The sequence below is a fragment of the Saccostrea echinata genome, unplaced genomic scaffold (assembly GCF_033153115.1).
Source record: "Saccostrea echinata isolate AGI-Se365-2 ecotype Australia unplaced genomic scaffold, CSIRO_AGI_Sech_v1 ptg000034l, whole genome shotgun sequence".
Lineage (NCBI taxonomy): Eukaryota > Metazoa > Mollusca > Bivalvia > Ostreida > Ostreidae > Saccostrea > Saccostrea echinata.
Window position 1 is genome coordinate 3,444,918 of NW_026889783.1, and position 72,089 is coordinate 3,517,006.

Below are 72,089 nucleotides of genomic sequence, written 5' to 3' on the forward strand. Positions count from 1 at the left end.
ACAGATAGGAATTCTCAAATTTGCAAAACTTTTTATTTCAAATTCTAAGAGAAGCTTTCCAGTGGTTTTACAAGAAATAGATGAAACAGTTGTATTAAGATGGTGAAATGAATAATATCGACTTGATTTTTGCTAAAATCAAGCAAAATGCTGAATCAGCAAAAAATGGGAAACATGTATCTTTACCTGTGTCTATAGCAAATATATTGGAGAATGTAATTTCTTTTTATTATGTTGACAGAACACTTTCAAAATGTATCTTTCTTACTGCACTAAATAAGAGAAAAAATCACTTTATATACGTTTCGTATAAAGCCTTCAAAATGAGTGAAATTTCGTCAATCTACAAAGAAAAATTGGGCGGTTGCTAGGGAAATTTCTTTGTCCAGGTTTCCATAGTAACAATGACCCAAAATATTTTTCCTTCCACATACACGGCTTATAGACCAAGAAAAAACTGTGAGTGAAAAATCATTAATTTCTGAGAACCCCCATGTATCACCTTTTATATATAGGCTGCCTGATTGTTACGTGGAACTGTACTTAATTAAATAATGAATTTACTACCCAGTCATTAATTTGACAACGGGGGGATATATAAAAATATATTTTTTAAAAAATGACACTAGTACGGCGGGGGGGGGGGGGATGGAATATGATTCAATCTTCATCAAAGACATGTACTACATCTCGATCCTTGAGACCGTGTTGATCTTTCTAATATTTAAAAAAGTCTAACTGGGAGATTGGGAGATTGAAGTCCTAACTCAGACAAATGTTATTTTACAAATCACTACAGGACCTCGACTGAATTTGTTTTGTTGTCTTCAAGAAACTTGAAATGTTTAACTTATGAGTATCTTTTTAAACTAACTTGGAATGCCAATAGTCTCATTTAAAGTACAGTGCCCACTGTGCAATCCGACAACTGTGCAATCCGGCACACTGGACTTTCCGACCTAATATTTTTTTCCCAAAATTTTCTTTATAATTTATATAGAATAAAACACTGTATATTCCGACCACTGTACATTCCGAATTCCGGCGCTTTTTTGTCAACAGAACTAGATAATTACTTTATGATTTCACCTGAGTAATCTGACATAATTACACTGGTGTACCGTATAATTAGCCGCTGGCCAGGTAACGTGAATGTCCCGTTTGGTCACAAGATTGGTCTACTTATAGAGTAGTTAATTACATGTACGAGTTTGAAAGTGTTTATGTAAGCAATTATAAACGAACAGTTTTTGAATTAAAAATTAGGCAATCATTTCTCTGTTGTTATATATATGTCCCTGTTGTTATCAATTTTATTCTCGCACTGAACTTGAAAATAGCATCCACGCGACAGAAAATAAAAAGAGTACATGATGTTTAGATCGCCTTTACCTTACAGAATAAATAAGATTTTCAGCTTGAAATTAAAATCAAATATGCATTCACGGTCCTTCGTAAAACCATGTTATGAAAAAAAAATGAGTACGGCGAACTACTGTGTAACACAATTTGAAAGGTAGCATCTTGCCGTATAGAAAACGCTTCATTTCCGGATTAATATACACTGAATCAAGCGAGGCTGTGTACATAAAAGATTAGCCGAAAGCAAAAAATACCGTCTTCAGTTGCCCATTAAATTTAAAATATTACGTCTGTTTGATTAAAATTCAATCGCAATCACAGTTTTAGAGTTACGTCCCGTTTGTATGAAAAATCGCGTGACGGTATTAATAGCACAGTCTATGTTGAGAAATAAACAATGGTAAAAATCTGTAGAAAAAAATACCACTGTGTAGAGAAGGTAGACGGAATATTTACTTTAATATCGACTGTCAGTAAGTAAAAATTAAATTGCAACATCTCGAAGCGATCGGCAGTTCCATGTTTTGGCCATTAAAAAAAAAAAGAAAAACATCGTATATTACTATAAAGTACAGAGTTTACTAATGCTATATCACAAACGCTGTTTCTCAAAGAAATGCTAATCAGATCTATTTTATACAGCAAAGAAACACACAATTATGCAAACACTTTGACAATTAAATATAAGTGTATTCTTAACCTAACGAAATTTTTTTTTTGTATGAAGTCGTCTGACACATATGATAATGCTCAGAAATATTCAACACTGGGTAATCCGACACACTGCCTAATCCGACATTGATTTTATTTCCCGCAGCATGTCGGATAAGACAGGTTTCACTGTACTAGTATTCAAAATAAATGTTATATATTAAATAAACTGATTTACAAATAGCAACATTTGCCTCAAAAATTAAATTAACAAACGAAATAATATTAGATTAGACATATTCAAATTTTAACCTGTTTAATTTTTATCAAATTGTAATGATATATTATTGCATGAAGAAACAGGACGGAAAATAACTTATGGTGTCTTACCAATGCAAAAAACGTTAAGTTTGAAGTTAATCCATTTATTCTTATAGTTTAGAATTAATCAAAAATAGCCTTTAAATATAGCCCTCTTTGAATATTTATCGCATGTACGTTATACCGTATATAAACTTTACCTTGAATATGTTAAATAACCAAATACGATAACAACATAGCATATCTAGCCCTGCATGTCAAACAAAAACCTTCCTGGTTTACTTAACATGGTTTATTTTTTGCAAATCAAGAAATAGGCGATGGCAGCAGAAGATAAAATTAAATGGTCTGAGGAAACATTTTCCATACAAGATGTAGCATATAACAATCTACCTACAGTTGTCAAAGTTGCCGATGGATATTACAGCGAAAATGAAGCCGAAAGCTTTTCAAATGGCGATCTTATCAAACTGGATTTTAAGAAAAGTTATTCCAAAGTACGAGGGCGGTGCGTTGGTGGTAAACCGAAAGTAGACGATCTGGGATACTTATCCCCTGACAGAGACATACTGATACCACTGGGATATAAAGGAAAAGTAAAAGTCGAGTGTGTGCAGAATACCTTTAACAGTGTTGAGGAATTAATAAAGCACTTCCCCCACTTCGTTAAAACTGGACGACCTATTACTGGGAAACGTGGGCTTTATTCCACCGAAGAGATCCGAATCGAGAAAGGAGTCACACTTCAGTTAGATAGAGTGATTCCTGAAGCTGGACTTGTGTGCAAGATTGACGAAAAAGAAGTACTTCTACCATCAAGTCAGCTTGCACGATTTTATTTAGAACCAGATGAGAAAGAGTATACTATACGCGAAGTTGTAGACAAGTTTGAATTGCCACAATACATTCGTTTCTTAGATGCAGATTTCGAAAAAATAGTGACCTCCGACTTGACAGAGGCTATTGACAATATAAACCATTTTCAAGGATACTTACAGATCATTGGTCTGATTCAACAAGAAGTGGTTGTTGGTCACCACAAGCCAACTCTAGTTGGAACTTTGAAAGAAAACGCAAATCAGAGGGCCATAGCCATTCTTCCACTTGATAGTGAGGCTGTGAGGAATATTGAGGTCTATCTTCCAGTGTATGAAGAGGACAATGATTATGAATTTTTCTTGGCCCGAAATTTTTCTAAAAATATTAATATGGATTTGGTGGATGGTGGACTTTATCTAGAATTTAGCAAGTCCCCCAAAATCCATCTGTTGAATACAGAAGACGAGGAATCCCCACCACCTAGACCACCGCCTCCTCATGGCAGTAAGTGATTAAATAAATTACAATTAATCAGGTTAATATATTTGAAATTTATAAAGAATATTACATATCAAGATATACAACACATCCTACGATATATCAACACGAGTTTCCAAAATCAGCCCACGAGCCAAATATCTAGAGTGTGCTACAAGGTAGCCTGGTCCAAAATTGAATGACATAGATTATATCCTTTTTATATGAGGGATGCATTCTGAATTATAGGACTGCATTCTGAATTATAGGGCTGCATTCTAAATTTTGTTACAAATTCATTATTTAAACAGCACAATTTACTTGTCCTATGCATATTGGCCAATTAGATAAATCATAGTTTGTCTACCGCTAAATCTCGAGATTTCTTTGATAGGAAACCTATTCCCAGCTGCTAAATAAAAGGAAATATTGGGGAAAAAATTATAACGCATATTATATTACGAATCAAACAATGAGGTAAAACAACCCCAAAACAATAGCTATGGATAATGAAGCAGGTACACAGTCAATATGACTGAGCCATTCACACACACACACACACACACACACACACACACATATATATATACATATATATATATATATATATATATATATATATATATATATATATATATATATATATATATATATATATATATATAAAATGCATGTTTATTCCTTTTTGTAGTTGTAGGTACTTATGAACATTCTTCTTAGAATATTGAGAAAAGGAAAATAATTTTACATTTGTGCTATTATCTACTTTTTTCTTCCTTGATTCTCACGTTTTTGACATGTACAAATACTCAGTCGCACACAGATCACTGAGTGTAATGCGTATTTCAAATTTAGGAACACTTACAACTCGCAATCACGATTACCCATTCATTTCACAATTAGGCTCAGGGTTTTTCCAATTCGTAATCCGCAATTGTCAACAAAAAAGATCCAAAAGAGCACAATTAAACAAGACTTTCCCCCTGTTCAGTACTATGGAAACTCTTTTTCATTCTTTATTTTTCTCCTACTTCACTGGTATACATACAGGAGGGTCAAACATAAAATAAGTTGACAATGGCTCTCTTCCTCAACTCATTTTCAGAAATTCAAGATCGACGAAACCTTTATTTAATCGATATGTGCAGTTTCATTCCATTTGATCAAAAGAAACTCACTTTAATTTAAATTTAGAATCAACAGGTTTGTCACCACGAGGAAGTCTTGATAAAGTTGTAACTTCCGAAACATAACATCATGATAGTTTCAAAATAACTCCCCCTTTTCATTTCACACACAGTCTTTTGCGCATTGCCCACTCATTAAAATGTTTCCTCCCATTTGACACTTTATTTTATCATTTGTTTGAGTAACATAAGTTAGTTCGTCAGTGTTTTAAATTTTCACGAGTTCAGCAATAGCGTTCCTTACTTTCCATCTTTTGCGAAGATTTTTACTGATAATCCGCTTCCTCTCGAGCTCCGATGCAGAGTCTCTTCCACTCAGAAACTGCCTTTGTCATTCATACAAAAATGCACGGCTAACTTTTGAAATATTCCTTCTTTATCAAGCATTTTCACAGTTTATTTTACAGTTTACCCAAGTTTGCCCAAGTGAATCCATAATTGTATTTCTACTTTTTGCTCTTTGACACCTACAACTTCATTTTCTTTTTGAATGAGCACTACCTGTCTTGACTGATTTTTTTGCTAAACAAAGTAATATATTACGTTGCAATTTGACGAGTAAAATGTAACCATACTCAGTCACAAATTTTATTTTATTATACCCTCACTTACTAAAGAAGGTTGTGGTATGTCTCGTTATCCTGGTCCGTCCTTCCGTCTGTCACACAATCTTCTTCCTCAAACTTCTCTTACATTTCAAGCAGCAGCCAGCGCTCGCTCCGTGATCGGAAGGACGTGGGTTCGAACCCCGTTATAACGAAGAGCATTGACCCGGGTTGAAAATTGAACATTGAACCAGGGTCCTTTTTCTCCGTTGAAAATTGAGACCAAAGGTCGTGGAATTTATACCCGGGGTCATTTTTCATCATCTTGGAATGTATTTTTTCGGCACTTGTGATATAAACGCGTTGAAAATTGACCCTGATGAATATTGACCCCCAACTACAGCATCTTGCCTTAATATGGAAGTTGTTATAGGTGATTTATATGCACATGTAACTACTAATCAGTTTCATAATTTGAATTTCTTCTAGCATAATAATAAGTTTGGACCGAAATCAGGACCCCCCTCTCCCTTTTTAAGGTGTATATAATGATATACAACTCATTATTAACTGCCGCATAGGGTAAAAATGCATGTTTTATTTTTTTCCAAATTTGGGACAAGAAATGGTAGATTTTTTTCTCTATCGTTTATATAGCTTTATATACACATGTAAATACGACAATAGAACAACAAAAATGTACGACAAAATACTGGCAAACCAGGTTAACGGTATTTACCTGCATACATGTATTTGATATCTTCTAAATTTTAATAAATTTTTTGCGACTGTTAAACAACAGAATTCATATCCATGCATAACTTTGATTTACCTACACATTTTAAAGACATCTGTCGCCCGCGTGGCGCAGTGGTTAGAGCGTCTGCTCTAGAGTCGCGGAGTAAGGAGTTGATCCTTACGTCAAGGGTTCGAATCCCACTGCGGGACGTGGAGACCGGTCCTTTGGATGAGACCGTATAAACCGAGGTCCTGTGTCGCAGTAGGTGCTGGCACGAAAAAAGATCCCTCACTGCTCAATGGCCCTAAATATAGGTCAAAATTTGTAGCCCTCCACCGGCAAGTGGTGGCGTCTCCATATGAGTGAAAAATTCTCGAGAGGGACGTTAAACAACATACAACCAATCAATTAAAGACATCTAACTAGCGTTCTGCTAGAAGAACTTGGATTTAATTCTTTTTTCGGAAATCCAACTTATACTCAAAGGTTTACACTCGAAGATTGGAATTCGTCAAAATCACCCTTCAGTCTTTAAATGGTCTTTACAATCCAGTCAAGGAAAGTGAATTCGATTTATCCTATCTATGCTGGATTCTTAAACCTCAGGAAATTCCTTACAAAGGTACATGCAGGTTCGAACAAATACTCTACCAATCCCTTATTTTTACTTCTCACAAAAATATTAACTGCTGTGAAGGAGAAACTTAAGACGCACTATGCTTCAACATATTCATAAAATTGTGTAAATCATATAAATTATGGATTTTAAAATTTCTGACGAACTTTTACGTTTTTAAGACATTTCAATCTCTTTTTTAAAAGTAAATGACATTAAAACGTATTATGTTACAACACTTTATATAGTCATTCCTAACGATAAATGAAAGAATAGGTGTTTTGATATCATAAAACAATTTCTTCAAGAAAAATTGAACTTGGGAATTTTCCTGTCTCGTGACCAGTCATTATACAATTGATTTGCTAAAAAAACAAGTAGTCCGAGATTGATGTTAAAAATATGCCGGAGTTCCTCTTTCACAAGATCGATGTAGTCTTTGGAGCCCCCAAGTCTGTTGGAATTTCGATCGGGCATAATTGTGCTCCTTTATTAGCAGACCTGTATGTTTTAATAATCCTATGAAGCAGGTTTTATTCAAATACTTCTACAATGAAATATGTAGAGATAACGAATAGTATTCAAGCTCAAAAGTCCATTAAACATTACAAAATAGGAGCAGAGCAAACACGGACCTCCAAAACATCAGAGGTGGGATCAGGTGCCATGGAGGAGTGAGCATACCCTGCCGACCGGTCACACCCGCCGTGTGCTCCTTGTCATGATCGGGAAATAACGCAAAAATCCATCGACAATTCAGTGTGTAAAATAAATACCAGATGCGAACAAGAAAAACCCTGAAGTGGGCTTTCACTCCCTTCTTAGATTTCAACAACGTTTTATCAATTAACAATAATCACTTTCATTCGTATGTTGACTCGATATATCCCAGTGAACTCGAAATAAAAGACACCACAGTGTCCACAACATCTGTTTCATATTTGGGTGTTTTATTGAATAAAGATAATAATGGCCAACTAACAACTAAACTGTATTGCAAACGAGATGACTTTAACTTTTCCATGAAAAGTGAAGAGTGTCAAAACGAAAAGTAATCATGTCGAAGGGTTCAATTAAACAATACAAATTGTGAGCAGAGCAGTCTTTCAAAACATCAGAGGTGGGATCAGATGCTATGGAGTAGTAAGTTTCCACGTCGAGAGGTCACACCCGCCGCGTGCCTTTTGTCATGATTGTTTAAACGGAGAAATGCGCAGTCATTGCTAAATAAATAAGGGAAGTTGACTATAGAAAAGTTAGAGTTGTCATGTTTATCATAAAATAAAGTTGATAGATTGCCATCAATGTCCTTCTATTATAAAGAGTTCAATTTGGATATATCGATTCAACATATGAATGAAATTAGAATTGTTCGTTGATAAAACGTCATCGTTATATCTAATGTCGAACTGAATGCCTCAGCAAGAGACGTCTTCTTTTCATGTAAAAGTTTTTAAATTCTGCTTTATGAGTATACAAAAAAACAGGTCTACTAATAAAGGGGTATAATTAGACCCATTGGAATTTTAACAGGTTGCTGGTTGTCAATGAGGAACTCAAACATTTTTTATTTAATATGAGCTTCAGAGTACATGTACTTGTGTGTTGAATCACAATGGTTTTTGCATTTAGTAAGTTCGTAGATGACAATGAGTAAATAGGAAAATTTGCTTGCTCCATTCTCTATTAAAAAGCAGTGTCTATGATGTCAAATAGCCTAGGTTTTTTTATTTATTACAGGGACTGGTTGTATGTGGTGAAAAATCAACTTTTCTTATTTATTTACTATTATTCCACTATCACCTGCTTATGGTGTTTATGTATCTAAACGTATTTGAAAAGCAACAGCATGCTCTGATAGGAAGGGTACTGGCAAATAAGTAGATGTTACAGGGATTTCAACAACCTCGTTTGAAAATTTAAATGGGCGTTATAATGTCATAGTTTGAAAATATAATCTGTCATTTGGTTATATTATTGCTTACATTTTTTCATACCGATTGTTAGGCCATTGTTTACAACTTGTTTAATACATTGCTTACTCCGTGAACCTGATCAATACATAGAGCTCATGGCGGGTGTAAACGATTGACAGGGAATGCTTACTCCTCTTAGGCATTTGATTCAATCTCCGGAGTTTCCAGGGGTCCGTGTTTTGTGTTCTGTTCACAAATTTGTATTGTTTTTGAGAATTTTGAGGTTATTTACTGTTTGTTATTTCCAACTTTTTCATTTTGGTTGAAAAGTTCGTATACCGGTATAGTTTGTAAAGAAAATTCAGTCGGTTGATCGAACTCGTACTTTAACTTATAAACTATAGTGGAGAAGGCTACTTCTTCCTTTTCAGTTTTTTTTTCATATCATAGAGAAAGATTACCAAATTCTAGATATATAATATTTTAATTACACCACATGCCATTGTCATTTCTGATTTCATTTCATATGTTTTGGCAGTCGTAGGACATATTTTTTTTGTATAATGAATTAATGCTTTAATGAAAAATAAATGAGAAAAGGGTTGAACTTATCGAATAACGATACAAAAAAATTAGGTGTCATGTTTTTTTAACTGAAGGGTAAATTAGGCATGGAGAGTCTTAATATATCAAGGGCTAAAGCTGCTCTGTAAAATTGAGTAGCTTTCAATTTTCGAGCTGGATAAAGTATTCACTTTGTACGAATCTGATGATATTTCACGTATTTGTTAAGTTTTGTAGATTGTCCAATCACGGGTAAGTGAAAATACGAGTATATTGCCTATGGCGATAATATGCAAAATGTTTACTAGATATAAGTGAAAAAAGTACAAAATTGTTTGCATATTAAAGCCTTCTTTTTAAAGTTAAGAAATGAAATAAAATAATGTGATTTTTGCGATAGGGCTTTAGAACGATCGAGACCTTCCTTTCTAAAGTGCAACATATTTAGTATAAAATGACCATTTTGAATTAAACATGTATCAATATTCATTAATCTAGGAATTAAAATATATTCAGTGAACAGCTCAATAGAAAGAAATAAAAAAAAATATCCGTTTTAGTTGTTTGTTTGTTTGTTTTTGGACGGGGGGGGGGGAGCAATTGAACAAAAGTTCAATGACAAGCAAAAAAACTAAAAAGGTAAAAAGAGTGACGTTCTTTAGCTTTGTTTAATATTGTACAGTATATGACCGCATGTATTAAGAAAAACAGTCACCCCGTGCCCCCCCCCACCCCACCCCTCTTCCCCACACCTGGTTCCTAGACACGGTGAAATATAAATATATACATGTGTTAAATACATGTGTAATTTTTGGATCAATATATCATTATTATAAACGTCAATTTATTTTATATGTCCTTTTAAGCTGTTGAATATTGACCCGGTTTTATGATCAAAATTCAACGATCCGGCTCAATTTACAACAGGCTAGGGTCTAAATTCAACGCTTATGGTCTCAATATTCAACGTTAAAAATGACCAACCGGGTCCGTTTTCAATCCGGGTCAAAACTCCACGTTACACCGGCCGCCACTGACCTAAGTCGATAAAACTGTTCCTTCGCCAAGTGCTCGGCACTTTGAAGTGGAAGTTGCGGGTCTTTAGGATGAGACCTTAAAAATAGAGGACCCGTGTCACGGCAGGCGTTGGAACGACAAAGATCCCTCACTGCTCAATGGCCCTGAGTGCCGAGTAAAGGTCAAAATTGAAGCCCGGCCCTTCACCTGTATATGGTGACGTCTCTATATTAGTGAAAAATTCTATGGGACATAAAACAACATACAATCAATCAATCAAACACGCAGCAGCCAACTCCTCTTTTGAAATATGATTGGAGGATGCCTCGAACATTAAGATTTTGAAATTTTCATGTTAACCCTGGAGCTAAATTGAAGTAAAAATTGACATTTTCTACAAAAACTTGGTTTCCTGAACTCCTTTTACATTTTTTGCAGAAGTCCATTCAGATTTTGGAATATGATTAGGAGTGCCCTGCAGATGTGCAATAAAGCTTTGGAATTTCGATTTTCACCCTATGGGAATTTGGGGATTTTATAAAAAGGCGTTTATCTAGAAAAACCGGTTCCATGAACTCCTCATATATTTAACATAATAGACATTTCATCTTTTGCAAGATAATTGGGAGTATCCTGTAGATGTGCAATAAAGTTTTGGAATTTAGATTTTCACTATGGGGGCGAAATGGAGGTAGGAAAACTTTTTTTTTCATTTGATAAAAACATGTTTCTATGAACTCCCCTCACATTATTTGCAATCACCATTATATCTTTTGCAAAATGATTGGTAGTGTTCTATAGATGTGCAATAAGGTTTTGGAATTTTCATTTTTAAGTTGGAGGCCAAATGGGGTCGAAAAACGGTGTTTTTCATTTAATATAAACCTTGTTCCCTGAACTTCTCTTACATTTCATGCAGTAGCCATTTCATTTTTTGCAAGATGATTGGGTGTGTGTCCTGGAGATGTGCAATAAGGTTTTTGAATTTTCATATTCACCCTTAGGGCCAAATTGAGGTAAAAAATCAACGTTTCAAGTTCTAATTTGGGCCGATTTGTTTTCCTCTACGGAAAAACATTTTACTGAAACTCCCTCTTCTGAAATCAGACCTTACTTCATCAAAATCTTTAATTTCAGACCGGTAATGAATTTATTTGAAATACTAACATAAGAGGCCCATGGTCATATGCCCACTTGTCTTTTTTATGCTCAATTTGATAAATGTATACATATTTCATGTTAGTTATAGAATAAATTTTGTGGCTTCCTGACTACCAGGGTACAAGGAAGCTAGAGTTCTTTTAGAGCAAACACAAGAGCGGGTATCACTGTTTTATGACAGCATCTAGTTTCGTTTTAACGCCATTTTACAGAGAAAAGACAATATAAACATGTATTGTTAAGTAAATTATTTAATTTTGACATGAGAGTTCTCGGACCCAATTTTGGCAGTTTTAACTCTAAATAATTTTAACATTGAAAAAAAAATATTTGATTTTTTTTCTTCAAATTATTCAGATCTATTGTTACAAAATGTTTACAAACAGTTTATAATATGAAGTTATGACAAAAGTTCTATGCATTTTTTAATGACCCTTTTTTCTTAAATATACCTTTTTTAAGAAGGAGATATTGGGCACAAATTATTAAAAGAGGGCAAACTTAAAAGGAGATGCAGGGTATTCCCCCTACACCCCCACTAATTACATTCCAACTGACAAAGAGGGTTTTACAATTCTATTAGTATTGCTGTTTGGAAGATAATAATCATTTCATTTGATTAAAAAAAACAGTTGCAGCATTCGAGTGTCCAGAATTAATTAAAACTGGAAGCGAAGCTAACAACCGGGGGGGGGGGGGGGTCCATCTCATGACTTGAATTGAAAGACGGTGAATAGTTGTTCTGAATTTTTGAAATTTACAAGTTAAAGCATTACTTTATTTCAATCATTTTTTTATAAGTTTATAGTGAAATATGGAGATAATGCACAGCACTCAAGCTCAAAGTCCATGCAAACAATACAAATCGGGAGCAGAGCAAACACGGACCTCCAAAAACCTCAGAGGTGGGATCAGGTGCCATGGAGAAGTGAGCTGCCACATTCGCCTTGCGCTCCCTTTCACGATCGGAAAAAAAAACCCCGGAAAAAATCCGTAGATAATTCAGTGTCTAAATAATGGCCTAAAAATTAGTATGAAAAACGTCAGTCAGCATATGACTTATAGATAAGGCTATTCGGTCAAATAATTGTTATAGCTATACCACTTGTGAATATGCTTATTTTTGAGATTTTGTGTAATTATGGCAACTAACGGCCAGTCCAAATTTGCTTGTTCCAGACATTCGACAACCTCATGTATAAAAGATTTCATGTATAAAAATTCCCGATTTCAGATACGTATTTACTGTACGTATATAAATTTCTCCGCTCATGTAGCGATGATTAAGATACATATAAGCAATACTACTGCCAAAATAAGAAAGACAATATAATTTTGTCATACAAATCTATCCCACCTTCAAAGGATAAAGATATTTTAATTTTCTTAATAACAATAAATATTGCATTTTGAGCTATTTCATATAAATTTTACTTTGCTCTACATAAAAATTCTGATAGAGAAAAAAACCCTAAGCTATAAAATTCTTCACATTTTATTAATATCTCAGTTGTTCTTGAACAGAAGCTGAAAGAAAAACAGTTGTCGAATACGCTTAAAATTATACAAAGTTGTCATTTGCAAAATTCATTGGATAAAGTAAAGGAAATAAGGTTTGTTTTCGTAGAATACGTCTCTCTATGAGAGGTAATAAGAAGATAATTACAATTTAGAATAGATATACTCACAACAACTAAAACACAACACTATCACAACCACCCTCTGCTTAGAGTAACATTTTCCCGGACATAGTTATTAACAATCATGTAAATGATTTGTTTGTTTGTTTTTTCTTTTGTTAAATTATAAACATCTAGTCGTCTGAATAAAACATTATTGTTTATCTGTTTAATGCAGCAAGTAATAAGTTCAATGGAGGCTTACAATTTCTTACTTTTTTTATTTCCTTGTTGTTAAAATCTAAAGTGGAATGCTCGGAAAATTTGCACAATATTTACGATGTGACACAAGCATAGAATATTCAAAATACGAGTAAACAGCTACAGCCACGAACCATAAATTATCGTATAAGACAATGGTAATAAGCAGTTTGCCAGTGCATTTTCTCTGAAAATGTAAATGACTGCAATTCTGGGGAGGAGGATACTCCATGTAATTCGGAGTTAAATACCTTGTGTTATTATTATACTGTGGGTTTGAAAAATTATTAGAGAAACAAGTGCATGTGTATTGTATGTATTTAAGATAATAACCTTTGAATTAGGCATTTGTATTTTTATTTATTTGAAGGATCTTAAAAAAAAACAACTATCAACATCTAGTACTGGCAATAAATGGGAAAGTAGATCTCAACACTTTTCTTAATCTTCAGAGCTATGTCTAGATGCAATCAACGTCAAAAATGTCAAATTATTACGTCATCATTCATGTACGTAAGGATGACTGAAAAGAAAGAATTATTTGGAGATAACGAATAGTATTCAAGCTCAAAAGTTCATTCAAACGATACAAATCAGGAACAGAAGAAACACTGACCTCTAAAACATCAGAGGTGGGATCAGGTGCCATAGAGGAGTGAGCATCCCTTGCCAACCTGTCACTCCCGTCGTGTGCTCCTTGTCATGATCGGGAAAAACAGAAAAATCCGTAGACGATTCAGTGTGTAAATAATGGCCTAACAATTAGTGACTTAATGATAGATTGTATTTGCTGACAAGGTCATTGGATCGACCATAGAACTTGCGAAATGATGACTTTAAACGAGTCTGTTGATATTGTTGTTTCATCAGCTTGTTCGTAAATAGCTTGCCTCGTTTTAGAAATTGTTCGTACGAATATCATACTCTTGCAAATCGAATCACATGGGATACATACACCTCATATGCAGGTTTTAAGGGTATATTGCTACACAAGTAAAGGGAAGTTAACGATTGAAAAGTTGAAGTCATGAAATAACACATGTTAAATGTGAGTTTGAGATATTCTACAACAAAATAATTGGTCTCCGTCGTGCCGCAGTACAAGTGGTTAGAGCGTTTGCTCTAGAGTCGCGGAGTAAGGGGCTGATCCTTACATCGCGGGTTCGAATCCACAGCGGGACGTGGAGACCTGTCCTCCTGATGAGACCGTATAAACCGAGGTCCAGTGTCACAGTAGGTGTTATATAATGCGGTCATTGTATCGACCAAAGATTCATAGAATTTACGAAATGTTGACTTAACACGAGAATGTTGATACTCTCGAAACTGTAATTTATTTGTCAGTAGCCTCTCTCGGTTTAGAAACTGATTATGCTCTTGCGTATCAAATCAACTGGGGAGAACAAAATCACCATATGCAGGTGATAATGGTTTGTTGCTATATAATAAGGGAATGTGACGATAGAAAAGTTGAAGTCATTACGTATATCATAAACTTTAGAAGGTAGTTTCCAATTAGTGTATTTCTCATATATGACAGGCTATATAAGAAAGAATGCCTTCAATAAATATTTTGTAAAGGATTCTTACAGCTCTTGAATCACACAGAGAGAGTGGGGGAAAGGAAACAACTACTTTCGACAAACCCTATCTTGCAATACAAAAAGATTTCGTGCATGAGTATTGGTAAAATGTCTTCTCTATGCGCTCAATTCATTTCGATGAAATGTATCAATGATTTAAACAAAATGTTCCTGTGTGTTACACGGTTTTGCTAACTTGAGGTAATATCTCAACCAGAACATAGAACGCAGTTTAAACCGGTTTTCTAGAATAGTCAGTCCTACATGATGTCCTCATCTGCGTGATCTGATTCTATGCACATACTCGTAAATAAGTTATAAATAGACCACTTTCAAAGAGGAATTTATATTGAAAAAAACTAAAAGCTTTCATGATTTGAAAAAAAAAGTATTTCCTTTTTTTCTGAATTTGTTTTGTAAAATATAGCTTGATTTGGAATCATGTGAAAAACTATATTTTCGAGGACTTTTGAAATGTATTGATCCCATGATCATATCTGAAGCAATACAGATGGAGTAACAATACGAATTTCGGAAAAAGAAACTCTTTACATAAACCAGATGCATGGAAAATCATGCATAGCGTTTTTGTTGTTGTTAATTTATATCGATCATTTTTCGTCAGCTTAATAATAGAATTCTTTTCATTGTGTTCATAAAATATGCTCGCCCATTCCATTGCCTGTTACTTCCATCTTCACGTAGAATGTATATATATATATATATATATATATATATATATATATATATATATATATATATATATATATATATATATATATATATATATATATATATAGAAAGCACAAAGAAATTCACTTTTATATGGATACCCACTTCCGCCTCAGCCCGGGGTTGAACTCTCGACCTACGGAATCTGTCTCCTAGCAGTACAGGAACAGCACGCTAGACCGCTCGGCTGTCTAGGCAAGACTATAAACTTGCTTTCGATGCCGATGGAATTCTCGCGGCGCTGCTCTACACTACACGATCATAGAGAATGGAAGTGAGATACAGTTATTTGAACATTAGTTTTATTAGAGGATCGTTACCAATACACGTTGTGATGAAATTAATTTTTTATTTATAAAGCACATTCTAAACTAACATTAATCTCAGCGAGATCCGTAGAGAATAAAAATTTTGGTCTGGTATTTCTACGGATCTCAGACCAGTATCACATAATCTCATTCGGGGTTTCGTGCCCGGACTTCGACCGCTTGTTTCGATAAAACGGGCTGAAATGAATTAGCTGTCCGCTTAAACTTTTTTCTTTGGACATCTTTTTAATTCCCTATCACCATAAAACTTTCGTTTCTTACCTCTGAAAGGTTCAAATCCATCAAAATATAAAGTTGTTGATTTTTCATAGCAATAAGCTATTCGTTTAAACCTCCGATGCTGAAGAGTTCCAGCAATAGTCTGCTTCAAATACTTCGAACTACTAATTTTTCCTATAGAAATGAACCATTGTACGAAGTATTTGAAGCAGACTATTGCTGGAACTCTTCAGCATCGGAGGTTTAAACGAATAGCTTATTGCTATGAAAAATCAACAACTTTGTATTTTGATGGATTTGAACCTTTCAGAGGTAAGAAACGAAAGTTTTATGGTGATAGGGAATTAAAAAGATGTCCAAAGAAAAAAGTTTAAGCGGACAGCTAATTCATTTCAGCCCGTATTAATCGAAACAAGCGGTCGAAGTCCGGGCACGAAACCCCGAATGAGATTATGTGATACTGGTCTGAGATCCGTAGAAATACCAGACCAAAATTTTTATTCTCTACGGATCTCGCTGAGATTAAACTAACATAACTGCCCCAAGTGAAGAAATATTAATACAGAAAGCACAAAGAAATTCACTTTTATATGGATACCCACTTCCGCCTCAGCCCGGGGTTGAACTCTCGACCTACGGAATCTGTCTCCTAGAAGTACATAAAAACTTGCTTTCGATGCCGATGGAATTCTCGCGGCGCTGCTCAACACTGCACGGCCATTGAGAATGGAAGTGATATATATATATATATATATATATATATATATATATATATATATATATATATATATATATATATATATATATATATATATATATATATATATATATATATATATATAAAATTTACAAAGTGACTTTTTAGGAAGAAAGTAGATTTACTTAACTTTCATGAGGAATGATCTTTGAATCATATGCAATATTAGTTCTTCATTCTAAATATTTTCTAAGAAAAAAATATGAATAGTGTCTTTTTTTTTATCTTTTAATTTATTATTATTATTCAGCTTTAGCCAAAAGCTTGAACATTTTATTCCCTGTATAACTAATATTCTGTTTGATTAAGAAAGTATGGAAAGCACAATTATTCATGTACTCTAAACTTCCGCTCCATCGTTTTCGGAGAGGTTGGCGCCAAATGAACCAATTTTGATTTTTTTTAAATTTTATGATAGGGTTGAATTACTCCTTATGAAATCAGAACTCATCATTCAATACATTTTTCACTTTTGAAAGGGTGGCGTTTTAAATCCATCAAAACGTATTGTAATTTTAATAATAAATAGTTGAATTACAGAATTAATAATCCATTATCCCTCTGGCGTCTCCATATTTCAGCTAGAACCGTATCAGAATTCACTAAATATAATCATTTGTTTGGGAATTTGCAAATTCTACGGTCGTTTTTATGACTTTGTTTGTAAATTCAACCTACTAAGTATCGTTGAGTCATATTTTGTCTGACATGTTTCATACCATTTGCAAGGTCTTTGTTGAATACAGAGTACTCCGTATACTAGTACCTGATCAATTCATCAGGTTCACGGCGGGGTTGACCGGTTAACAGAGGAAAATTACTTCTTCTAGGCACGTGATCCCACCTCTGGTGTTTCCAAGGTCAGTGTTTTTGCCCTTTTTAACGATCCGTCTAGCTGTCTACTGGATGTATGAGATTGATCACTGGTCTTTATCTCCACCTGTTACATTTACATTTTTGAAGTGATATTTTTTTTGTAATATAATTCACCTTCCCTCGCAAACTGAAAATTCAGACACTCTTTAAATTGAAATCTCAAAGCTGGCAATGACAAAAATATTCATACGTACATGAAATATTATTTGGTCATTAATTCATGAATTTGTTTTAAAATGCGTTAAAATTCTAAAAGTAATAAAACTTATAAACGTCATCCAAATAAAAAAAAAAATAACAAAAAATAAACAGAAAGCAAATACAAAAACGAAACAATAAAAAAGAAAAAGAAAAAAGAAGAAGAAAGAACTCCTTTCTAACAATTCTCTTCTTGTATTTTTAGAGGAACCTTTCTACATTATTCATCGATGTATAAATGGCTTATCATTGAAAAAATTGTAAATAAACTTTAAATTCTTTTCCTATCAGAAACAGAAAGTACTTTTTGACTTTTCAGGTCCTGAAACTTTGATAAAATCATCAAACGTAAGTGAAATGAAAATTAATCACAACATGAAATATAAACTAGTTTTAATTGTAACGGGGGACCGTTTCAGATGTTCCCCAAACGCTCACCAACTCCCTTAAAAAGTCTTATTCCTTGTGAGCTTCATTATATAAGGCAGTGAAGTATAGTGGTCTTTTTACGCAAAACAGCACGCGCACGTGCATGGATGTGCATGACGACCATGTCAACTTGTTTGCACTTTAAATACATTTTTATATTCTGAGTATCAAAGCATTTCATGAAAGAATTTTGACTTGTCTTCACTTATAATATATCTTAATATTTTGAGTTTTAAAGCCATTTATCAAAAACTATAAAAGTTACGACTGTTTCAATTAGATCAAGTCATTTATATTATGTCATTTTACGTATTGCACTCATGCATGTATGTGCATAACGATCATGTCATCTTGTCTACACTTTTCATATAACTATATATTATGAGTATTTAAGCATTTCATCAAAATCTATAAAAGTTACGAGTATATCATTTATTTTAATTATTCATTTCACTTATTGCAGGCGCGCGCACGTGCATGCATGTGCTTGATTACTATATCATCTTGTCTTCACTTTTAATATGTCTTTATATTCTGAGTACTGTAGATTCCTAAATATAAGCGAGGAATTAATTATCGCGTAATTACGCGAGAAGAACCACTCGCGAAATAAAATAGCTCGCTTTAATTTTTGTGGTACTGAAATCCATATAAAATATCTTAATCAAGCGTCCACTCGCGAATTATACTTCTCGCGATTTGTCATCTAAGGGCCATTTCGCGATATTAAGTACTCGCGTAAAATAAGGAATCTACAAAGCATTTTATCAATAGTATAAAAGTATATCAAGTATATTAATTATTTTACGCATTGCACGCGCGCGCACGTGCATGCATGTGCATGATGACCATTTTGTATTGTCTACACTTATATATCTTAATTTTTTGAGTATCAAAGCATTTTATCAAAAAATGTAAAGTTACAACTAAATCAAATATATTAATCATTTTAATCATTAAGCATAGCACGCCCGTGCACGCGCATGCATGTTGACCATGTCGTCTTGTCTACACTTTTAATATATCAGTATGTTCTGAGTATCAAAGCATTTCATCAAATAATATGAAAGTTAGGGTATATCAAGTTTATTGGTCATTTTACGCATTGCACGCGCACGCACATGCATGCATGTGCGCGCAAAATGACATTGGTTCCGTAACATAACATACCTATTAACCCTTAAAAGGTTTCACATCAATCGGATGTGTAGTTTACGAGATCACTCACGGACAAAAAAAAGTACCCAAGAAGAAGAAAAATAATAGCATTATTGGTCAAACAATAGCATTATGTCTCCCCGACTTCGTTCGGGGTGACATAATAAAAAACAGAGTAAAAACAATATGTTCCCCAACTTCATTTGGGGAACATAATAACCAACACGTGATTTGCATACAAAGCGGGTTATTTTCAGTGATATAGAGATTCTTCCTCGAAATCATTCTGTCCCGGATGTTTGTATCTATATAAACAATTTATTATGGTTAAAAACAATCAAAACAAAATGGCAATTTGTTTTGATGATGGTGTAGAATGGTCAAGTGAGGCTTTTCCTATCTTGACTATTGTGAATGACAAATTACCAACGATTGTAAAGGTCGCTGAAGGATATTACTGTGAGAACGAAGCCGAGAGTTTTTCAAACGGAGATCTCATAAAATTAGATTTCAAGAGACACTATACAAAAGTCAAAGCACGTCCAATCGGCACACATTTTCTGGAAGGAGATGACTCAAACATTGGTTCAGAAATTCTTATTCCTTTGGGATATTGTGGTAAGCTCCACGTGTATTGCCTCAAAGACACTTTTCACAGCATGAAAGAACTTGTGAATTATTCCCCAAGGTTTATAAGGGTAGGTGCGGCTTTTAACGCTCACAAAGGAAAGCGCTGGACGATACCCATCAGAATACATACCGGAGATGAGCTGGAACTTGACAGAGAGATTCCTGACATGGGTGTTGTATGCAGAATTAATCAAACAAAAATATTGGTATCTTATGATGCAGAAATTCTTTGTTATCTTATACCAGACAAAACACCATACACAATACGTGAAGTTGTAGAAACTTTCAAAATGCCTCAGTATGTACGCTTTATAGAATCAGAACTGGAAAGATTCATGACCGAAAATCTGAACGAGGCCATTGATAATATTACTCATTTCGATGGTTACTTCATGATAACGGGTATATTAAGACAGGAAGTGGTCGTTGGTCATCACAAACCGACAGGAGTGTTGCCATCTAAATGCGGAGTTTGGCCTCAAAGATCTATAGCCATTCTACCGCTAGATAGTGAGGTTGTGCAAAACCTTGAAGTTTATACTCCAATATATGATGATTTCGTGGATTATGAACTTATGACAATTCGAAATTTTTCAACCAATGTAAACATGGACGTTGTTGAAGGGAGTCTTTACTTAGAATTTCAAAAGAAACCCTTGGTTCACTTAATTCCTTCAAATGACCCCCCACCACCTCGACCCCCTCCTCCAAGTAAGTGAGAAACATAATATTTAATGATTTACAGAGTTGTTCTTAGAATTCTTAAGAATTAAACACTCTGAAAGTTAAAAAAGTAATAAAATATCAAAACACGTTGTAGTCAGTGAATAAATTGATGAAATGGGTAAATTATAAATATGTCAATTATCTTAATTTCTTTTTTATTAATACATCTTTGTTTATTTGCACAATCTTTTATTTTTTTTGAAAGCATTTTGAAACCAAATGCCCTTTACGATGTAGTACTGAAAATAATATTCCTTTTTTACTTATTTAGCACCATACGAAAGTTTCTTTTAGTATTGTTGTGCTTAAAAATTTATTTATACGCCTCTTCTGTTGATTGGATATTAAACCATCCAGTTTTTCGCAGCTCGGATTTGAATAGAAAAATATTTTCTTCGCATAAGCCCAGTTTTTTCCGACATGTGAATGCTTAAGAATTAGGAAAGTCAATTATCTTACAGCTTACAAAGCTTATCTTACAAAACAGTTTCATAATCTTTATCACCACAATCAATCAAAAGAATCATTGACTTATTTGTTTTCTTAACGTTTATGTTTTAAAATTCGTAATGAAGTTCCATATTGGAGAATTAAATTCAGACAGAGGAAAGTGCAAAGATTCAAATCTGAGTAAATGGGCTTAACTTATTTGTATATTAAAGTGTGAATTATTTTTGAACCATCTGATAGCGGATATTTACGATCGCTATTCAAATAGGGAAGTTATAGAACTAATATAAGTTGACATATCACTCCAACCGTACTGAGAAAGTCTTTGTTTCCTGTTATTGTAATGTCAGTCAAACCATACAGGAAGTGTATGATTTTTCAGTCATTTATTTAGCTGTGTACTTATATTTTCATGCAAATAAAATGAAATGCCTTTCAAGAATGTCCATTGTTGTTATTATTGAAATAAAAATATCTATATTTCAATAATAACAACAATTGACTAAAATTTCTTATGCAACCTTCCGTGATTTTTTTTATCTGACGTTTTTTTTGGAAGAGGACTACAATTCAATGGGATCTCCGTATTGGTGCAAAAATAATGTATTACTATGCTAACTAATAATATTACTAATTTCAGGCAATTGGATCACTTTTTAGTTCAGCTGCAGAACCTAAGCGTTATGCTTTTATATTTCAGGCATTGACCATAACGCTACAGATCCCGTAATGCAAATAAAGTGCAATTTACGGCGCAAGATTTCTGAGCACGTTTAGCGTGTATTTCTCCACTTTCCAGCACTGGTCATATACATCCTTTCATTCCTTAATTCTAGACATATTTTATTATCAACCTGTATATTTTATCCAGTTACTTACCCTTTATAGTCGTATCTACAGATATCTTTAGCGAGATACCGTCATTAAGTCAACATGGCTGTTGGAAGAAAGAAAATTCAAAACTTTGAATTTATTTAGTGAATTTATTCGTCTGTAGATACGACTACGAGGACTGTTCAATAAATTATGTCCTCGGTGTTCGGAAAGAAACAACACACTGATTTTGTTTTTATGCCTTCCCTTAAATACTTTCCTTTAATTGAAACACATATCTGTAACATTTTTATTCAAATCCTAAACGTTTTTTAAAACACAATTTTGGGTATGATCGTAATATACTGGAATATGGAAGATCCTTTGACCTCAAAAACAGCAACAATTGGGTTTTTTTATGATTCAATGATTAAATGATACAGACTCATTAAGCAAACCATGCTTTATTGCTGACATTTGCTGATGTCTTAGCCAAATGCAGTGAGAGAAGCGGGGCTTAATAAACATTACCATGCAGTTGTATCAAACTGGATTTTCTAAATCCATTTTTAATGCGATATAGAAAAAATAAATGTTAGGCACGTAGCATGAATTTTAATAGGGGGCATTATAAGAAAAAAATTGGCCACTTACCTAACAAATCTTTGACTAAGCTAGCACCCAAAAGAGGATAATTCTCCAAACTTCAAATCTTATTTTGTGGGATGTGGAGGGTTAGGGTCCATCAACGTGGACTTCACTATACTGTATCAATGTGGGGGGGGGGGGGGGCAGGTTTTCAATAAACATTTTCATTCTAAATATATTTTAAAAATTTTCGTTCTGAAAAAGTTTGGTGAGTGGAATAGCATCATCTCCCCCCGATTCTATGTGCCTATAATTATGTAATGTTCACCTGAGTGGAAGTTGGATGGAGGCGAAATCACATTTCAGAACTAAAACACGCTAATAACGAAGTGCCAGGGACGGACGATTTTGCTTCGTCATAAATGTAATTTGTTATATCCATTAGGTTCACAATATATTTTAAAGCCACGGGAAAGAAAATCACTTTGCTGCAGGTGTCATTCAATATAAGCGTGTTCGCTGTAAGCGTGTTTTACTATAATTGTATCAATTTGGAAGTCCTCAATATATTTTTTGTCCAATGTAGAAAAAATAAATCCTAATGTTTAACTGAAAGGTCCTGTGCAGGTAAACATAATAAAGTTTGTTTTTTTTTTTTTTACAATATTGGATCTTAGCCAGTCAGAGAGATAGAAAATTTTCAATCATATTATACATGTAGAAATATTTAATAATGCTTTTAATGCTAATGAATCGAGTTTTCTGAATGTTAACGTTGAGTTGTAAAACTATCTAAAATTTTTGAGATTTTAACATTGAGTTCATTTTTTTAGTTGAAATACACAATGTTATAATACAAAGATGTACATGTACATATATAAGATGAACATAATCTTGTTATTGTAGTATTCATTTTTGAGTGAGAAGGGGTGAGCAAAAAAAAAAAAGAATGAGAGAATGCGTGGATGAGAGAAAAGAAAGTGAGGGGGCACAGCTGATTTAATAACGTGGTTAGATTCATTACTGATATTTATATTAAGTTAAAAGCATAAAAGACAATTTTTGCCAGGTTCTGTTAAACTCATTTATTTTATTGAATTCCTTGGCTCTATATTTCAATGATATTAAGAATTTTGAAGGCATTTAGAAAGCCATGGATAGAGAGGCTTAGATTCTGACAACTAGCTGTTGAGATTTTTATTTGAATTTAAATGTTGCACGTTTTCATTTAGTGTCATTTTTCTGCTTGATTAATTGATTGTATGTTGTTTTATGTTTCGAGAATTTTTCACTCATATAGAGACGTCACCATGCGAGGGTTGTTCGAAAAGTTCGTGGACTACCGTCATAACTTTTTTAATTTAACGTCATATTATATCCAAATTTCGAAGAAATATTTTAACAGTAAATTCAAATGATGTGTATTAAAATTTTTTTAAATATCTTGGTTTATTTCAAACTTATTTAGACTAAAACTGCGAAAATAGGATCACGGAGCAGGTCAAAATTTTGTAATTTACAATCAAGACACTAAATAATGTCTGACGTCATATCTTCTGTAAAATGATACAAAAACGGAAAAAAAATTCTACAGCTTCAAATTAAGAATTGTTTCATCGTTTCTGATTCCAAAGTATGACTTAATATTTTGCTTCATTGAAAAGAAATCAGTTTCAGAGGATAGGTAGTCCTCATTGAAAAAGGCAAAAAAGATGACGTCGTAGAAGGAGTTAACCATACAATTTTGTGTTGTACTCTGGAAAACTCCAGAAAAAAAACTCTGAAAATGCCAGAGGAAGTAGGAAATATGTCAAAAGCGAGCCATGCATGTTTGTTACATGGTACAAGCGATATTTGAATGATAGACTACTCTGCTTAGACGATGGTGATCTGTGAAAAAAACGGATTATCTGTAAAAATCTTATCAAAAACATTGAAAAGTTAGTAACGTCATGCTAAGAGTTTGGTGCTTTACAGATGCTGATTTTGTGAAAGCAGACTTATGCAGTGAAAAAAAATATAACATTGACAAACAAAATAATGCTATTGGAACAATTATTAGCAAAATAGATTTCAAGTAATAAAGAAACGTTTTTAATGAATGCGCTGGTATTGGGCAATACTGTGTGAAATGCATAGGGGAAGTATTTTTGAGAACCTTATGTCGGTATGTATTTGACGTTACACTGTTGTTGAGTTTGCTCCGCGGTTACAATACGTGTTGATTTTAAAATTAAATAACATAAATTCTATTAAATAACATGGAATGAAACTTCACACTGAAACAAAGTAAGTATTTTTACATATGATATTTGCTCATTTTAAATTTCTTGAAGATAGTATAACGAAGATTGGCATAGTCCACGAACTTTCCGAACAACCCTCGTATACCGGTGAAGGACTTCAAATTTAGACCTTTACTCGACATTCAGGGCCATTGAGCAGTGAGGGTTCTTTATCGTGCCAACGCCTACGGTTTTTAAGGTCTCATCCAAGAGAAGGGCAACTTTCACTTCTAAGTGCCATGCACTTGGCGAAGGAACAGTTGCAACCTATTTTTTTATCGACTTAGGTCAGTCGCGGCCGTGATTCGAACCGACGACCTTCCGATCACGGAGCGATCTTGAAATCCATTGAAAATCTACAACATTCAAACCCCTATAACACACATGAAACCTTGTCACGGTGCAGTAGAATACACAGTAAGAACTACATACATTTTTATACGACAGACGACATCAAAAAATCATGCTTAAATAAAAACTTGCATCATTTTCCTCTGCTACATATTTATTTTCGTCAATTTAAAAAATATAAATCTCGAGTATAAGTGAACACTATCTTCCTCTCATCAAAACCAGGAAGTATTTAGATGTATGGACACTTCAATGCTGGAATTGGCTGCTTACATAAGGTTTCCCTTTATCTCGTATCACATGCCACATCCAATCTACTAGTAAGCAATTCATGTATTCAAAAAAAAAAAATGAACCTAGCAAAAAATTATTGCCGCGGTAATTATCCAATAAGCATGTCATTCTGCTGTAGAGTTAAATGTTTTCCATTGTCCAAATTGTCAACCTCCTTTTCCTAAATTCTTTAATTTCTTCAAAGAATCCCCAGAGAAATTATTTTTTTTCTGTTCAATGACTTCATACTAAAAAGAAATTCACTTGGTGAGAAAAATCTATTTATCAAGATACATTGCAACATTCTTTTTAAAAGCCACACTGCATATATATATATATATATATATATATATATATATATATATATATATATATATATATATATATATATATATATATATATATATATATATATATGACCTTAAATATACTTGTGTTCTTAGAGTACCCATTTCCGTGTATGTCATAGTTGGAATTGTTACAGTTGTGTTATTATTTACATGAAATATGTTTGTTCTGCTTCGTCAGTTGGCTCGTAGAAGTAAAGAAACTAGAGACAGTTTGCTGAACGCCCTTTTTGCACAAAATAAGAGGTTCTTTTACAGTCCAATCTCGTGAAAGCTAAATCAATATGTATGTTATGCAAGGAAGTTTAAACGAATCAGAGATTTACCATGTTAAGGTCTCCAGTAATTTCCTTTCATTTGTTGAGCCTATTATCCATGTTATGTAACTTGTTTATATTTGTGTTCTATGCAAATGTTTAATGGAGATACAAACTACATATTGCGAGGACAAAACTAGAAACCAGAATCTGAAATCTTGCAAAATAATGGGTTGGAGTCAATAGATATGGGTAGTTGTATGGAATTTCTACGATTACATTTATTTTCTTTATCTGCAGAAACCAATAGGAGAAAACCACCGACTGTTCCAAAGACTCAACATGGTAGGCAATATTCTAGATACTTTATACTGTGATCCATTGTCTCGCATGCAGATAACATTAAAAAATATCGAGGCGAAAAGATCGCAAAACTTTAATGTTGTGAAGGAGTTTTACAGTTTATGGTCTTAAATAGCTGATTTAGACAGAAAAGAAAGTACCAAGGAAGGAAAGTGACTAAACAGTCTTATTCACAATTAATTTACAGATATACATGTACATTCACTTTAATTCTCCGATAGCGTTGACTGTATGCACAACTAACTTAAATTCTTGCTGGTGAAGAAAAGAAATTCTTGCTGATAAAATGCATTGTCACATTTACAGATATTCAAAAACCATCTGCCGGGGGGCCAGAATTCAGACATGCTACTAAAATCAAAGAAGATACTAAATCTAATCCTTCTCCAGGTCCAAATAAAAAGAAACCACCACCACCCATTAAAGGTTGAAACAATGCTGTTTTTGTTTTTTTGTGTTTTTTTTTTTTTTTTTGTTTGTTTTGTTTTTTTTTTTTTGCATGGAATGAAACCTACACTTGTTCTTTTGTTTTTTGTTGTTTTTGTTTTTGTTTTTTTATGCATTTTAGAATATTCGACTAATAATTCCATTGAATGTTTTGATAGTTGAGGTCGCATGTCCTGTAAGTTCTTTCATAATTGTTGCATGACAATACAGTTAAGCCTAAGAAGGTTTCATCAAGGAAAGAAAAAACTGACCGGGAACAAGATTCCGATGATGAGGATGCGGGTGATTATGAAGAGATGAGTGTGTTAACACCACCCCCCGTTACCAAACCCTTTTCCAGAATCCAACCTATCGCTAGAAAGCAGCCACCGATTCCTCTATCTTCGTTACCAGGTATTTCTGCGCTGCACCGTTATAAATAAATCACTTAATGATTTTATATTACTAACCTAGGTCTAGAATATCACATTCACCGTTTCTGTGGCTATTTTTATTTCACATGAACCAAAGGCTAAATTGAGCTTCCCGATCTCTTCCGTATGTCAACTTCTTCTCCAGAACCGTTGGGCCAATTTCAACCAAACATGTTACTCAGAGCAATCCTGGATAAAAGGAAAATAAAGTTATTCACGTAATAACCATGCCGATGATGGCATCATTTGTAATCTTACATGTATCAAGATCCTTTGGACCGGAAAGGACAAATCTCCTGTGAATGTTTCCTTATATAGTGTAGATTCATATTTTTTTTAATTCTTGGCCCCTGGGACTAGAATTGGTTCTCAATCTGGGGTTAAAGATTTATTCAAGATTTTATTGGAAATATCTTTGTAAATCTTTTAAGGAACAGCAGGACAACAATGCGTTATACTGATATGCAAGCATTTGCATATCGTGTACGTTCAAAGTTCAAACCATGACCCCTGGGAGCTAGGGTGGGGACATAGTTGAAAGTCAATTTTTGTATACAAATATATATGGAAAAATTCCTCCAGAACAGAAAGATTATTTTTAGTCATTGTACTAGATAAGCATTTTTGTAGTATAGAATCAGGTTTCTTCAAAACATGGCCCCAGGGGCTAGAGTGGAACCACAATAGTGAGTCAATGATTGACATGGGTAAATGTAGAAAACAAATCATTAAGAGTCTTCTTTTCCAGAAGAGTGCCACAATTAGTCATATCAATATGTAGACATTTTCACAGAGTGTACAGTTAGGTTTTTTCAAATAATGAACCCTTTGATGTGGCAGCAGTATGGGGTTAAAGTTTGACAATTGAATATATTGCAAGAACAGCAGAGTTACAACTAGTAGTACTTTATGCAAACATCTTCATGTAGTGGGATTTAAGTTTTCAACATCAATTATGGGTTGCAATATGGGGTCAAATCTTTATAAGGGAAAATAAAGTAAAAATCTAATAAGAGCTTTTTCTAAACAACAACATTAATTTATCTTTATACCTTTTTATCTTTATGAATTCTTAATCCTTGATTAAGGCGGGGCAACAACAATAGAGTGTCAAATATCTCTCTCTCTCCCTCTCTCTCTCATACATACATTCATTTGAGGAAAAATATAATATTTTACAAAAACAACAGCTTCACATTAGTTATTTTAATATGCAAGAATTCCCATGCAGTGTAAAAGCAGTTTGTTTAAATTTGGCCTCTCGAACAATAAGGGTCAAAAATTTAATCTGATATTATATAGGGAAAATTTACAGAAAGCTTCATAAGAGGAGCAGGTCATTTGTTGTCAAATTGTTAAAAATCCTCGTATAGATGCATATTTTTTAACTGTGGCCCCTGGGGAAAAGACTGCGCCACAATTTGGGAGAGAGTTTTACAAAAACAATATTGGCATTTATAAGATTAACGCTGGCACAATTTGGAAAGTTGACATTTAAAAAATATTGCAAATTCAAGTTGTTGAATCAGGACATTATATGATTTGGTGACCACAATAACAGATTTCGTTGATCTATTTGTACAGTCCGTATTCATTATTCAGGAAGAAAATAGTGACTCAGGTGAGCGTTGTGGTCCATGTGCCTCTTGTTTTACAAAAACCAATATTGCAATGTGCATGTAAGGGGCATGAAGCATAAATAAACATTTATAAAGAATTCATTGTATATATATCCATGTATGAACATTTCACGACTCTGTTCTTAATTAACTTTGTTGCATTTTTTTTCTTTGAACGTCTAATGTTTGTTATTGAATGCACTTTATTTTACTTATTTTATATATATATATATATAATGAATACAAAAATAGTTAAATGAAAATAATTCAATTCCTCTTTTAATTTTTTTAAACACACATATCTTTAAACTCGCATGTTTTTAGAATTATGGAATGCAAAAATTTTAATAACAGTTGAGAATATTTATGGTTTAGTAAAATGCTGAATAAAAAAATTCATATTCTGAGATGTAAGAAAGTATCCTATCACTATTATTGTTTTTGTAAAAATCTAGGATAAAAAATGGTGGGCTCTTATTTTAGTTACGAGTTATGTTACAGTTTTAGAAGACGATTCCGAAGATGATGAGCCAGAGAGTGCTTATGAAGAGATTCCAGATATCCTGGAAGTCGAAGGTAAATTTTCATTCCGTGTTTTGTATATAAGATGCAATGTAAGATTTATCAATAAATATAGTACAATAATACGTGTGTATGTCACAAATTATTTTATACGGAAAATATATTCTATTGACTACATATTTGTCTGTGTGTAATAATGATGGTAGATGATTACTAGTAATTGTAGACTTTTGCCAATATGTTTGAAAAGAAAACTTTATACATAATCCAAACGAATCAATAATTTCATCGTAAATTGATATAATTAATAATCGTAATCCTGTATCTCCAGAAATTAAACGTAAGTAGACATTTGAAGGTCAAACATTGCTTATGGTCTGATCTTAGCATGCTCAAAATCTGCTGGCAATACGTAGTATGTTACATACAATTCTTACCTAAAATGAAAAAATGAATGATTGATTATTAAGATAAATAAGAAAATTAGCAAAGAACACTTTTGTTGCTTAAAGATAAACGCTATGTAGGAGACTCAAAAAGCTTAGTTCTTGCTGCATAATTTCAGCACTGATTTTTTACACAGACCTGCAGCTTGAATCATTACTCCATTTTCAAAAATGATTGTAATGTAATGTAAACGCATCATTGCATGTTTGTAAAGAAACAAATTTCAGAAATGCAAAGATGTTTTAACCAATATGAAATATTTTAAAAACATTTGATCATAAAGAATTAAGAGTGTTACACTGCGGTTAGAATTCTATACTGGATGATCATAATGACCTCCTTCAAAACTTTTTTTTTCATCTCAATATATGAATTATACTGAAAGACAAAGTTAATGATAAATGTTTACCATGTAGTTTGAGTCACTAAATATTTGATGATTTGCTTCTTAACAGTTGATTCATGATTAAAATACTTGAAGGATTCTAGCTGAAGAAATCAGACTTCTTATATATTCGCGCCTGATTTTAATTAGATTACTAGCTGAAACAATGTTTTGTGAAGGGTCAATGTGATTTTCATTTAAAAGTTTTCATTGTATTAGTCAGAGAGTAGATTACTGTACATTATATTATAATGACTTTTAGACTCTGGTGCCCAAAGTAAGTATATTAATAACAAGAACACATTTAGAGTGAAAGTGACTGTTTGGTGCTTATTAAAAAAGCAGAAAAATAATGCTGTTTCTATCATACTGCTTTTGCAACTGCCAAGAAAAACTTAACATTACATAGGGAATCTGCTGCTTAGGCTTATATTTTCCTGACTGTAATGCATTTTTTTAAATGTCACGATGTTTCCAGATATGTAGCTACACTAAAAAGTTACTTAATCCTATATGGATTCGTCATAAACATTTGTAAGTTAGTGTATGTGCTAAGTTAATTGTTGGGATAGAGTGTGAACGCTCTTCTAAGTTGTTACTTGTGGAATATATATCTTCAACTGAATTGATGAGCTATTATTGAAAAGAAACAAAGATACTCACAACATTGAAAACGTAGAAATATTTCTCTTCCAAGCTTTTTAAGCAATAGTCCAAAACCATGAGGACATTGAATCGCTGTCTTCAGACATAAGGTACTGTATAATTGTCCCCCCCCCCCCCCAGGAATTCGTTAAATGTCTTGTAGTCACCTGATGACGGTCTTGTGTCGTTCAATGCCTCAGATCAACAAAGACGTTTCGATTTTCTATCATTAAATTGGTAGCAGTTTCAAAACTCTTGTTCTATACCTGAACTTGGTGTCTACTGTACATAAATTCCTTCGTTCTCTATATCAGCATCAATAGTCAACTGAAGATTAATGACAGGTGGAAGCGTAGTGAAAATTCATAGCCATATCAGTTAAGAATATACTGTAGATTCCTTATTTGATGCGAGTACTTAAGATGACGAAGCACCCGATTGATGTCAAATCGCGAGAATATTGAAGCAAAACTGAAATCAAGATCAATTATCCCTTCGTTTCTCGGTAGTTACATTGTGATGACTTCCTGTTTCTTTGTTCCCTTCGGTTCTCAGCAGGTCACGTGACCTGAAGTGTGTATATATACGGAGACAGTCGGGTTGTTTGAAGCAGTCTGTTGCTGACGACTGGCTTGTAAAGACGGTCTAGAACAGAAGAGCTGAACGTGGTAGGTACTGCAAGGGAATCCTTGAATAAAGTCTTACGTGCCTGAATCAGGCTTTCAGGACTTTGGTTGGTTATATATATTTATATAAAGTACCTTTATACATTTGTGTGACTGAAGGCAAGAAGCGAATGCGCTTCAGTCCTTGGAAGGCGCGTGCGCTCCCGAGGAACGAGAGGGATAGTGTACATATTTCTAATTTAAATTTGTGATTGAGAAAATTGATTAATTCTTAAATTGTTCAGATAGAACAACCGAATCCCATAAAAGAACCCGGAAACGTTACAATATGAATTAGCGAGGTGGCTGTTTATCAAGAGTTTTTCATGTATATCAGCAATAAAAGAATATACTAGTAAACGAATCATTTTGTTTCGCCAGTGGTGCTTCTCGCGAAATTACGCTTTAATAATTCCCCGTGTGTATTTAGAAAATCTACAGTATCCAGTTTTTCTTTGTTATTTTAACTTAAGTGTCATTCTTGTGTGTACTAACAGCTAAGAGTTAAACACATTGCAATGTTACAATTTGTGCATTTATGTTAAAGGTACCAGGATATTAACCAATTGCATCACCGAATAAGTGACTTTTACAGAATCTGTAATACATATTGCCTTTGTGCACCTCCTATTTTACATTTTGATGAGACACATATTTGGGGTATTTGGGGTTTCCTATGTCAAAACATTGATACTGCCATTCTTTCTATAATATTGGGGGTACCCATCTCTTGTCCAGAACTCCTCCTATACCACTAAATGAAATGTAATTAATGAGACTTTCCCGGAAACTTTATTACATAGTGCTACGAGTATTGCGCACCTCCTTTTTTTTCGTTTTCATCGAACACATATTTCTCACTATTTTCGTACCCAAATGGGACCGGGGAACTCATTTTGTGAGGTCATTGTTCACAGTACCTCTAATTCGTTCTATAATGCTAGAAAATTTAATGAAAAAGCTTTCACGGTAAGAAAACGCCAATTCTACATGTATACTAAAGATCTACCTAAGTCTGCAAAGACGTCATTACAAAGTTTACATAAAACTGAACTGCTTTCCTGTGCGCCGTGACGTCATCAAGTGTCGCCATTTTGCATATAGTGTGTTAGCCATTTTCCCATTTCAAATGCTTAAGAAACTGCCCAAAATTAAGTAAATACCTTGAAATATTCCAAGTGACAATGTAATAGATAGTGAAAAAGGTGAAGATAACGAACATTGATTGATCTAAAAAAAAAATCTACAAACAATACAAATCTGTGAACAAGTCATAAAACATGGACCCCCGGAAATCCGGATGTGGAATACGGTGCCTAGAAAGAATAAATCGATCGATCACATCCGTCTGAGCCTTATGTGTTAATCAGGAATACTCCGTAGTCAAATGTAGTATAAAAACAAAGGCCTAATAACTGATATGAAACACGGTCAGCCAAAATACGACCCAGTGATAGGTTACATTTGCTAAGAAGGTCATTATAACGACCATATAATTTGCGAAACGCTGAATTTAAACGAGTTAGCCGAAATCCCTGTAACATCAACTTATGTGTCAATAGTCTGCCTCAGTTTAAAAATTGATCGTACTCAGAACATGGTCTTAGGTATCGAATATATTGGGAGACGTAATCACCGCAGGTGATAGTGGAATACATAAATAAGGAAGGTTGGCAATGGAAAAGCTGAAGTCATCTCGATTGTCATACTGTTTAGTTGTCAGATGGCCCTTATCGTCTATAGTCAGTAGAACATCCAAATATGAAAGAGATGTGACAGACTGTGCTATCTTTCTTTTGGAGTTCACTGGAATATATCAAGTCGACATATGAATGGAAGTAACTATTGTTAAATAATAAATAATCTGAATGTGGAGTTGAAGGCCACAGCAAGTGTTTTCTTCTTCTCGCGTAGAAGTTTCTGTATAAATTCTTAAAATCATGTTAATTTTATAACACATTCTTATCTATTTAATACTATTATTTCGAAATAATACTTGCATTATCTCTAATAAAACCCTGATTTTTTGGTCGTGCGCCGTAGGACCATACCATTTGCACATTCAAGTACAATAAAATCCTTATTTTTTGTCTATATATTTTATTTAAAAAAATACTTAAATAGGTTGAATAAACATTTGCTGAAATTCAGCTTAGTGTGCGTATTATTTCTCAATAAAAACGTGTTGACGCGTTGTCCACGATTTTACCGGATAACCTTTATATGGGGCAATAATACAAGATATCATTACCGGGGAATTATTTTTTATTTTATTTTTATTTTTTGATTTATCTATTTTTTTTTTACTCTTTTAGAGGAAAATGGCTAGGGGTGGTAAAAACAATAATTTTCTGTACTCTGTCACTTTTACTTTAAGAATAAAAGAGGACATAAATGGTCATTATGGACAACGCTGTGCATATTTTTTTTCTATTTATTTGACCAGAAGAAGTACGCAAAGGTTTTACAAAAGTGAAGTCATATAAATGATTTTTTTTATTGTATACCTTTTCTTTTTAAAGAATATTCCAAGAAAACTGGACTAGACTTTTCAAAGTTTCCAAAGGTATATTTGAAATTACTTCCTTGTCCTCTTTTACCACATTTGAATGATCTTCATGAAAATAAACTTTTTTAGTTACTTGTCTAAAATTGTTTTATGTTTTCAAAGACCTTTAGAGTTGGCTTGAAAAAGGTCCATAATGAGTTGAAGAAATTGAAGCGCTCACATTCCGTTGAAGTAAAAAGTCCCCCTTCTTCTCAAGACCTCAATGTTCCACCCAGCATTGACGATCTCAGCCTGAGGGATAGTGATGACAGTGATGAAGAGGAATCACTTGCGTACGACTACCCAGACCTGACAAAGCTTGCGTCCATGCCACGTCCTCCTCCTGTGAGCGATACACCTCGTTATCAGGCGTCACTAAGAGTAACAAAACCAGTTGGCAAAATACAACCAATATCTCGCGAGGAGAATCCAACGAAGAAATTCAGTGACATGACAACCGAGGAAGTCGTAAGCTTGTTTAAAATGACCAAGTTACCATCGTTGGCCACTATGTGTGAAAAAGAAGGTTTGGATGGAAGCTTCTTCAGTTCTCTCAGTGAGACAGAGTTGAAAAATGCGTTCAAACTTAGTGATTTGCAATTTATCAAAGTGAATAAAATCATAAATGAAGGATGGCGCCCTCACGTAAACTAATAATAATCTTAGAATTGAATTAACAGACACAACGCACAGTTTTGGCGTCAGCAGACTTTGAAATGGACGCATATCTTCTGTTAATGGCCATAGGTAAATCATAGATACTTTTGCTAAACAAATGCACATACAGGGGAATCATTTTAAAGAAATTTAAGAAATATACAGAAAAAGACTAACATTTTCTCTACCGAGAAACATGTAGGAATTTCCGTATGTGTTAGATTTTTAAAGCTGAAATAGTGTTTCATAAATTAGATTTTATAACAAGTTCAATAAGGATACATGTGTACTGTTTTATAATTACTATAAACTCAACCAGACACGAGGGTGTTATAAAAACATTAAATATTAGTGTTTACAATATCAACAAATAGGATCACTTTTGTCTGAAATTCAGATGCCTGAATCAGCGCGGAGAAAAAAATTGAAATATATATGGATTCTTTTGTGGATTATGAATCTCTGTAATGTATTTCGGATTCACTTTATCCTATATTGCAAAAGGTGTTCGCTTTATCTATAGGCAGAAGTGACCTGTTTTTCTTTTGTGATCAATTTATTTATTGAGGGTTGAAGAGCTCCTGTCCTATTTGAAAAGAATGTGTTCATAGATGAGCATGTAACTATTTACGCTGTAATAAATACATTATATGCTAACGTAGATAGAGGAGGGTAATGTTTTTGTCTGGCTCTTCCATTATCATTTTTATGTTGAAATATTTGTAAAAATGCTCATTATTTTATGGAAGTGATTTTAAAAAAATGTAAAAATGCTTTTTTTGGCAGATTTGCGGAAGCATATACATTGTATATAGTTTTGTTAGATTTGTTTCCTTTTCATTACTTAACGTTCAGAAACTCATTTTTCATTTTCTTCCATAAGTTATTATGAAACTAAATGCTGTTCATATTTTAAAATAACAGGTATTCAAATTCTAATTTATGAAGCTTTTTTTCCTTAAAATGTTCTCAATTTTGGGCTAATAAGTATGGATTCAAACAAGATACTGACATTTTTTATTGAGCATGCTTATAATTTTTATTTATATTTGTCACCAAGTCAGGCTTTACTTGAACAAATATATTTACCTAAGGAAACAGAGGGATAAGGGAATATTTATGACTGATCTGCTTGACTTTCGACAATATGAAAATTATTGTCGATGGTCAATTGCCCTGGTATAAATAATTGACTTGGTTGTGTTTTATGCATATATGTTCATTACAAATAAAAGTCCTCTTTAAAGATGAAAGTAAAATTAGCAACTGATATATAATGTGTTTATAAGAAAACGTAAGAACTTTTTTGTAATATGATAGATAATTATGTTCTTTGCTTATTCACATATATAAATACACATATGTGTATATAAAAATAACAATTGGACTGTTTATTAATTTTAGTTTTCTTATCTCTTTACAAAAAAAACTTATTTATGTTTTAATATATAAAGATATCTACAATTTATATTTGTAAATAAAATTGAAGATAAAATAATCAAAGATAAACTATTGTGACTTGGATTTTATAACAAATAGTTTGGTATACAATATGTATATCTAAGACCGTACAAAATAACAAAAACGCCAATGTCCATCATCTTTTTGAACTACCCTCGCACAACATGATATTTGTGTTCTGAAATGTTTATAAATATTAAGAAATGATTTACAGCTTTTGTTGCAATAAATAGTAGGTTTCAAACAAGTGAAAGTTAAAAAAAAACAACTTATTTTTAATATACGAGTATTTTTACATTGAAAACAGCAAACTGAATGAAAACGCTATATCACGACCATTAATTTGTGATATAATACAAAAAAGTGTGAGGTATTTTGCAAACTAGGTATTGGATTTCCAGCTACTACTTACGTTTATATATACACACAACAAAGCGATAGGTTAAACTGATTGGGACACGTTCTGCAGAAGTATATGTTTAGATAAGCCTAGCATTTCCCCAGTTGTATATGATTATCCACATGCTGCGTTTTATTTCTTGTTTAAAATTAAGGAAATCAATTATCATATATCTTTCAGGTTAAAAAAAGATTTCATTTATAATTCATAGAGAGATATTCCTGTTGCAAGCAGAATTGAATTTAAGTAGCTGTAATGGCAGAGATATAACTTGACTTAATTGTCTAAGAATTACCAATGAAATTGTCATCTAAACGTTCTGAGAGCGTAGGTATACGATTGATGATCAAAGATTTATACATGTTCACACGTGGTTTGGCCTGTACTCGGACAGGTTTAATTGTTTCCCTTTATTTTCATGTCATTCAAACAACATAGGAAATGTATATGATTTTCCAGTCATTTATATTGTCCTGAACATGAACATATTTTTATATCTAATGCATGCAATTTTTAAATATGCACTTCAAGAATGTAAAATTTAAAAAAAAATTGAACTTATTTCAAGAAGTACTACAAGGTGCTTGTATTTCAAACATCTTGATAACATTTGGGTATTACTTAAGAATATTGATTATATATTGGCATAGCATGTCTACCAATATTAGCAAATACGCATTGTGAAAAGGAAAATGAGTCATTGGAAGCTACTATTGAGAGTGACTTGAAGGGAGTGCAAAATCTTTCTGTATATTGGATAAACATAATAACACTTCGTAGTGAACTTGATAACCACAAAAAATAATAATTCGTCCGAAATATCAAAATCCAACTACAGTGTAATAAGACAAATGCTTATAAGTCCATTGTATCAATGATGACGATGAATATATATATATATATATATATATATATATATATATATATATATATATATATATATATATATATATATATATATATATATATATATATATATATATTATACATATATTACATGGCTTCGAGGGCAACATACCAGAATATTTGCCCCCGAGGTGACAGGAAAGCCCTGGAGTGTTATGTCGCCCGATGCCGAAGGCAGAGGGCGACATAACACTCCAGGGCTTTCCTGTTACCGAGGGGCAAATATTCTGGTATTGTTACCCGAGAAGTCATGTAATATATGGTATATAACATTTTTAAAAAAAACAAAATCGGACATATGTATTGAAGACTATGGACCTGTGTAAATATCTGGAAAAAAACATGCAAATTGTTTTTTAAATAGTTGATTGGTGGGTACCAATAGTTTCGATAATAATGCTAAGGAACATTAACACTATTGTTGTTAAAATGATAACGGGGAACGGCTGAAAGTTATGAAGGCTGATTTCTCTTCCTCTATAAACAATTCCGAAATATTCCCTCTTGTTTCATTGCAGAATGTTTTCAGCACGCTGACACTTGTGCTTATAATTTTTGTTGTATTTACGGAATTTTTCTCCTCAATCAAACTATCTGGTTCCTCTGAATTTAAATGAACATAAAAAAACGTAGACGTTTTCCAGACATTTTCATTTTCGCGGAACTGTTTACGTTTGCTTAGCAACTGCCTCTGTGAATTTCGAACCCGATTTAATTAATATGCAGAATGATTACACGCGAGGGAATATAACGGTGTTCGGGAGGGCAACATAACTGTTTCCGGTGTAATATAACTATATCCGGCGTGATTCAGCAGTTTTTCAGGGCATATGGATAAAAATATCATATTTGTGATATAATGGGAAAACTTCTTCAAAAATGTTATATATATATATATATATATATATATATATATATATATATATATATATATATATATATATATATATATATATATATATATATATATATATATATATATCCAAACTTGAAACATTCACAGTGTCCGGTTTTTATATAGATAAAATTAAAAAAAAAAGAAAGGCAACACAGGTTAAAACGTTATCGCTTTCATTATTATCTTCAGACGTTTTCAGACGTTTTACAAATATTTACAAATACATTTGTAAAACGTCTGAAGATAATAATGAAAGCGCTAACGTTTTAACCTGTGTTGCCTTTCTTTTTTTTAATTTTATCTATCTATCTATCTATCTATCTATCTATCTATCTATCTATCTATATATATATATATATATATATATATATATATATATATATATATATATATATATATATATATATATATATATATTTACATTTCCAATGTCTTTGTCCGAGATAAAATTTCAAATAGTAAAAATACTTTATTTCTACATAAATCTACTGGTTCATCGAAAGGCGTGGTGAAACAAAAAAATCACGTGCGGGGCGGGATAAATAGAGACAGAAGCGGGTCTTGTAGCACGTGACTTTGCAGAATCAAGAGCATGTAAATATGAGGAATAACTGTCAGATTTGTTGGTTTCATGACGATGATCAATCGATTGGCTTGCGTGATAATTTTATGCAAATTATCACGCAAGCCAATCGATTGATCACATCATGAAACCAACAAATCTGACAGTTATTCCTTAATATATATATATATATATATATATATATATATATATATATATATATATATATATATATATATATAACTAAATTTTTAGAGAGATAAGGGATTAACCCTTGAATCTGTGACATTTTCATATAAAATGTGCATTATTCTTTCTGTTGCATATGTTTGAACAGTTATAAAATATAAATCTTTAGTAAAGAAAACTTGTACAATCTTGTCTCTTTATCAAAATAAGGAAGTGTTAAATACACACTAGCTTCTATATCGGTATTGAATAGTTACGTAACGAATAATTTATCTCGTATCATGTGCCACACATCCAATCCGTGCATTAAAAAAAACCTTTTGGTTAAGTGCCATTTGCTGCAGAGAAACCCAGACCTCTCATTCTGCTATGGAAGGTAATAAGGAGTATGTTCCATTGTACAAATTGTCAACATTTTTTTTCCTTTAACTTCTTTATTTTCTTGCAATAAGACTTCTTTGTTCCTAAGTGGTTTATTTTCAGCCCTTATAATTTTTTTTAAAGTTGAAAACCAATGCTTGAAAAAAGCATACTATATTTTTCTTTTCTTTTACATTAAATTCTAGTAAAATATAAGCTAATAATGCAATAATCGTATGCATTTTTGCATTCTTTTTAAGAGCACATTGCAAACATGCACATACAAAATGCATATGTTTATAACCTTTAATTTACTTGTGTTGTTTTAGAGTTCCACTTCCTGGTCATACATTAGTAGATCTGTGTGTATTATTTGCATGAAAATATGTATAGTTCTGATGAGCCAATTGGCCCAAAGTAATAAAGAAACTAAAGACGATTTGCTGAACTTAATATGACAAAAAAAAAATTTCTTTTACAGTCTAGTCTCGTGAAAGATAAATCGATAATTAGGTTATGCAAGGAAGTTTAAACGGATCACATATTTACCATGTTAAGGTTTCCATTAACGTTTTGAATGTCCTTTTATAGTTTTTTAAAATTCATTTTGTACCTTGTGTTTATTTGTGTTTTATGCAAGCATACATAGTAGAAAGCAGTGACCAAGCTATCAATCAGAATCTTAAAATCTTCTTAAAATAATATGTTTAATATGGATGGTTTCATTTAATTTTTACAAAGTATTTGTTTTTCTTTATCTGTAGAAAGCTCTAGGGAAAAACATCCGTAATTCCAAAGAATCAGCTTGGTCAGCTTAACACTTTGACGTTCTGTAAGCAATTTTCTGGCATGCAAAGAGCTTTCAAGAAATTGCGATCGATAAAATAACAAAACTATACGGAATTTCTAAAAATAAGATTTAATGAGGCATCTTCATGTTTAACATCTTATTCCTATACACAAAACACGGTGAAATTAATTCAGTAAGGCTCGTGTCCTTTATACAGCTTCATCAGTGCTGCGCCCATCTCCTCTGAAGGTCTCTCTCAAACCTTCTCCTCCTAAAATTTCTCTAATACTTTTGAAATCCTTTTCCAAATCTTCTTCCTTGAAGTCTTCTCCAATACCTAATCCTCTGAAATCTTCTTCCATACCTCCTCCTCTGGAGTCTGACAAACCGTATCCTCTGTACTTTTCTTCCAAACCAGTTCTGTTGCTCTCTCTCATTGTCTTCTACAATGAGTATTTTACATATAAGTATTCGTAACAATAAAAAAAAAACATAAAAAACTCTCTCTCTCTCTCTCTCTCTTGAATGTTGATGTTCCAATGTATTTTTGCTTAAATATTGAAAATAAAAAATTGTTGAGGGGAAACATATACTAGTACGAAAAACATATTACTTTTTTAACAATTCCGGGGCATATTTTAATACATCTCATCGAATAGGTGCATATGGATATGTTTATATGAATATGAATGATTTTTTGGGAGGTAAATTTTAAAGTATTACATATGTATACATCTCTAATAATTTCGAAAAGAGATCCATCGTTATTCTTGATTTTTCGCTCCTCACCGTCAACCAAAATATGATGTAGAACGTGTTCGGAAACAAGTTCTACATCACACCGATTAACCCCTGGGAATAACAACTTCGCCGCGCGCATGGCAACAATGGCTAAATTTCCGCAGACTTTGAAAAATTGTGTTATACTTGTTTGTTTAAAGTTGTACGTGTCCAAATTGACTTGATGAATCTTAAATGTTTAAAATAAAATAATTTACATTCAGTAACACATGCAAATCCTTGTCACTGCGCGGTAGAATGCAATGAAGGAACTATACGCATTTTCAATATTCTAGGAACACCAAAATATTGAGAAAATATAATATAATCAGGCCATTATTGACTGTTCATTTAAAAATGTTTAATGTCTTAATTAAAATTTTTAAAACAATGTATCAAAATTTCTATCAAGACGGTCATTGACGGATTTAAAATGCGAGCATTTGAAGGTGAAAGGGAACATCATATAAGAAGAGTATTTACATGACCACGCACCTGGCACACACACGAGCACTCCTAAGTTTTGATCCTCTACACATTTCTCACCATCTTCACAGTCGCTGTCGACAGAACAACTTTCTAGAGATGGCGGCTGGGATAATTCATATTCCATTTCTTCTGCAGAATATAAATGGTTTATAGGCTTGTGAAAAATAGTGTTTTGCCATTGGTTAAAAAATGTTAATACTTTTAAGTTAAATATGTGATACTGATACAATCTATGGAAAAGAGCATCACTTTGTCCAGTATGATCATCCATCAGAAAGACCTAGATGCTGATGTAGTTGATATGTTTTCAGTGTAGTTAAAGTCTTGAATGAAACTTATCTTACCTTTTTGGGCCAGACCCAACCCAACAATGAACAAGATAACGAAAATCTGTAGATACTTCATGGTGGTTTCTCTTGTGGTTTCTCTTGTCTCATCTGGTTACAAATTACTGAATTCACTATTTATGTATCTGAGTGAGGTGATTTCTAAGACATCTCGACTGTAAATATAGCACAAGTTGTTGATATTATTGTCTAAGTGTAGAACAACATCCGCTCACCATTTCGGAATTAATTTATTGTGCATGGAATGAGATCCTTCTTAAGAGAATGCAACTTGCAGGTTTTTGTAATGTTTATATCATGATAGATAAAGAGACAAATAAAGTTTTACTGTACTTGAACGTATTATCAAAATTAATGAAAAGTTAAAAAACAAATTCCGTTTCAAAATGTTTAAGAACTACATTTCTAAAAGAATTTGATTTTTATGTGAAGATAGCGAACACTGACCATGTTCAAAAAGTCCATTAATCAATACATATTGTGAAAAGAGCCAACACGGGCATCTGAAAATGGAGTTGGGATCAGGCGCAATGGAAAGTAAGCATCTCCTGAAGACCGGTCATACCTGCCGTGTGCCCCTTGTCATGATCGGGCGAACGGGAAAATCCGAATAATTGTCTAAGAATATGTATGAAAGACGCCAGTCAACATTTGAACTAACGACAGATTGTATTTGCAAACAAGATCATTGTATTGACTATAATTTTTTTTTAAATATAACATTTAAAAGCAATTGTTGATACCTTGTATTTTCAACTTATTTGTCAATAACCTGCCTCGTTTTTATTAATTGTTCGTAAGTAGAACATGATCTTGCGTATCAAATCAACTGGCAAACATAAATATAAAGTCCTTATGCAGATGATGATGGTATATTACTACACTGTACATACATAAGGGAAGTTGATGATAGAAAAGTTGATCAAGTTTATCATATATCATAAAGTTAGAATGTAAGTCTGCCATCAATGTCCTTCTCTAGTAAAGTATCTAAATATGAAATAGATGCATCAGACTCAGTGGTGTCGTTTATTTTGAGTTCAGTGGGATATATCGAACCAACGTAGGAATGAAAATGATTGATTGATTGATTGACTGTAAAACCAAGCAAGTGTTTCATTGGTTACCGAAGCCTTGAGTGCATTGGACATATTGCGGGAAACGAAGAACTTAGACCTCTTCCCGACAAAGTTTCCGCTATTCACAACTTTTCCCAACCTTCAACAAAAAAGCAAATACGCTCATTTTTAGGTCTGGTAGGATTCTATCGCAAATTCATTCCGAATTTTTCAGCTATTGCTTCACCTTTGACAGATCTTACCAAAAAAGGCCAGCCAAACAAAGTGACATGGGGACCACCCCAAGAGAATGCGTTCATCACTCTCAAGACTGCTTTAACGGTATCACCTGTACTTTAATTACCTGATTTGAATGAAACTTTTGTTTTACAGACAGATGCGTCAGATCGAGGTGTTGGGGCAGTTTTGATCCAGTACGAGAATGGTATGAAAAAAAACCTGTCGCATACGCTAGCAAGAAACTGTCCAAATGTCAGGTAAATTACTCAACAATTGAAAAGGAATGCTATGCAATAATCTGGGCAGTTCAAAAATTTCGTAGATATTTGTATGGAAAGGAATTCCTACTAGAAACAGACCATCAACCACTGGTTTATCTTACCAAAGCCAAAGTATCAAATGCACGACTGATGCGATGGGCATTATTACTGCAACCATACAGGTTTCGCATCATTTCAATCAAGGGATCAGAAAACGTAGGAGCTGATTGTCTTAGCAGAATGTAGTTGTGTTGTATATATTGTATAGATGATTTTATGCCATATTGATTGTGTTTTTTTTCAAAAGTTCATTGAACTTTCTTTTGTTTGGGAGATACGTCACAATCAAAATTTAATCCCGATTATTGTTTTATTTATGTTTATGATTTTTACTTATTTTTCCTTTACGGGACCTCTTTATTCTGTTACCTGTAATGAACCTCAAATTTAGAAATTGCAGGCATTGGTCAGTTACGGCCTATTGTATTTGGAGTATTTAAATTGCTGTATTGCTGACCAGGTAGCCGGGGTCCACGTTTTCATACTTTTTACATGCTTGACGTACAATCCAAGATGTATAGATAGGTAGTTTTTACAACGGTAACTATTTCTCCATGAGGGGTAAGTTAAATTTTCTTATTATTTAGTATTTTGATATTGCATTAAGATTTGTGAACTTTGTAAGAAAACGGGTTAAGTAATGTTTTTGTTACTGTTTACGTATACAAGTTTTGCTGAGTAGAGTTACTCATGCGTGTAATGTTCTGGTTTTGTGCATGTACTAAGTTATGTACGCACGCAATGTATTTTGTCTTGCCGCTTATACAGTCGGTGTCGTGGGTTTAGTTGTTAAAACCACTTGTGTTAAGACATTGTGTATTCTTAACGCTGTCTACATATATAACAGTGTTTGGTTAGATTTACTGTTTGTACGGTGTGCCATTTGTGCAATGATAGTCAATGGTGACTACCAGGTAGTCTTTTTTAAGGTATACGTAACCTGTGAATTAAAAATGTTATTTAATTTTAAGGTTCCTGATATAATCCTGATAATATCTAGTCATGTATGTGTTGGCTATGACGTTCAACAGACCGGAGACCCACTGGGAGCCAGTTGGCGGTAGTCCGTCGTGAAACGGGGCGTGTCTGGACGTGGTTGTGAGCGAACACCAGGATGACGTGGATTGAAAGATCTAGAGACCTTTAAGATATACATATTGTAAATTATAACTGTATAAATATGGTGTAAATATTGTTAATACTGATTTTATTTATATATAAAAAAATTGTAAATAGAAAAAAAATCTTGTGTCTGACTGAACAGAACACGACGGCTGTCGTGACAGACACATCGAAATGTCGAATTGAAGATCGCAGCAAGAGATTTCTTTTCATGTAGAAGGTTTGAATAAATTCTGTTTTGTAAATACAAAAAACAGGTCTGCTTATAACGCGGCACAATGAGTATCCATGCGAATACCAACAGATTGTTGAAAGACCTGGTACCCAAAAAAAACCCACATAGATATTGTCAAAGAGAGACTCAAGCACCTTTTTGATATCAACCGCGGAGTACATGTATCTGTGTTAGAATCAGAATGCTTTTAAACACAATAAGTTTGTAAATGACAAATGACAAGTTTATGTGTTCCATTTTTATTGAAGAAGCAGATGTTGATGAAAATTCTGGTTTGTTATTTATCGTATGGAATGGATGTATTAAGTTTTGAAAAGTCGAATGTTTTGGTGCCAATGGTTTTGGTAAAATGTTGTGATTTCAAATTTTTCAAGTTATTTGGAGTTTTTAAGGTCTGATGTCCTTCTAATAAGAGAGATAACTTTTAAAAAGAATTATTCAATTTTTCATCAGGTGAAGCTTATATTTAGCCACAGGTTTCCTCTGTTTCAATATTTCTTCTAAATACTATTACATCTATTGACATAACAAAAATTTTTCATAAACATTCAATTGTATTCCCCTTTGCGTCCATTTTTATAGTTTTATATATTTACCTGTACAAATTAAAATATTTGCATCTTTTCTTGCGTATTTAAAAACCTGCATAATTTAACATGTACAATATTAGTATTTTGTTTATTCTTTCCTTACAAAAAGCAAAAATATAAGAAAGATAATTCTTACTGATGGAGGCACTTTTTCACAAACATACATAACAATGCCATATTCTGACTCTAAAAGCTGAAAGCATCGCCTCCTTATGTTTATAATATGAATTTGTTATGTTTGGCACTAAATACATGTATTATTTTTATATATACCACATATTTTTAATTGTATGTAGTGATAATAAATTATGCTTTTCCTATTCATTGTGTCAGATGTTCTTCATATAATGGTTAGACATAAAATTAATTTCTGAAAAAGTAGGCCTCGCTTCAAACTTTATTCCATTTGAATCTAAAGTTTTTGCTGTTGGTGAAAATCAATGTTGGGAATTTTTAAATTTATTCTGAAATTTAGTACATAGGGACATTAGACATTTTAAAGTATCCACATTTGATTATCGCCACTTCTCAATTATATTATTGTTGTACAGTACTCCTGATGTTTCTCCTTCACTACTGTTAATTGTTATTGAATGTTGAAAAAATATGTATGCAATGTATTGGAAATAGAGAATAAAGAATCAATGACCAGATTCATCATGCTACCATTTTCAGTACGAGTATTGAAAAGTAGAGACTTCAAAAGGAATCACTTCATTGTGTGAATTCAAAGTTACAACTACCTTTTGATAAGGATGAAGGCGCATAGCATATTTTTTCAGAGGAAAGGAGGGTTAGAAATATTGAGTTCCTAGATCTCTTTTCTTTTTTTAGAATTAAAGTATGGTAAAGTGAAAAATATATGTACACATTACTTATATTTAATCTACCTGACCAAAAGTAGCAAAGTTTAACATTTTCGTATGAAACATCGTTTTTAGCTCACCTGAGCTGAAAGCTCAAGTGAGCTTTTCTGATCACCCGTTGTCCGTCGTCCGTCCGTCTGTCCGTCCGTCCGTCTGTCCGTCCGTCTGTAAACTTTTCACATTTTTGACTTCTTCTCAAGAACCACTGGGCCAATTTTAACCAAACTTGGTACAAAGCAACCTTGGGTGAAGGGGAGTTTAAATTGTTAAAATGAAGGGCCAAGTTCCCTTCAAAGGGGAGATAATCAAGAAAATGCAAAAATTGGGTGGTGTCATTAAAAAATCTTCTTCTCAAGAACCACTGGGCCAGAAAAGCTGAAACTTACTTGGAAGCATGCTGGGGTAGTGTAGATTCTAAATTGTTCAAATCATGACCCCCGGGGGTAGGGCGGGGCAACAATAGGGAATCCAAGTTTTACATTGAAATAGATAGGAAAAATCTTAAAAAATCTTCTTCTCAAGAACCACTGGGCCTGAAAAGCTGAAACTTATGTGGAAGCATGCTGGGGTAGTGTAAATTCTAAATTATTCAAATCATGACCCCCGGGGGTAGGGCGGGGCCATAATAGGGAATCCAATTTTACATTGAAATATATAGGAAAAATCTTAAAAAATCTTCTTCTCAAGAACCACTGGGCCTGAAAAGCTGAAACTTATGTGGAAGCATGCTGGGGTAGTGTATATTCTAAATTGTTCAAATCATGGCCCCCGGGGGTAGGGCGGGGCAACAATAGGGAATCCAAGTTTTACATTGAAATATATAGGAAAAATCTTTAAAAATCTTCTTCTCAAGAACTACTGGGCCTGAAAAGCTGAAACTTATGTGGTAGCATGCTTGGGTAGTGTAGATTCTAAATTGTTCAAATCATGACCCCCGGGGGTAGGGCGGGGCAACAATAGGGAATCCAAGTTTTACATTGAAATAGATAGGAAAAATCTTAAAAAATCTTCTTCTCAAGAACCACTGGGCCTGAAAAGCTGAAACTTATGTGGAAGCATGCTGGGGTAGTGTAGATTCTAAATTGTTCAAATCATGGCCCCCGGGGGTAGGGCGGGGCAACAATAGGGAATCCAAGTTTTACATTGAAATATATAGGAAAAATCTTTAAAAATCTTCTTCTCAAGAACCACTGGGCCAGAAAAGCTGAAACTTATGTGGAAGCATGCTGGGGTAGTGTAGATTCTAAATTGTTCAAATCATGACCCCCGGGGGTAGGGCGGGGCCACAATAGGGAATCCAAGTTTTACATTGAAATAGATAGGAAAAATCTTTAAAAATCTTCTTCTCAAGAAGCACTGGGCTAGATAAGCTGAAACTTACTTGGAAGCATCCTGGGATAGTGTAGATTCCAATTTTTCAAATCATGACCCCTGGGGATAGGGCGGGGCCACAATAAGTACTATGGGGGGGAGAAATCAGGTGAAAAACAGTAAGGCCAAAGTTACTCAGGTAAGCACTGTGGCCCATGGGCCTCTTGTTTGTTCTTTTATTATTTTTTTTAATTGAAGAAAATTGGATTAGACTTTTAAAAGTTTTTGAAGGGCATATTTTTATATTATATTATATTATATTATATTATATTATATTATATTATATTATATTTATTATATTATATTATACAATCATTCCTTGTTTTTGAGGTCAATACGATGATATAGAAACCTGAGGAGTACAATATTCACCGAGCCCGAAGGGCGAGGTGAATATTGTAATTCGAAGGTGGCTAAATCATCGTATTGACCGAAATTAAGCAATCCGTGCCATCTTACTTGTTCACATCTACTGAAGTACTAGCCGAACATAATGAGAGAAACGGGCTTATAAAACCAGATGTATTATTTTGGAATATTTAATTCTAGTTTAGGTGCAATGTAGAAAAAATAAATGTCAGGCACATATATAGGATTGATTTTGAAAAAGGGGGCATTAAAAGGAAAAAAAATTGACAACTTACCTGTAAACAAATCTTTGACTAGCCCCCCCCCCCCAAAAAAAAAAGGAAAAGAATTCTCCCAAATCAAAAATTTTATTTGGTGGGATGTGAAGGTCCATAAACTTTTCGAGGGGAGGGGCCTTTCATTGAAATTTTTTATCCTTAAAATTTAAATTAAAACTTAACATTCTCTAAAGGTGGGGAAAGAGGCAGGCCTCCTGCAACCCCCCCCCCCCCGACCCCTCACCCAAGAATCTATGTGCCTTAATGTTATGTTCATATGAGTGGATGTCTGGTGCAAGTGAAATAACTTTCCAAAACTATTTTCATCAATTTGGAATTTCCCTATCTATTTTTGGTACAATGCAGAATAAATAATTCCTTTTATTGACCTGGAAGATCACGTGCAGGTCAATATAACATAGTATTTTTCTAACATTATTGAATCTCAGCCAATCAGAGAGATGGGAATTATATTATATTATATTATATTATATTATATTATATTATATTATATTATATTATATTATATCATATCATATCATATTATTGAATGATTCCTATCTCTCTGATTAGCTGAGATCCAACATCGTAGAAAAAAATCTACGTTATATTCACCTGCACGTGACCTTCCAGGTGAATTTCTCTGCAATGGTCTAAAAATAGATCGGTAAATTTCAAATTGATACACACTGTTTTGGAAATTAATTTCACTTGCTACCGATTTCTACTCAGGTGAACATAACATTAGGGAATATATAATTTGGGGTAGGGGTGGTTGTGGGTGGGGGATGCAGGGTACCTCCCCCAAACATTTTTTTCTGAACGTAAATTTTTACTTTTAATTTAGACTAAAAATATTCATTTAAAGGCTGGTCCCCCACTAATGGACCTTAATAACCCACCCCTAACCCCAACTCACCCGAATCCCAAAATAAAATTTGAAGTTATGAGAATTCTCCTCTTTTCGACGGGGCTAGTCAAATATTTTTTCAGCTGTCATTTTTCCCCTGATAATGCCCCCTCCCCCTTACTTTCAAAATTGATCCTATAAATGAGCCTGACATTAATTTCTTTCTTTCTTAGCAACTAAAATAGAATATTAAAAAATCAAATTAATGCGACTGGTAATGTTTTTTTTACCCTGCTTCTCTTATTGCCTTTGGCTAGGACTTCAGCAAATGTAAACGAGTAAGACTGCATAAACTGCTTAATGAGCTTGTATCATTTAATTTTTAAATCATACAATAAAACAGGTATTGCTGTTTTTCAGTCAAAACGTTGATTTAGCCACCTTCGAAGTACAATATTCACCTCGCCCTTTGGGTTCGGTGAATATTGTAGATGGTTAAATCATCGTATTGACCTCAAAAACAGCAAGTATTATTTTATATTTTATTATATTATTATATTATATTTCATTATCATACTATATTATATTATCATATCTTATTAATTACATTATATTATTACATAATCGTTTTATTTCTATGCACTGTTTTAAAAGTCGAGACGCTTAGATTCCGTAGAGGTAAAACGTACCTTTTGTTGCAAAACCTTCCTCCTAGCATTGACGATCTCAAAAGTCAAATGTGGTTGCGGGGGGGGCGGGGGGGCGGGGGGGTCATTATTACTCTATAACCAAAATTAACATAGTCATAAGACTTCAAATAGGAATGATAGGATTTTCCAATCTTGAAATCCAGGTGCGTGAAGAAGATTTGTTATATAGATAAATGTCTAATGTCTTCATTGTTAGGTATTGAATCTCTGTATTCTCAAATTTACTGAGTCTATATTTGTAGAGTGAACAAGTAGTCTTGCTTTCTTTGGCAATCAATTTATTTACTCGGGTTCATAGATCAAGTTTTTTTTCTCGAAAATAATGTTTTCATAGATTAGATTTTTATGTTTGAGCCGCTTTACATTAAGTGTTTACATAAGCAAAGAAGGTAGGTTTGTCTGACGCTTTCATTATCATTAATATGGTAACAGTGTTTATTATTTAGTAGAGGTATTTATATTGTTTCTTTTGCAAATGTATATAAATTAAGCAAAATATTTTCCCTATCATAACTAAACGTTCAGAAGTTTAATTTTCGTTTTCTTTTATCAGTAATTTTGCAAATTAACACTGTCAGTATCTGATTATTCAAATTCTGATTTAAATATTATATTTTTCCATTAAAAGAAAGGACTTCCTTAATATTTTTAAAATAAAAGAATAAGTTAAAAAAAACTTTTTTTCATTAAGCATGATAATAGTTTACAAACCATTTGTGACCAAGTCAGAGTATACCTGAACAATTAATAAGGAGCTTAACTCTTCTTAAACAGTTCTTTATCAAACATTTCCTTACGATGAACATGAACACATAAAACTGAATTCAACTAAATGCAATTGAATTACCACCATTCAATGTGCTTTATACACATAATACCAAAAAGAAATTCTTGACTAAATGCAAAATAGATATAAAAAATTGTATTTTTGCTTAAGTTTAAATGCACACCAAGGAAAGCGATCGTTGACACCAATTAGGGTGATCTAGAACTAAAAAAGTAAAATGTCTGACATGGGTATTGTTAACCGTATTACCTAATAACAAAGATATTTGGCCACCGCCAGGGCCTTGCTTACACCAACAGCCTGTTAGCCTCCCTCCTCCCTTTTCAAGAAGACTGGATCCGCCAGTGGTTGGTCATCACAAAGCCGACAGACGCGTTGCCATCTACAGTTGGAGTTACCGGTCATTCGACAGTAAAATGCTGCAAACCATGAATTATGAACTTATAACAATTCGAAAATTTTCGACCAATGTAAACATGGATGATGTTGAAGGGCGTCTTTGCTTAGAATTTCGAGAGAAAAAACAGCCTAGAATTCACTTACTTATGTCTTCAATAATTCAGAAATAAAAAAAAAAAGAATTAGATAGATTACACGATCAATATGCACTGGTCCCAGCTGACAAAGCAGGTAACAACATTGTCTTTGTTTGTGAGGCTCATTATTTGAATTGTATTTTAGAGGACCTGGGATTTAATTCTGCAGGTGGTAATCAAACATATACCCATAACTCCCATTCTAAGGAGGGAATACTTCAAAATTATATGTCAGTTTTAAATATTTTTAATATTCCCAACAATTAAATTGAATTTGAATTTTCATACTTATAATGAATTCCTACGCTACTACACTGCATAAAAATCCTTACAAAGATACATAGCGGGCTCCAGTAAATGTACTACCAAGCCTTTTTCTTCACTCCTCACTAAATTTTTAACAGAAGAAACTTCAGGAGTATTGTACAATAATATGTTCGAGAAGTAGTGAATCAGATGTGGATACTTAAAAACTCCAAGGAACTTTTAGAATATTTGAAATCACAAAATTTTACCAAAAATCAATAACATCAAAATTTACGACTTTTCAACGGTATATACAACCAATCCCCATGATAAATCAAAGTCAAGGCTTTTTGACATCATAGACAGCTGCTTTTTCAATAAAAATGGAACTCGTAAATTTACTTACCTTGTCATTGGTCATTTGCGAAATTATTTAAAAAATTGTACACACAAGTATTCCGAAATTGATATCAAAAAGATGCTTGAGTTTCTGTGTGACAATATCCATGTAGTTTCAGGAGATCAAGTCTTTAAACAATCTCTCGGAATTCCCATGAGTACAATTGTGCCCCTTTATTAGAAGACCTATTTTTATATTCATCGGAATTTATTCCAAATCTTGCTGTTGCCTTCTACTCGACATTTAGATATATCGACATCATATAATCAATTAATAATAGTTACTTCCATATCAGCAGTCTCGTTTAAAGTCATCATTTCGTAAGTTCTATGGCCGATACAATGACCTTGTCAGCAAATACAATCTATCATGAAGTCAAATGCTGACTGACATTTTTCTTACTAATTGTTAGGCCATTATTCACACACTGAATTGTCGACGGCTTTTTCCATTATTTCCCCATCATGACAAGGACCACACGGCGAGTGTGACCGGTCGGCAGGGGATGCTCACTCCTCCATGGCACCTGTTCCACCTCTTATGTTTTAGATGTCCGAGTTTGCTCTGCTCCCGATTTGTATTGTTTGAATGGACTTTTGAGCTTGAATACTGTTCGTTATTCCATATATTTGATTCCATTCATGTCGACTCGATGTATCCCAGTGAACTTGAGCTAACAACAAAACTTGTTGTACTGTGTACTCTGATCCCGAATTTTATTGTTTCAATGGACTTTTGAGCTTGTTTACTGTTCCTAATCTCCATATTTCATTACTTCTGTCAAATGACCTCCATTTCCAACGACAACAAAGTTGTCTCAAGAATTCTTGAGACCGGACAACTTTTAAACATTTAATACTCTAACACTCTTTTAGAAAAAAGAATTTTCGGGTTAATTAACTTATCATGTTTGTGTAAAATTCAAAAGCAGGAATTCCTAATAGAGATTTAAATTCAAGCAGTTGTAAGTGCAGATATTCAAATCGATCTTTTTTTTTTCTTGATCAACTTAGCATTTTGAGAATGTAGGTACAAGACCATTGTACAAAGAGGAAATTTAAAACTTCTAGGAAAAAAATCGTTATCTTTATTCTAAGTTGTAGTCTACTGTGTCTCCAAATATTGGTAAATATCCATTATGAAAGGAAAGAGGGTCATTGCAAGCAAGAGGAGTTGAATGAAATACAAAGTCTTTCTGAAGATTTAAATAATATTTAACACAATGGCGTGTACTTGATATACACAGAAAAATAAAAAAAACGAGTCACAAAAGCTCAAAGTCATTAAATATGGTAAATGCAGATAAAAAGGCGGTTGATAGGGGTTAACAATGAATTTATCTAAGCTTTCAAAGTTTTCAAAAATTAAATCTGGAAGATTTTTATCTGAAAATGAAAGCTTCCATTGAGAGAAATTTAGATGACATGAAATATATATCTGCACATTCGAAAAAAAATGAATAACATAAGGGCCATGTAGTTCTTATAGAAAAGGACGTAAATGGTAACTTAATAACAAAATTTTATGATAAACGTGATGATTTCAACTTTTCTTTTGTCAACTTCCCTTACTCATGTAGCAATATACCCTTATCACCTGCATATAGGGTGTTTGTCTCTCAGTTCATTCAATACGCAAGAGCATGCTCTACATTGTCGTTTGAAATCAACATTTCGCAAATTCTATGGTCAATACAATGACCTTGCAAGCAAATACTATCTATCATTAAGTCGAATGTTGACTGACGTTTTTGATACAAATAGGCCATTATATACACACTGAATTTTCTACGGAATTTTCCGTTTGAATCATGACAAGGAGCACACGGCGGGTGTGACCGGTCGACAGGGAATGCTTACCCCTCCACTGCACCTGATCCGAGCTCTGATGTTTTTAGAGGTCCGTATTTGCCCTGCTCCAAATTTGTATTATTTCAATGGGCTTTTGAGATTGATTACTGTTCGTTGTCTTCATAGTCATACAGAGACAAAATATAGATACGTGTCAAAATACCCACAGGTCCTTTCAATGGATGAATGCTCAACCGGTTTCATCAATGGTGAATGTTAAACTTGCCCAAAATTTTTAGAAAAATCAGGTTTTCAAATTAATAGTTTTATTTGAATTTTAAATTTCACCTAAATATGCATTATTTTTTTCTGCTGCATATTTTAAAGCAATTTATCAAAAGAATAAACCTTGAGTAAAGAGGGCTTTTTTTACTATGTTCTTTTATCAAAACCAGGAAGTTTTGAATGTGTGCACAGTATTGGCTGGTTACTTAACGATTCTTTTATCTGGTATCATTTGCCACACATCCAATCGACCCATCAAGAATTTGGAGTGAAAAATAAACCTCATAATTTTTTTCATTTTTGTGCAGGAGTTATCCAATTAATTATAACCTGATATCTAGATTTCTCATCGGAAATGCCTTCCTTGTCATAATATTCAACTTCGTAAGTCGTTATTTTTGAGAACAAATTAAATTTTGAAAGGGAAAACAAAATATGCATTAAACGAACCCAGACTATTCTTTTTTTTTTTATTTTGTTCACTGAATTCAAACTAATCAGAATGTTAGCTATTAGTGTTGTAGTGTTATAAACGTATTCTTGCAGCATTTCCCCATTCTTTTTAGGAATAAATTGCATATATAGGCACAAACATATCGCAGTTGTATATAACCTTAAATATACTTGTCGCACTTAGCTTACCCATTTATGGGTTACATATAACACTTCGTACTGTTGTGTATTTTGTTTTCATGAAATATGTATTCATCTAATTGGCTCAAAGTAATGAGGAAACTGAAGACACTTTGCTGAACACCTTTTAACAAAACAACAGGTTCTTTTACAGTCCAATCAGATGATAGATGAACCGATAATAAGGTTATGCAAGGAAGTTTGAAAGGAATCATATACTAGTATTTTACATGTTGATTCTCCAGTGATTTTCATTTGTCTATAAAATATAGAGAAAACGAACAGTAATAAAGCTCAAAGTCCAGAACAATACAAATCGTGAACAGAGCAAACATGAACCTCTAAAAGCATCAGAGATGACATCAGCCGCCATGGAGGAGTAAGCATTCCCTGTCGACCCGTCACACGCGCCTCGTGCTCCTTGTCATGATCGGGAAAAACGGAAAAATCCGTAAATAATTCAGTGTGTCAAAAATGGGCTAACAATTAGTATAAAAAAACGTCAGTCAGCATTCGACTTAATGATAGATTGTATTTGATGTCAAAGTCATTGTATCGACCATAGAACTTCCGAAAAGTAATTTAAACTCCAATGATGAAACATTTGCATTGGTGATGCATCAAGGGATTCGCAGTGTCAGATTTGTTTAAGAAACTGAATCTGACCTACACTTTCCAGATGAGTTAAAGTTTAAAGTTTTGAAACATGTCTATTTCCAAATACATGTAACTATGAACTTAAGATGACCAAACTCCCATGAATGATGCATTTAGTGATGCATTAATGATGAATCTAGGAATGTACACTTACTGCTGAGCAAAGAATTATTAATAGTAAATCATTAGAATTATTTAGATCAAGCTTTTTTATACTTCCCTATTAACAAATCTAAAAACATGTTTGGATTGTAGTTAGATGTCAAAGTTTCACAGTTGTTTTCGCCTCTGGTTTTTTCCTTGGGATCTGTGTTTTTGTCCTGTTCGCTACTTGTTTTGTTTGCTGAATTTGTGAGATTGATCCTGTTTATTATCTTCACCTTTTATATTTAGAACATACAGTAGAGCCTCATTAACCCGGATACTTGTGTTGTCAAGCAAATCGTCCGGATTAATGAAGCGTTCGGGTTACTGAAATAGACTTATCATAATTGGTTGATAGAAATATTAATTATCCCCCCCCCCCAAAAAAAAACAGCATCCGGATTATTGGCGTCAGAATCAACGAGGCTCCACTATATACTTTTTGTTTGATTTTTATGCCCCCGTAGCGAAGATTCTTGGGTATATAGTTTTTACCCTGTGCGTTCGTCTGTCTGTCTGTCTGTCTGTTTGTCCGCAAAAACTTTAACCTTGCCCATAACTCTTGATTGGTTGGAGCTTTGGCTTTCATATTTCACATGTATATTTCTTGTGACAAGACCTTTCTTTGGGCACCACCGTATTTGACCTTGACCTTGGAGTTTGACCCAGTTTTGCAAAATTTTACCATACTTTAACCTTGGCCATAACTTTTGAACGGTTGGTGCTAGGGCTTTCATACTTCACATGTGTAATTCTGGTGACAAGACCTTACTATGGATTTCAACAACTTTGACTCTTTGACCTTGACCTAAGAGTTTTACCTACTTTTGGAAAACTTTAACCTTGACCGTAACTTTTGAACGGTTGGTGCTAGGACTTTCATACTTCACATGTGTGATCCTTGTGACAAGACCTTTTTTTGGAAACCAACAACTTTGACCCTCTGACCTTGACCTTGGAGTTTGACCTACTTTTGGAAAACTTTAACCTTGGCCATAACTTTTGAACGATTGGGTACTTCTGCTTTTATATTTCACCTGTGTATTTCTGGGGAGATGGCCTTTTCTTGGGCACCATTAATTTTTGACCATTTGACCTTGATGTTTGACATACTTTTGAAAAAAAAATTAACCTTCTGAGTTTTCCATATCTATTCAATGGTTGCTGCTAGGGCATTCATATTTCACAGGTTTATTCCTCGAGACAAGACCTTACTTTGGCTACCAACATATTTTATTTGCATTTGAGAAAGTTTAACCTTTCCTATAAGTTGCCATACTGGCGTATCAGTGTTTCACAAACACATCTTGTTTCTAGATGTTTAACTCTTATTTTATTTATAAAAAGGTGAATAAAACGAAAAGTAATCAATCTTATAAATCCTTTAGGCAATACGATTTGTGAACAGGCAAATGCACGGACCTTAAGCAACACCAGAGGTGGGATCAACTGCTTCGGGCGAGTAAACATCCCCTGCTGACTGGTCACGCCCCTCATTGATTAGGTAAATGGAATAATCCGTAGTCAAAATTGGCATAAAAACAATGGCCTAACAATTAGGAAAATATGCCAGTCAAAATACGACCCAACTGCAAAAAAAAGTTCATTATGTACAGTGACCATAGAATTTGATAAATGCTGATTCACAAGATCTGAAATTTTCCGAATTCCATTTTAATTAATGGAGCAGTTGTCCATGATGTCAAAAAGACTTATAATGAATTTATTTATTTTCTCATGTATCTTATGCGCAATTTATAGTTATATAATTTGATAGCTTTAAGTGGCTGTCAGATAGTAAGGGAAAAATCATATTGTAATTTTAAAGTAAATTAATATTCCTATACATATGAAAAACCAAGCACATCTGTGTGTTATTGTGTTTCTGAAAACCTTATGGGGCGAGACATATTGGTTTTCGCCGGTCTGCCTATCTGTCACAAAATTGTGTCGGTCCATATTTCTCGAACACTTAATTAGAATGGGTAAATCATATGATGCTGCCCATGCTCTAAAGGTATGCAACAATTTTCATTCAAGGTATTATCTTAAAGGTCAGGGTCTCATGTTAATGAGGCAGTATTACTATTAGATACTTTTGAACTTTTTATCACCATGCTTTCAAAGTTCATTGTATTCTTCATTATGACCTAAAAAACTTTGTACGTATCTCTTCACCCGAGGCCATAGGTCATGATCACTGAACAAGACATTGAAATCATATCAGAGACATAACTCTAGATTGAAATGAAAATTTTTGAATATTAATTATGTTGGTGCCACTGTCCCACACGTGATTTGTAGTCTTGACTTATTATCATTTCACAAAGGTCAAAGCTATTTGAAATTGGTGTGTCAAGTCCACAACATTATAAGACATAGACTATAGTATGAATGCAAACTTCCGTGTCATAATCATAATGACTTGAAGGTGTGTCGTGATCTTGACTCTAGGTCAAATCTAAGATGTCAAGAACCTAAAGGTATAGGGATGGCCAGAATATATCTTGTGAAGGTCAACTCTTTTCTTCAGATAAAACAATACCTTTTTTAATTTATCTAATAATGATAAAAAGCACCATCGTAAAGTTTTTTGCAACATACTAGGTACTAAAATTATTATAGAATCGATGTAACAAATGCAGTCTATTCCCTCTAATATTTTTCTTTACTGGATAAAATTATGAAATAAAAAAAGCAGAACAATACAAATGACTCTTGAATGCCGGTATTTAACATTAAAAGATTTCTAACTCATTTACCAAATGTTTCTCATGGCTTCCTTCCTCTTGGTGAAATGTAATTGAATCAAAATCAAAACATTTTTATGTCACGATAAGCAATATATAAGATTTTAAACTCTAACCTCGCTATGACTATAAAAATCCGTCATTGCTTAATGACTAGATTTTGGGGATTTGATATTACACAAGATATTGACATAAACTACGAATACGGGAATCAGCATTTAACAGCTGTTTAAAGGTTTTCATTCATTTCAAAGATGTGGTCAAGGCACGACTGTTTCCATTGCTTAGTTACGTTTACCTATGATGTAAATCCAAATTCAAGATTTGGAGTACACGGTTATGAACAAAATAAAGCTGTTCCTATAAGTTATGGTCTGATCAATAAACATGCATAGGACAGACACTCAAGCCTGGTAAAGTAAATATCTGATAAGCAAAAGTGTAGACATCAGAGATGTTTGTAAGGAATTCACATCAGACAGAAAAATTTTGTCTTTTTTAAAACCATTTTATTTCAAAAATACTTTAATACATACTGTATTTTGAAAATTTTATTTCATGGAGTGATTTTTTTCAAAAAATTAAAACATTGTCATTACAATAATTTATATCTTTCCATGATGGAGTTAAATTTTAATAAAGTCCTACAATAATTTATGTCTTTCCATGATGGAGTTAAATTCGACTAAAGTCCTAAAGACTTGCTTTTGTAAAAAAAAACAAAAAAACAAAAAAAACATATATATTGAATTTCACTTGTGATTTTTATAGACCTGCTTAAAATGCGCTTCTGGTGCTAATCGCCACATTCACCAAGTGCTGATCCTAGTGATTGTTGATTTAATTGGTTACTTCCCATCAAAGTGACCACTGTACAAGTGATCATATCCTTACGCCCTTCTCTTCCTCAAGTTTGCTATAAGGATTTTGAACTGTGCCGATTTTGGTCAAGAACATGTTCCGAAGTTTGTTATTTCCTCCTTCTCCAGATTCCTCTTTAGCGATATTCTTCTTCGCCATTCTCTTTTTGACCGTCAAGCAACTGGATAATTGATTCAAACATTAAATATATTAGCATTGATCTTGAAAAACTAAATACAATTCATATTCTAATCATGAAAATATCAAAGCCCTATAATGAATAATAGATTTTTTTTTATATTAAATTCATTTCATTCGGATTCTACAGAGACAACACTAATGTGTTAACAGCAGGAACCATGTAAGTAATAACTAACCATAATAAAGCAAATAAAATGAGGACCACAACTCCTGCCATCGAAAATACACCCATGAAAAACATGTTCCAGGATCCCCTTTTGCGGTAAGACCTATACGTTCTGATGAAGTTGTTAAATTTTTCATCGTTGTCATCTATCTTGGTAAGAAACTGAGGATCACTAATAAATGGAGCATCGTTCATATCATCATCGATATCATCATTATTATCATCATCATCATTATCTAAATTATTCTCTCCCTCTGGTCCTTCGTCTTCTTTTCCCTCCTCTTTCCCTTCTATTGTATCGTTATCGGGTTGATCTTTGTCCTCCTTTACAAACTTATCATGAATGCTTACCATCATTTTGTGTAAGAGTCCGTTTTCTGAAATGAAAACCACACAATCTTTTACATCTTGTCTGTATGTTTATAATATCTTTAGATTCAATTTAGATTTAATTTATAAATCATATTGTGTTCAAATTAATGTAAATTATTTTGGAAAAGCTAACAAATTAAGAATTTTTTCAATATAATTTAATTTTTAATTTGTGTGAATGACGGTTAGAGAAGGAAACATACCAAATAAACAGATATGTTTTTCGAATTTTGGAAACTCCATACATTTAGAGGAACCAGCACACTCGTTCTCAGAGATGCATGTCTTTGCCAAGTGAGCAGAGTTTTTGCGAAGCATCCTACGTACAAAAGCTGCAACATATAAAGCAATGTTTTAAGTATTAGTATTCTTCTTTATATAATACAAGAAGGATAATTGTAATAAATAAATCAAGAGTGAAGTTATTAATGTATCTCTTAGGTATCATCTTCACGCACCTGGCATACACATGCGTACTCCTAAGTTCTGAACTTCTTCACATTTCCCTACATTGTTACAGTCGCTGTCGACAGAACAACTTTCCAGAGATGGCAACTGGGATATTTTTTTTTCCATCATATCCACCATTTTTTCTTCAAAGCAAAATATGAATAATCTATCTAGGCTTGTGAAAGATAATGTCTTGCTTCTCATTTTACAATGTAATTTTAATGCTAGCAGTATTAATTTAAAATAAATCACCAAACATTTTTGTAAAATAAATCTTTTATTTTATTTCATTTTATAAAAAACAGAGTTGTGATCATACTAGGCAAACAGATGCTTTTATCCATTAATTCCATATTAACACATGTAGCAAAACTGGGGCAATCTGATTCGGAGGAACAAATTAACTTTGGAAGTTTTGGAAACCTTTTCCCTCGTGATCCCTCTCTCCTCTGGCGGCCTACAAAAATAAAATAGTCTTCACGATGATGTAGTACATTGGGGTTAACGGAGAATTGACGGGAGTCGGAATTACCGCTACATTGCGAAAATTTTCAAATCGTTACCGCTACATTTTATCAATAAGATTATTGGCGATTACAACTCATTAACGCTACATATTCGAATTTGCTAGCATTGGCACGTAATATGAGTTTTATTCAGTATAATTCACTCACAATGTAGTGACGTACAATTTGGATCTGAGTTCTATTAAGGAATAATTGTCTTTTTATTTCCTTTTTTTCGATGTGATAAATCGATTGGCTTGCGAGATAATTTGCATAAACGCTGAAGGCGTTTATGCATAAAATCATCACTCAAGTCAATCGCTTGATCATCATCATAAAACAAAAAAAAATGACAGTTATTCCTTGTATTAATTTGACTCTGTAAATTCACGTGCTCGATCCTAGCCCCGCCCACTTCTCTTACTCCTTTTTTTAGCCACGCCTCTCGATGGACCAATAGCTTTTTAAAGAAACCTAGGTTTTTATCATTTGCAGTTTTATTTCGGACAAAGAAATTTGACAATGTAAATATATCAATATGATTCATTCAGTCTGTAGTTGAAATACAATTATTTAGCGGCAGCTGAACGTCATGGCTACTATTGATAAGTTTGTAACAAATCGCGACAATGCAATATAGTCATTAATGGACATAAATTCCGTATAAGAACAATTCTCGGTTTTAAAATCCTACATTTAATGAAATTGTTTTTTTTTTAAGTGAAAAAAACATCGTGCTCAAGTTCTACTTTCACCTCTCCATGGTGAGCAGAGGAAACAGGTTTTATTAAATGCATGTATATGTTGTACATGTGCTTAACCTTTATATCAATCTGTATATGCATACGAAGAAGACGTTTTGACGGTAATGTATACTTGTACAAGTTGCGGTAATGTACACTCTTTGTAGCGGTAATATATAGTTTTTGTAGCGGTAATGAGTATGAAGCGGTGATGAAAATTTTAAAAATGTAGCGGTAATGATCAGTACCTGAAAATTGAAGATGACATAAAAATATATGTCAATATGTTGCTTTTCAACATTAACTGGGTTAATAGCTTTACTTATATTAATTTGAAAGTCTTGAAATTAAAATAATTTTTAACATGTTTAAAATAAAACCAAAAGAGTTGACTTTCAAAAAACAAAACAGATACATGTATATCAAAAAGAAATAAAAAATGAAAAGAAATAAATAAAACACAAAGATGTAAGTAACACAATCAATGGAACTCCTTATTACACATTAGAAAGACCAAAGAAGATTAAATTATTACATTTTCAATGTAGTAAAAGTCTACGTTTATACTTGCAATCTTACCTCTTCGTGCAACAACCAACCCAACTATTAACAGGAGAACGAAAATCTGTAGATGCTTCATGGTGGTTTCTTTTGTCTCTTCTGATTTAGAGTTACTAAACTACTTTATTTATGTATCTTATTAAGGTGATTATTAAGGTCATCTCGAATATAAATATAGCACAAGGTGGCGTTACAGTTGCCCAAATGTACAATAACATCCGCTCGCCATTTCCGTTTAATATATTGTGCATGGATTTATATCCTTCTTAAGCCAAAGCCATATGCAGGTTTATGCAATTTCATCACATTGATGAATAATGAAGAAAATGAAGTCCATTTGTACTTTGGCGGATTATCCACAGTAGAACAGGGGGAGGTTCAGCTGGTGAGTATAATTAAACCAATAAATTACCAAAAATTAGGGTTAAAAACAACTTTTGTGCTTTATTTTATAATTTTTCCTAAATTTATTATGTTCAATTTTTAAATTTTATAGAATATTTCCTTCCTAAAAATTGAAATTTAAAATACAATATGCATGTACATATATTTGTAATTTTTATTCAGAGCCACTGACCAGATTCAATTCAAAGAGTATGGGAGAATCGGACAGAAATCGCCTGAGTGATGTTTTGACTTCGAAGGTACAACCAGCTTTTTGCAAAAGGCTTAAATAATAGTGTGAAATTAAACTTCTTTATTATAAACTTCTATTATTCATTTATCTTGGGGGGGGGGGGGGGGGTCACAACAAAATAATAACAACACGACAGTTAACAAACAGTTATAATAAGTTGTTAATACATGTATACTATACATTTGTCGGTGATCCGTGTCCCTAGGATGAAATTGAATGATGCCATGCAATGTAATACATGTTTTTCTTTTAATTATTTCCAGTAAATTTGAACAAAACAAAGCTACATTTGCTTGAAAACCCATAGGTTTTTTAATTACTTTTAAAAAATGCAAATTAGCAAATTCATAAAGCTAAGGTAAATACTGAGTGAATTGGTCCGTAAGTTTGCATATTCTGACTACATGAAGATATGTATGTTAAAAAAAAAATAATTTTTCGAAGAAAATTCTCATTAATCTTAATACAAACATCCAGATTCCATGCATTACACGAGAAGAAGGTATATAGATTTCAAGGAAATTCGATTCATCATTGATTAGACCTCTTACATGGTTATATGTGGCTGCTTTGCCACGAGTTGGACAACACATAATCACACAGTAGTTTTATTTTATTGATACTCGAAATTTTACTTATTATAGAAAACGACGAAGTAGCTCTCCACAAATTTACATATCAACAAAATTGTAACCATTTTTTTTTAATTAAATGAAGCTTTGAAAACAAAGAACAAAATTTTTTGTCAATACCACGAAATTTATTTATTTATTTATTGGGGGGGGGGGGGGATAAATGGTGGTCTACCCGTGGTCATAAAACTGCATATATTCAAAATACAATTTCCTTTCCACATTAAAAATCTATTTTTTATATAGCGTAATTATCAGAAAATTATCAGAAACAAAATTTCTGATTTATAAGAAAGTGCGAATACACAAAGTTTCAGACCATAATTTTTATGCCCCCGTAATCGAAGGTCGTGCCCCTCTTCCCCCCAATAATTTTGCCGATATATAGAATACTATAGAAAACTATAGAAAACCCTCAATAAAAACGTCTGATGACCTTTTTTTTTAATTTTACTTTGCTTTCAGGGAATTTTTATTTTTGGTAGTTGATAGTGCCCCCATACTGAAAATATATGGCTGTGCCCCCCAACTGAAATTGCTTACTACGGGCCTGCTTCACATGTGTAATTCTTGTGACAAGGCCTACCTTTGGATACCAACAACTTTGACTTTTTGACATTGACCTAGGAGTGACATATTTTTGAAAAAGTTTAACCTTGGCCATAACTTTTGAACGGTTGGTGCTAGGGCTTTCATACTTCACATATGTGTTTCTTGTGACAAGACCTTACTTTGGATACCAACAACTTTGACCCTTTTACCTTGACCTTGTAGTTTGACCTACTTTTGAAAACCTTTAACACTGGCCATAACTTTTGAACGGTTGGTGCTAGGGCTTTATATTTCACATTTGTATTTCTTGTGAGAAGGTCTTTCTTTGGGCTCCATTAATTTTATTTTAATATTAATAATAATTGCATTTGAGAAAGCTTAACCTTCGCTGTAAGTTGCCATACGGGGGCATCAGTGTTTCACAAACACATCTTGTTATACATTTAACTTAGTATTGCATTGTCGCAATATGTCACAATAAATTCAGAGAATTAAGGACAAAGATACAAACCTTTTTTTCAAAAATCATGAAAATAATTTAATCTGTGTTTATCAATGTTTCTCAATATTGTCCAATGAAAATAATTTAAAAAAATTCATAGATCTATAAAGGTGATGGCAAAATTAAAGAAATTTGAACATGACAAAAAGTTGTGTACAATTTTCAATATTTTAGAGCTTTAGCACATGCATTATTTGGAACCAAACCAAGTCCAAAATAAACCAATCCATGGATTCAATTTTTTTGTTTGTAGTATGTGTCCTTATGAAACTGTTTTGATTTTTTCAACAGTTACAAGCCTTTCGTCATGCAGTGAGACGAGTCCTTATCTTGATGAAACTAAGTCGTCCTGTGACTTCAGATATAGATGCCCGTCCCCCGTACGCCACCCCAGCCGGAAGTCCAAAAAGGTCTAATACTAAAAGACTTCCGTCAGAACAAGAAATACGCGAGGCAGAACTGTCACATGAATATAACTACCCAGACTTATCACTGCTGAGAAAGGAGGTCAATCAGCCACCACCTCCGGATATCACCACACTTCCAAGAAGCCATGCAAAAAGAAAACAGAATGGGGAACGATGTGGTGGTAGTCAGCTCGGAAGGTCGTTGAGCGATCTCTGTACCAATAGCAGGAAGCAAGCAAAACCACGCAAAAATGTGTCGTTGAAAGCCAAGTTATTTGAGAACCCCGATGAAGATAGCGATTCGGAAGAATATTTGTACCCTACGCCATCACCAAAACAACCGCAGAAGCATTTCTTTCCACCAAATTCAAAACCTCCATTAGCAAATAAGCCATCCTTTCTGAAAAAATCACCAGCTCAAGCCACTGCCATGAACAACATTAATCATGTAGACAAAGCCCGCAACTTTCTTTCCACGAACTTGCAGCGAAAACTGGAGATTGCAAATAAGCCATCTCCACGGCCCTGGAAACCACAAGAACACCAGCCCACAAACATGAACAATCCCCCGGACTATGTAGACATGGGCAATTTCAGAGATATTTCTTTGAACTCAGAAATAGGAAAACCTGTTGGAACTGTGAAGTTAAGACCGGTGGGGAAAGTGGCGCCAAGTTTCGAAGAAATCAAAACAGAAGTCCAACAAATTTCATCTAAAACAACGTTCAGTGATCTTGGTGTAACAGAATTAGTTGCTTGTCTTCGAAAATGTGGACTCTGGGAAATGGCAGACGTTTGTCAGGCAGAGAAACTGGACGGTGCATTCATTAATGAATTGTCTGTGAAAGAGTTACAGGAATTCAAACTGACACCATTACAAATGGTTAAACTAAATAAGGTGAAATCTGGTTGGAGACCAGTCACAACTCAACTTTTGTAGAGGAGCTTTGTCTTGATGTGGATTGTCCTCTAACGTGAAGAGCTGGTTTCCAGACATTCTTCTATCCCGGTGAAAATTTATTGATATAAGTGATTTATAGATATTGTTTAGAATATTATTATGTAGGTGAGTAGCATACAAAAACTACTCTACATAGATAGTGTCTACTATTTGTTGCAAATTTCGATCATATTTTCAAAATTAATTTTGATCTTGAATTATTGTTTACTTTATATATAAAAACAATATAATTTTAATATGGGCTAAGTTTTTATGTCAAAGTTATTATTGATAAGGAAAATTTTATTCTAATGATTTTTAATGATTTTGTTTTGTTTTGTTTTGTTTTATCTTGAATAAATATTTCCAGCGTGTCTGTGATTATTTGGACCAAAACTGTGCAGGATTTATAGCCTGATTTAATATTAATCAAAGAGGCAAAGATTACCTAATATGCTGGCCATTTGTCATAAACATCCCCGCTAACTTTTCCTACCCCGGACTTTAATTGAAACTTGTTGTAAAATGACAGACAGCACCTGTAGATATGACAAATAAATATTACACTAGCTAGCTCATTGAAAGAAAGGTAACCCACAAATGAAACAGTCTACAATGTATTCCTCCTAGAGATTCAGTTACTGTAGACTTTTTCGACAACAAAGTTTATTTAGTTAATTGGGTCAATTATCATTTTAAAGACTTCTATGATTGAAATGGTGATGTTGCAACAACATAATTATTTAATATTTGTTAAAACTTGGCTTTCTTTCTATACATGTGGTAATCCAACTTACACTTACTTTTCCCTCTCAAGATATAAAAATCTCCATAATCATGTTCACGTTTTTACAAACTTTTAAATTAACAACAAAGACAGCGGGGGTGTATTTGAGGTACCTTTCCTTCACAAGATCCCCAATTTCATTTCAATCTTTTCAAACAAAGCTATACTAGTATTGCCTGGGTCCCGTAAATGTTCTATCAAGCCCCTTTCTTTACTCTTTAAAAGATATTAACTGCTGTGAAGGAGAAATCTCAAATGTTATATGCTTCTGTAATCAAAAAGGTGAAAACAAAATGTGGATTCTCAAAAACTTCAAAGACGATTCAGAAAATTGGAAACACAGTTTCATCGTTCTCAAAATAACACCATCAAAACGTAGGATTTTTAAATACTTGAAAAATTACATTAAATAGCATGCTTTTTGACATCGTCGAAACTGCTTCTTCAATGAAAAAGAAAAAATGAGAAAGTTTCATACCTTGATGTAAGTCATCTATCATTAATTAATCTATAATTCAGAGCTGTTTAAAACATACTTGTATGCGTTAAAATAAAGGAGAGACATACCTTTATAGACGTAAGATTATTAGATGAATACCACGGTTGTCCATCTTTTTTAAAAAATTGTCATTATCTTGTTCATAATGGCAAAAATATTAACATTTGAATGAATTTGTACAGTGGGTAATGATGAAATATTCATGTATTGCTAAATAAAGCAAATTAATTTGGATTGAACACTAAAGTAATAAGTATTTTAGGTTCTTTTTAGGTGCTTATGAAATTCTAAAACTTTTTTGCCCAGAATTCAATTGAAAAAGTGAAGAAAACGGACAGCGATCAATCTCCTTAATCTTGTAAACAATACAATCCGAAAAAAGGACAAAAGCATGGTCTAGTGCAAACTAGAGACGAGATTGTGTAAACAATTCAATCCAAAAAAAAGGACAAAAGCATGGTCCACTGGAAAACTAGAGATGGGATTGTGTAAACAATACAATCCAAAAAAAAAAACAGCACAAAAGCATGGTCTACTGGAAACTAGAGATGGGATTGTGTAAACAATTCAATCCAAAAAAAAAAAAAAAAAAAAAAAAAAAAAACAGGACAAAAGCATGGTCAACTGGAAACTAGAGATGAAATTGTGTAAACAATACAATCCGAAAAACAGCACTAAAGCATGGTCTACTGGAAACTAGAGATGGGATTGTGTAAAGAATTCAATCCAAAAAAAAAAAAAAAAAAAAACAGGACAAAAGCATGGTCAACTGGAAACTAGAGATGTGATTGTGTTAACAATACAACCCGAAAAACAGGACAAAAGCATGGTCCACTGGAAAACTAGAGAAGGGATTGTGCAAACAATACAATCCGAAAACAGGACAAGATCATGGTCCACTGGAAACTAGAGACGTGATTGTGTAAACAATACAATCCGAAAAACAGGAGTAACTTTAAACGAGACTGATGAATTCCTGCAACTCAACATATTCGCCAGTAGCCTGCCTCAGTTTAAAATTAACCATAAACAAAACATGATGTTCGTACCGAATCAGTTGGGAGACATAGACACCATATGGGTGAATTAAAAAATAATGACGACCAAACTGAATTTTTTTTTAAATTCAACTAACCATAATATACTTTTCACTTATTTCATCATATTGTACTTGCATTCTAGTTAAAATTCCTGAAGTTGCAATAGAATAGACAATCAAATAAAAGTTTCAGAATTTTTATTAGTAAATCTTTATTTGAAAAAAGAAAATATCACTACATGTACATCCTAAAAGACTTTCTAAAATATATAATCGAAAGAAATTATATTTTTTGTGCTTCAAAATGGTATTACGGATATAAATGATTAGATCAAAACCTTGATTGTGTTTCTTCTCTTGTATATGTGAGGGAAAAATGGCTTTTTGGTTATTACAATTCTGGTTTGAAAAGTTTTAATATGTAATAGTTACATGATGACACGAGATGATGCATACAAAATATCGTTGAGTTATTGCACGCGAGGAGGCGTTAGCCTCCGAGTTTGCAATAACGAAACGATATTTTGTATGCATCATCGAGCTGTCAATCATGTAACTGATTTATCCCTTGACCCTTCATTTGACCTTTCCCCATATTTGGTATTTTCTTTGCATCAACTAATAAAGACCCTGAAACAGAACCACGTGATAGTCTTAACTGGTAGCCAAGTAACAGATTTCCATATTTGGTAATTTTCTTAGTACTGTACGTACCACGTGACCGATTTTTTTGAGATCATCAATTTATTTGTTCCATGACCCTTCATTTGACCTTTTCCCATATTTGGTATTGTCTTTGCATCAACTAATAAAGACTCTGAAACAGAACCACGTGATAGTCTTAACGTGAAGGGTTTTGGTATCTAAGTAACGATTTTCCAAATTTGGTAATTTTCTTAGTACTGTACCACGTGACCAATTTTTGAGATAATCGATTCATTTGTTCTATGATTAGACGAAGATGACAGAAGGAGTTCAGAATAACGAATTGGAATTAAACGCCGTTTTTCAGCAAGCCTACGACGAGGATGATTTTCAGTTGAGTCAGGCAGTTCAGATGTACGAACTAAGTCAATCTGATTTAAATGGCCAGGACTTTGGGAATTTCGATATACAGAATTGGTGTTTGGAAGCGTTTCCGGAATTAAAACGGGAAAATTTTACGGAATGGACTGAAAATACTACTACTAGATTCGGAAAACCTGTCTCGGCTACTGAGATAAGTGCACTTCAAAAAAATCAAGAAAGTAAAAACACGCGCCGTAACACTTCATGGGCAGTTAAAGTGTTCAACGACTGGAAATCTCAGCGTAACCAACAGCAACTTGATTTTAAAATCATTCCCGAAATCCTCACAAGGACATACCAAGAACTTACGTATACTTTATCATGTTTTGTGATTGAAGCCAGGCGTGCAGATGGTTCCCCCTACCCCCCGAGAACTTTATATCAAATCTGTTCCGGTATTCTACGGTACATGCGAGAGGAAGGTGTTCATGATATGAACTTTTTAGATGTCAAAGATGCCCGTTTCCACGACTTCAGGAAAACTCTAGACGCGCGAATGAAGGAGCTAGCATCCCAAGGAATAGGAGTGTCTATAAAGCAAGCGGATCCGTTAACGCCGGAACAAGAAGACGTCCTGTGGGAGAAAAAATTACTGGGATCGCATACTTCAAAGAGTTACATTAACACTGTATTTTATTACAACTGCAAACTTTTTGGACTCCGTGGACTAGATGAACACCGAAAATTAGAGGTATGTCAAATCAAATGTGGCGATTCTGGTGGCATACATTGAATTTTGTGGGCGCACGTCAAAGAATTTCTCCGGAGGATTACACCAGAGAAACATTCTTGCCAAGACGATACGCCACTACTCAGAATCCGGTACACTCCGCAGTTTGATTGATGTTTATTCGTCCTACATTTCTCTGGTGGGGGAAGGATCATTCTATAGACGATCACTCCCGGGACCCGAACCACGTTTCGGAATCCAGCCTATAGGAATCAACAAGTTGGGTACCATTATCAAGACCATGTGTGCCGAGGCAGGGTTTGTGGGGAACTTTTCAAATCACTCGGGGAAACGGACCTGTGCAACGACATTGTTTCAGTCCGGTAAGCCAAGATTTAGTTAAATTGTCTTTAAAAAAAGGGAAATATTTTATGTTTGATGACGTAAAAGTATGCTAGTTATATCGTGTACGTGACTCGAATTAATAATTTCAATATTTACTTACACTATCGGTTTTGAAGAGCAACAGATCATGGAGAGAACGGGGCACCGTAGTTCAGCAGTTAGAACCTACAAAAGGCAACTCCTTGAAGTAAGTCGAGCACTGGAGCCACCCCAAAAATCCCTTAAACAGTGTGACGACGTGGAGAAGGAAAATGCCATTATTCCAAAACCGGAGGATGACGGGAAGGAAAATTCTACTATTCTACCTAAACACCTTGAACAGGATGTGCGAATTCCTATGGGAGATAAAGTTATCCGCTTCGAGAATTGCTCCGTGTCAATGTCTTTTTTTGTAAACAGTGATTTCAAACATTTGTGTGGAGAAGGAGAATGCCATTATTCCAAAACTGGAGGATGCCAGGGAGGAAAATTCCAATATTCTACCTAAACAGCTTGCACAGGATGTGCGAATTTATATAGGAGATAACGTTATCCGCTTCGAGAATTGCTCCGTGTCAATTTATTTTTTGTCAGTTTGTAATTTGTGCTTTGATTTAAACTATGTTTTCTGCTCCAGAAGAGCGGGAAATTGTCAATATTTTAGAAATGTCATCAGTTGTGTGAAATTTGCTATGTTTTGTGCTTTTTTCTTGTTTTAGTTAGTTCATTAAAATTTAGAAACGAATTTTTGTCTCATTTGCATAGCTCCTCCTACACCCTGTATCTAACCGTTGGATATCATTAGCTTTATATCACACATGTGATATTTAATATATCACCACACTTATGTTGATATGAGATATACACCATTGTGAAGATCAAAGGAAAATCTGTCGGTCATGGGATAAGAAAGAAATATGAAGCAATAAAATTCTCCCGAAATCACTTTTTTTTTAAATCAACTCGTCAAATCTAAGCCAAAAAAGAATTTTGATATACAAGTTTTCTTGCAAAAAATACTAGATTTTGAAGTGACCCTATTTGACATTATTGTGTTGCACTCCGGACATCTGATATGTATTTTATTTAACATTGTCTTAAAAATTATAACACACAATAACTCATTCTTAGTTTGTAAATTAGTAAGTCGTTTTGACGTTTTTTCTCATTTACGACAAGTTTTTCATACTTTCAAGACTTCAAAACATAATTACTTGCAATGTATAATGTATATATATTGTATTTAAAAATATGTGTTAAGTGATGAAAACTATTCTCTGAATTGATTGTAAAATATCTGTAATTAGTTGATAGACATAATGTTTTGAACATCAAATAGTATCAAACATTTTTTTAATTTATTTTTTAGTCAAGATAGATGAAGATCATTGATAATTATAAAACAGTTTTGGTGCACTCCTGGCTGCAGTAAAATTAAAACCATAGAACACAAAAATTCATAAAGTGTTGGCAAATTCAAGTGGTAACAAAATTGTGCAATATTTATAGTCCAATACTTAATAATTAAACCACATGAAAGTATTTACATTTGGCTTTATATCTTGAATTATTCCCTACTTATTTAAAAAAAAAAATAGCGAAAATATATTTATTTAGAAGATAAAACACATATTATAGTAACTATGTATATTTTTCTTCACAGGATAAACACTGTAAGCAACTGATGTCAACCAGAAACATTTCACTCATCAATTTTTTCGTTATATTTATTCATATTTGATCAGCA

The 72,089-nt window shown here is 33.4% G+C and overlaps 2 protein-coding genes and 1 long non-coding RNA gene across 5 annotated transcripts; 2 read left to right on the top strand and 1 right to left on the bottom strand.

The window, feature by feature from the left end:
- The first annotated feature begins 2,591 nt into the window (after positions 1–2,591).
- On the top strand, positions 2,592–34,983 carry LOC133199561 (uncharacterized). Of its 3 annotated transcripts, XM_061335376.1 has the most exons (8): positions 2,592–3,657; positions 26,557–26,601; positions 26,926–27,045; positions 27,277–27,459; positions 29,600–29,674; positions 30,715–30,729; positions 34,285–34,328; positions 34,434–34,983. In XM_061335376.1, the coding sequence occupies exons 1-8, from the start codon at positions 2,655–2,657 to the stop codon at positions 34,962–34,964; spliced, it is 2,016 nt and encodes a 671-aa protein (XP_061191360.1). In that variant the 5' UTR covers positions 2,592–2,654; the 3' UTR covers positions 34,965–34,983. The 3 variants fall into 3 exon arrangements, with proteins under 3 accessions (XP_061191360.1, XP_061191361.1, XP_061191362.1); XM_061335377.1 differs by lacking the exon at positions 30,715–30,729; XM_061335378.1 differs by lacking the exon at positions 27,277–27,459.
- A 5,660-nt stretch (positions 34,984–40,643) lies between these two features.
- LOC133199389 (uncharacterized) lies at positions 40,644–41,925 on the bottom strand. Its single transcript, XR_009722794.1, has 2 exons — positions 41,809–41,925; positions 40,644–40,976 (listed from the first exon to the last, which is right to left on the bottom strand). It is a non-coding gene; the product is annotated as an uncharacterized LOC133199389 (long non-coding RNA).
- A 20,610-nt stretch (positions 41,926–62,535) lies between these two features.
- On the top strand, positions 62,536–65,995 carry LOC133199663 (uncharacterized). The gene is made up of 2 exons (XM_061335536.1): positions 62,536–62,610; positions 64,840–65,995. Exons 1-2 carry the CDS (start codon positions 62,536–62,538, stop codon positions 65,893–65,895), a joined length of 1,131 nt encoding a protein of 376 aa, XP_061191520.1. The 3' UTR covers positions 65,896–65,995.
- Positions 65,996–72,089: the final 6,094 nt, after the last annotated feature.

What these genes read in the sequence shown, in the direction of transcription:
- LOC133199561 (XM_061335376.1), top strand. Translation starts at nt 2,655, where the DNA reads ATGGCAGCAGAAGATAAAATTAAATGGTCTGAGGAAACATTTTCCATA. An exon ending in TGTTCCAAAGACTCAACATG is followed by an intron (nt 26,602 to 26,925) that starts GTAGGCAATATT and finishes TCACATTTACAG; the next exon opens with ATATTCAAAAACCATCTGCC. An exon ending in ACCACCACCACCCATTAAAG is followed by an intron (nt 27,046 to 27,276) that starts GTTGAAACAATG and finishes ATGACAATACAG; the next exon opens with TTAAGCCTAAGAAGGTTTCA.
- LOC133199663 (XM_061335536.1), top strand. Translation starts at nt 62,536, where the DNA reads ATGAATAATGAAGAAAATGAAGTCCATTTGTACTTTGGCGGATTATCC. An exon ending in AACAGGGGGAGGTTCAGCTG is followed by an intron (nt 62,611 to 64,839) that starts GTGAGTATAATT and finishes TTTTTTCAACAG; the next exon opens with TTACAAGCCTTTCGTCATGC.